Genomic DNA, 72,089 nt, shown 5'->3' with positions numbered 1-72,089 from the left:
CTTTTGTATTTTAAATTTTTATTAAACAGATCGATTAGAACTTGTAATCGGATGATCTTGGTTACAATAGTTTTTATTCATTTTAGCAAGGCAGACTTTAGATGCAGTTTTAACTCACGAAATGAGCTCATTTTTATTGGTTTCGTGTAAACTGAAGTAAAAAATTATTTTGCACACTTTTTGTGTTTTGAACCTTTCCGAAAAAAATCATCTTAGGATAGTTTTTGTTCGTTTCCAGCTTCAGATTTTTTTTTCCAATCGAATTCCGGCTAGGTTCTTCTATCAAGTTTTTCTCTCAACCTGTTCAGTTTCTACTAAATTCATTTACATTTTCTTTTAGGAAAATTGATTCTATACAACTTTTGTTCTTTAAGTTTTGGTCAATTCGAATTATTTAAGCATGAAACGGTGCATTTTTTTTATATTTCTTCAGCAAGTTACTTATGATTAAATTATATTATTTATTTTTTTTTGCAGAATGGTGGGTCTTACTAACTTTTTATGCAGGATTGACCCACCATATTTTTATTTTTATTTTTATTTTGTTTATTTTATACTCAATTTATATTTAGTTGTGTACGGATAAGAAACTAAATACCATCGTATCTCGGAAACTACTCATTCGTCTCCGTACGGGCGAAACTACTTGTCTTGTCCCGTAACAAGAATTAAATTTATTTTTTGTTTATATTTGGTGGACACGTGAGTGTCAAATATTTGTACTCATACCAGTATACTTGTATATTGACCCGTTTTGTCTCTTGGCATCTCGGGTGCGTTATGTTTGAGCACAACCGAGCTTCCTTTGCAGGATTAGTTGGGACTAGGTGGTGAAAAGAAATAACTATAGTTGTTGGACACGTCGTTTGGACTTCTTTTGTTTTTTTGAGCTTTTGGTTGATATTAGTTTATATATTTATTATTTTTTTTATAACCTTAGCATTTTGATAATTTGGCATGGTTTCTAACTTTACATTATTTAAATTATTTTGACTATTTATTATTACTTTAATGTTGGAGGTATTGGTTAGTTATGAATTATGGTGAATGGTTTGGTTGGCGTTTTATTAGTTTTTTTTTTCATCCCTTGTAATCTTTTGAGGATGTAAATTTACTTAAACCTTTTAGAGACATGAACGTTTAGATTTTATTTCACCCCTAGGATTTGGATGATGGAATATTGATTGGGGTTTAGTCATAATTTAATATTTAATTGTCCAAATTTTGGGGCATGACAAGATCACATGTCCACTATCAACAAAACCCCCACTTTGATCATCTTCTTTGTCATTGATCAATTTATCTGTTTCTTTCAATCTTTCAATCATGGAGTTTTATCATAGATAAAGAAAAAAAATTATATATATATATATATATATATATGTACACATATACATAAACATAGAGAGATAACCTAAAAAACAGGGATCTTGATCTCTATCTCGAAAAGAGGCCAAGGCATCGTCGCAATCGAAGGGACACAGACAGAAATCTTCACAACCCTTGATAGGGAATGAGGTAACGCGGAGGAAGAGCCCTCACATATCATATTCGAAGATTCAACAGATTTGAAGATTTGATCGAGATGACGGTTCTAGAAGCCGATGATTATCGTGTATTGTCAGGTTCGAATATCGTACAGTTCGTCATTTCTATTACGACAGTGGTTCGAAGTATACATTTGGACGCTGACAAACATGGCAGTGGTTTCCAGAGGTGGAGGAAGCAAGAAGGCTATGCGGCAATCACGGTGGCATTGAATGAGATGACGATGTAGGAGGTGTCAAAAGAGAAGGCAACGACGTAAGAGGCGTCAAATGAGGAGGTGAAGGTGACGACGTATGAGGCGTCAAAGGAAGTGGTGAAGAGAGAGAGAGAAAAAAAAAAGACTGGTAGGCCATGTTTGTGTGGGTAGACATGTGCTTAGGATTAGACTAATAGTACAATAAAACTATTAATCCGATATTTGGTTAAAAAATTGAAGTATGGACTAACAATCCATTCGGATATGCTATCATACATATGATGGACTATTCAATCTCATATAGGGGGTGTGATATAAATTGGAGGACTAAATCAAAGTTTGGACTAATTTATTAAATGACCATAATAGAGGTATTATAGTTAATATATTGGATGTCCTATGTCCTATCATGTTCTATCCATTCTAATCCCCTTAAACAAATATCGGATTGGATAATATTTTGTTAATCCCTTCTTATAATCCTAACTTAATCTAGACATAGGATAGAATACAAAATCCAAAGGGATTCATAGTCTTAGGACTTTTAGTTTTGGAAATGTTAATCCAATCTAATCCAATCCGCCCAAACAAACATGGCCGTAAGGTTTTGGTGAGTCCATATATATGACATATATAAAGGGATATTTTGGTCATTTTATCTAAATTTGTCCTTTTGGACAAAGTATTTTAGTGCGTGGACTATTCAACCAAAGAAATTTAAATTTGGATTTTTCAACCAAGCGCCTTATTTTTTACACTCTTATAATTTAATCTAAATTTTACTTAGGTCTTTATTACTTTAATTTGAACAACTTAGTTTTTACACTTTAAATCTAATTTTAATTTAACTATTCTGTCAACATTTTCATTAATTTCTTTTTACGTCTACACCTTAATAGCCACGCCTTGCCGGCTCTGCCCGATTCATGTGGAAGGGCGCCTTGCATGGGTCCCTTTCACTACGTGTAATCAATTTCTTGAGGTCATGCCCACGAGCTCTGTCCGATTCATGTGGGCGTTTTGTGTGGATTCCGATATTAGTTGAGGTGCGCGTAACCTAATCTGAACATTCGGTTATTAAAAAAAAATACTATATATTTATTCTCTTTTAAATTCTATTAGCCAATATAATTGTGCACAATATTTATAATTTCACATAATTATAGTTTCTATAAGGATTAAATTAATAATTTACTGTGAAAATTATGATTGAAGTGGACAATTAAGCCCACAATAACTGACTGTAATGACATCTAAATGTCTACATTGTTCTAACTATATGTTTATTTTTTTCCCATCTAAAAAAAAACTATATGTTTATTTTTCAGTTAATTTTTTTAGTCAATATAATTACATATTATTTATAATCACACAATTAAACTTAGCTAATTAAACCAAAAGAGTAATTTCAATGTAAAAATTGTAATTAAAATGGATAATTAAATACACAACTATTCACAATTAAAAATTTAATATTGTCCTCCCTTGTCATGTAAAAAATGCATAGTTAAACTTAACAATGTGTTCTATAATGTCTTCTCTTTCTAGAGTTGCACGTGGCAACTGCGTAGGTCCCATCTTGATGTGATGTTTTGACTTGAATATTTTTTTTTTTTTAGCTACCAGCTCGTAGAACTCTATTTAGAGCTCTACTTTTAAAGTTATCAATCATTGTTATTTTTCTTTTCTTTTAATGTGCCTTCCTCCACGTTCTTCCATTTACCACTGCATGGCAGCAGCCGACCCTCTCTTCCTTCTTCTTCTTTTTCTTATTGTCATTTCCTCCAACAACCCAAAGCCACCACCAGCCACCTCCAAAACAAATCCCAACAACCACTTCCCTGAACACTACCATCTTTCACTATAGCCACCGTTGTGTAGAAACTGAGTTTCTTCGGGACTTCATTTACATGAACCTAGCTCTTTTCCAGATTTTGATAGTTCTGAATTGAACTTGAGTTTCACTTTTTGCAGGGTGTCAACAACACCGTGTAAGGACCTAAGAAGGTGAATTTCCATTATAATTCACCTATTGCCCCGTTTGTGGAATATTACAGACATTTCACCGAGATAGCTAAGCTAATTTCCTTTAGCCTCCGTTTGGGAAGTTGGTTGGCTTTTTGACTTTTTGACTTTTTTGACTATTTTAGCCTGGGCTTAAAAGCTTGGTTTGGGAAGGGCTTTTTGGCTTTTTGGCTTTTTTGAGTTTTTTTGTGAGATAAGAATGTAATGATTATGGGTTGGATGTGATGTTTTGTTTGTTATGGCTAAAATAACCTATTTTGTTTTTTGTGGCTAAAATAGCCAAAAAAGCCTGCAAACCCACTTGCCAAACACAGGTATGGATTATTGTCTCTTAAAGCTTTGAGTGGCTTCTCTTTTTCTCATTCTTCTCGTCTTTTTTTCTTCCCTTCCATTTATTCTCATGGTGGCTTCCCTTCATTTCTCATGCCCAATACCATCGGACGACTCATTTTTTCATTGCTTTTCCTTCTTCTGTCTTCATTGAACCATCACACCTACCCATGGACGCCTCTTTTACATCCTCAACATTTTGATCATTAGTACTTTTTTCCCAAGTCTTGGTCCCAATAAATGAAAATTTGGTGTACAATCAATTGAAAATTCTTTAACTAGTCTAGCGAAGTATGCATGCCTTCTTTAGGCTATGTTTGGTTTAAGAATTTTGAAAAGGATTTGAAAAGAAAAAGGAAAAAGAATGATGAAATGTAAATAAAATATATCTACATTTTATATAATTTCACACATTTTTTTCGTTTCTAAATCTCTCTCTAAATTCATGAACTAAACGTGTAACAACCCCATCACATAATACTTAATATTTAATTAATGACAGAGATTTGAATTTTAATTGCCTACTATTCTGATTTAATGTGAGAATTATGAAAATTATGGAGACTGGTTCGTATACGATGCTATTGAAGATTTATTTGGAATTCGAAATTGAAAGTCTGATTGGCTCAAGAAAGGATAAGTAGTGAGTCGAATTATCACAATTGATGATGGAAATAAGCTTAATTTGATATTGGACCCTTTTGGGAGTTTGACTATAATCTGATTCGGACTGATAAATTTAAATATAATTAATTGAACTCTAATGGAAGTTGAATTAGGTTAATTAAATTATGTGGGACTTGTGATTAGTCATGAATAAGCTAATTATGTTGGTGATGTGGAATTGTATGTGTAAGGATGCGAATTATAAGGATTTGAAATTATATGTATTGATTGTAGAAAAATCTGTTGAAATTACAACCTTTGGACGAAAAATTGGAAGCCTTAGTGGCGCGATAAACTGAAATTGATTTTATAATTGTGGTTAGTATGATTTTTAGGATATAATATGAAATTTTGTAAAAATTTGATTCGTAATGGGAATTTTTAGAGTAAAACTTTTAGAGTTAACACTTTGAAACTGAAATTGACGACTTTAATAGGTTCAGAAACAAAAATTGAGTACGTGGATATGCTAATGGGAATTTTTAGAGCCATTTGGAAAGTTTAATTTAAATTTGATTTCGTCTGATTCGTTAAGTCATATTATTGGAGTAAGCTTTTGAATACAGATTTTTTTGAGACAAGTTATAAATATAAGTGTATTAGCTCTTATTTTGCTCATTCTTATCCCCTGAGAAGCAAAATCTGGGGGAAAGAGAGGGAGAGTTCTAGAATGAGAGATTGAGAGCTCTAAAGAACTCAAAGAGAAGAAAAGGAAAGTGTAGAGATTGAAGGGGGAACTCAAGATTTAGCTTGGATTCTCCAAGAATGTGCAAGAATAAGGGTCAATGAAGGCTTTAGGTAAGATTTTACCTTTCAAACCTTGAAGATCATGAATTAAGAGTTAGATTTATGGATTTTATAGAAGCTTTTACATGTATTTTGTTACATACGGCAAGAACATAGCATGATCTCATAAGATCCATTGTTATAACTTGTTTTTTTTGCATGATTTTTAAGATTCATAAAGATTTCAAGGGACTTTCTCCATGGATTTTGGAATTAGAACTCATCACTTACATAGCTTTTGATTTTGTTCTTGACTTCAAGTCTTTGAGCTTGTAAATTGAATTTTGGTTTTGCTTGGAAATCATGATTTTCATTAAAGTAAGAATTGTTTAATTTAGCATGGTTTTGAAAGGATTTGATGCCTTTGATTTGGAAAATAACCTTATTCCCATGTTTATCCATGAATTTATAAGGTTTATGTTGAGTTTTACTAAGCCCTAGCTCAAGAACTTGCAAAGAAACCATTTTAGAACATACTGAAATTTCGTACCTACTGTTGGAAGCCCAGAACCGCATATGCGGCTTGGATTTCTGCACGTGCGAATTGCCCTGTTTCAGCCAACTTTAAATAGACATATCTCCCTCATCCGGATTTCATTTTAAGTGATTCTTAAGTCTAAATTCAAGCACCGGAAGTCTAGTTTCCATGGTGGTGGTCTCACATCCAAATTCTAAGTACAAAAATAGATATGTTCAAAGTAGTGAAGGTTATTCACTTTCTGTCTACCCGTTTCATGCTATTTCTTCTCCTAACCCAGTTTCCTTCCGTTTCTTCCTATTTTCCTTGATATGAATTATGACCCATTGAAGACTAATGAGTTTAGAACCAACATAAATAATTGGTTAAGGCAAAGTAAGGGATCGGTTTATTTGATTAAGAGATGTAAATTTGATCAAGAGAGTAATTCTATGTTTCGATATGTTGTGTTGTGTAAATGTATTTGTAGGTCAAGATGAGGACATTGCCCAACTGCTACCAGAAGCCCATTACTGTGAGTAATAGTATAGTAAAGATATGTTTTCATTATCTATTTTGATTTATGATTTATGTATGATATGATTCTCTAAATATTGTATTTTGTCAAAATGCACAAGTTTCTAAGAAATGTGAAATGAGTTGGGCCCAAGGTCGTTCTGTTATTATTAGGCCAGAGGCCGTTTCGTTATTATTGGGCCTGAGACTTTTTCTGTGGACCCGAGGTTTATATTATTATGCTTACTATGATGTTGGGCTCATTCATTTAAACCTCTTTATTGTATTATTACTCATTGAGTTTTGCTCATTCTGTATTTTATATGTATGTAGGTAATCAATCTGGAGACAACCTTAGGTCAGCCTCAGGAGTTATTTTGTGGATCCGTTATGTCAAGCCATGCAAGATACGCCTCTGTGTCGAGGCTTTAATTTTGTATTGTTAGAGTTTTGTATTTTATTGAGTCTTATGTATATGTGCATGAGATACATAAGATTTGTATATGCATATAAATTACTGGTGTGTTTGCATGTTTTAATCATTCCAGTTATCATGTATGTACAAGCTCAATGGATATTATTATTTGTTTTGCTTTCGCTTTAAGTCCTGATATGATTTAATATTTTGAAATTTTGTCTTTGAGCCCTGAGTATGGGCCGGTCATGACCTAAATTTTTAGGAGTAGGTTTGGGTCGTGACAAAACGCAATCTTAATCAAGTGACCAAAAAAAATTTATTTTTCACAATATATTATAAATCAATTTATTTATGTTATTTACTTAAAAAAAAATTAACTACACTACAACAAATCCAACCAAAAAAGGTATAAAAAATATATATAATTTGAGGAAAAATTAAGTGTAATTTTTTTTTTTTTTAAAAAACAAAGTTGGAGAAAACTTCTATTTGCCCACCTCACTTCTTCATATGGCATTACTCAATTCACACATGCAACAATTTATTATTATATTATTTAAATTTTTGTTTAGCTCACGCCACTTTATTCCCTAATGCAGCACCCTTCAAACCTTGACCTTAGTCCACTACCCACATCCAACTCTGCAAGTGTTGACCCAGTCCACCTATATTCTTTCTATGTCTCTTCTTCCTTATCCATTTTCATAGGCCCCTTCCTTTTCGTTGCCCCTCTTTTCCTATTCTTCATTTTATCATCATTCTATTTGCCACTCCATTCACCTAGTCTATACCTTTTCCTTTTTGTTGCCTTCTCTCCTCCGCCCTCCGCTACTATCCAACCCTCAATAAAAACCCACTGCAACTACATATACTTTGTTATCTACTCCCTATGTATTGTTTGACGTTCTACATGCGAACAACAACATTCTATTTTGCAAAATGAAATTCAACTTAAGACATTGGTTAAGTGTAAAGAAATTGACCAACAACCAATTGAATAGCACTAGTACATTGAACGGGAGTTGTGATAGTGCTCACCCTCTCTCTCTCTTTCTTTCCTTTTGTATTTTGGAAGGTGGTGTAACATCAACTAGACTTTTGAAGGTGTGCGAAAGTATCGAATTAGTAAGAGAGGGTGTTGTAAAGTTAAAGAGGTAGCATGAGAGTAAATGAAGGATTTGGGTTACATCGATTGTGAAAGGAACTGAATATAGGGTTGAATTACAATAGTGGAAGGTTGGGAAACGGAATTTAGTGGTGGGGGATTGGTAAAATGTGGTAGTTGAGAGTGGACAACAACTAACGATTGAGAGAAAGTATCTATTTATATATTATATAAGGAAAATGACGTTTTTAATCTATAAGTTTTGTAGGGGTTTCATTATCTTAATTATAATTTTCTAATTTTTTGAGTTAAAAAAAAGTCAGTATTTATTGACTTTTTTCAACCCACAAACCCTTTTGATTTCTCTCATAATTACTGTAGCTTCTTTTTCAATTTCTCTTATACACTATGGTTACACACAAAAACAAAGAAGATAAGAATTTAACTATTGATCTCAAAAAGATATAACATCTAAATTTGAATTATGATTTAGTAATATAATTATCTATTTTTTTTAGGGAAAATTAGTCTAGGGTCCCTCTCCCACTTTTCGTAATGAAAGAGATCCACAAAATTATTTTTTGATATCTAAGGTCCCTAAACATATATCAGAGAAATTTGACTCTTTGTCTCTCCTTCTCTACTGCAAAGCAGCACTTTCTCTCTCTCTCTCTCTCTCTTCTAAACCCTAGAACCTCAGCTTCTCACTTCTCTCTCTCTCTCTCTAGAATACATACACAAATATATATATAGCTTCAATGGCGGTGGAACTGGATTGAAAAGCATGGAACATCTGATCTCTTTGAAGAGGCCGATCTCGAGCTCCTTCGAAGCTTCGGCAACGTTGAGTGTCTCTATGATCTCTCTCCCGAAGATTTGTACGCGAAGATCTCGCAGTTCGATGTGTTGATCGTGAGGAGTGGGACGAAAGTGACGAGGTAGGTTTTTGAGGCTGCGAATGGCCGATTGAAGGTGGTGGGAAAGGCTGGTGTTGGGATCGACAATGTCGATCTCCAGGCTGCTACTGAGCTTGGATACCTTGCTGTGAATACCAGAAGCCTGTAAGGTTGCAATATATATATATATATATGATTATTTGATGATTTGTAGATCAATTTATACTCAATTGGAAGGAAACAAACTTGTATATATATGTATGATATGTATTTGAAATGTTTAGTTGGATTAATACTTGTTGAAATCTGATCAAGTTTTTGTTATGTTAAATCTAAGATTTCGACTTTCGAATTGGTCATGATAGCAAAAAGCATTCACATTTATTTGTTATTTATTTATTTATTTGTTTTAGATTTTTGATCATTTGATCAAATTGTCCTAAAATCTTGTGTATCTCCTTGTGTGATTGAGTTAAAAAGGCTTTTCCAGAAGCACAAATTTTATTCTATTTGTTTCAATTTGAGATATGAAACTTGTTTCTAACCTGAATGTTTTAGGGAGGTTGATTTAGGTTCTCTAATTACATGGTTCAGGAAATGGAATTTTGAATTTGAGATACGAAGCTTGTTTCTATTTGTTTTACTTTTGGTGTTGGTCCAGAGAAATTTGGAATTTTCTCTGTGATGTGTCCAGAGAAATTCTCTGGATTGAATTTTCTCTGGATCGATTTTCTCTGGATTGATATTGAGGGACCTTACATTTTCTCTGGTATTACATTTTCTTTTCATTCAAGTTAATGCTCATCTAGTTATTAAGAATGAATTTTGACAAATTTTCTGCATTCTGCTAATTTAGCTAATGAATTTGGCGCATGAGAACTTCATTGCTATACTGTTTTGGATCCTTCCATGTTTTATTAAATAATTTTTGGTCCTAGAACAGTAGGTATCCTATCAAGTTCATTACATGGAATTTTGAATTTGAGATATGAAGCTTGTTTCTATTTGTTTCACTTTTGGTGTTGGTCCAGAGAAATTTGGAATTTTCTCTGTGATTTGTCCAGAGAAATTCTCTGGATTGAATTTTCTCTGGATCGATTTTCTCTGGATTGATATTGAGGGACCTTACATTTTCTCTGGTATTACATTTTCTTTTCATTCAAGTTAATGCTCTTTTAGTTGTTAAGAATCAATTTTGACAAATTTTCTGCATTCTGCTAATTTAGCTAATGAATTTGGTGCATGAGAACTTCATTGCTATACTGTTTTGGATCCATCCATGTTTTATTAAATAATTTTTGGTCCTAGAACAGTAGGTATCCTATCAAGTTCATTCCTTCGGCTTGTTACTCATGTTAACTACAAAATTTGGTGACCTGCTATGATGAGGTTAGCTTGATATTGTGTGTTCGAATATGATCATGCATTCAAGCGCTAACATGGCCTTAATCTAGTGGCAAGATTATTGCTAGGGTCATTTAGATTGAAGGGCACCAAAAATGCTTCTCTGTAGTAGTATTATGGATAAAAAGGCTGATATATATATATGTATTTTTTTTGTTGATAAACTTAACTACCTTGATATTGACACTTCATGCTTACTACTTCAATGTTAACACAAATCATGCAATTATTGCTTTTCGTTCTAGGAGTTCATTCCCATGATGGATTGGAGTTGTCTCTTATGGTTGTTTACACACAATTTCTTCCATGCTTACTATTGATTATGCATATACTTGGGTTTTATTCACTTTATTTGCTCTCTTATGTTGTTTTGGTTTGGAAGTGCTGTTTGTTGTGCTACATGTTGAATTATTTACTAGAAATCTTGTGTGCATGCCATACATCCCACAATTGTTACAGCAGTAAGATTGCCATTCTTCTACTTATATTGATGCTGTTAATTAAGGATATGGGCAGGAAGAGCAAAGGTTACTTGAAGAAAGGGCTACTACGTTGTCTAGAGAAAAATTTCTCTGGAAATTCTAGAGAAATTCTTCCCAGAATTTCTCTGAACCAATTTTCTCTGGACTAATTTTCTCTGGACCAATTTTCTCGGGATCAACTTGAGGGACTTTAGACATTATGAAAATATTAAATGTCCTTTATGCTATAAAATCTTAATATGAGGAACCTTAAAAAAAAACCCCTTTTTTTATGTATATCTATTAAAATTTTAAATCACTTAATGGGCAAATTAGTCAAATTTCTAAAATTATTGCTTTTTTAATTTATAAAATAGATTAAAAAACTATTAACTTATTTATTTATTTAATAATAAAAATATTTCATAATCTCTCCATCCTAATCTTTCTTATAGATTTCCAAAAAAAAAAAAAAAAAATTTAAACTTGTTTTCCTTCTTTCTTTCCCAAAAAATTAGATAATATTTTTCATGAAAGCTGTAGATATCTATCTATATCTTATATATTATATTATAACATAACAAAAAAAAAAAAACTAAAAATTAGATATACAAGCAGATAAAATTAATAAATTTGATTTTTATTTATTCAATTAAAATCTTTTTTTTTGCATCTTAATATCCAATTTTAAATTTTAAAAATCTTTAAAGTTTATCGAAACAAATCTAATTTGAAAATATCTCCCACCATTATACTTTAAATCAATAAAACCCATATGTCTATCATAAATCTAACTCACATCACAACTTATCTAAATAATAATAATTAAAAAACAAATAGAAATCACAAATAAATTAAATTAAAAATAAATAAATACCCACAACTCCATCTTAAATAAATTGAAGAAAAAAACCAGAATAGAAACCATACAAAAATAAAAAAGATAAGAATTTAGATATGGATCTAAAAAAATATGACAATATCTAAATTTGAATTATGATTTAGTAATACAATTATCTATTTTTACGATGTATATACATCAAAATTTTAAATCACTTAATGAGACAAATTAATCAATTTTCAAATCTTATTTAAAGAATAATCTGATTAGCTATCCCAACTCCTGAATTTCGCGGGCACTGACAGATGAGCTAACTTATTGGGTTAGGTGAGGTATAAGTTGTTGAAAGTAACATTCTCTAACACTATAAATTTATTTATTTTTTAATTTTATTTTTTCCTTGTGTGATTCTCTTTCTTTATTGTTAGTTTGCTTTTGGTTTCGGTTTTAGTGAGATTTATGTGTTTGTTTATAGGTTTACATTGTAGGGAAGAATTATTAGTGATTATGGTTGTAATCGAAATATCTCTATCCATTCTGTACCAAGGATTTTGATCGAATTTTGTTTTCTTTAGTGAAGACCAACAAATTGAAATAAAAAAAAAAAATGGGTATCAAATTTTTTTATGTTTTTTATCATTTTATTTTATAAAAAAATATGAAAATTTATTGAGAATTCAATATTTTACTATAACATTAGATTTTTGTATATCTAGGTAAATTTAAAACTTTTAAATATTATTGTATTCTTTATTTTTATTCTTTTTCTATCCCATTAGACCATTACTGCTATTTGTTAGTTTGTTAATTATAATTCAATTAATTGAAAATGAAAATTTAATATAACTTTTCATATATATTATAGTTAATTTGTTACTACTATAGTTATATATAATAGCATAATATATAGGGATAATCTCTAAATATAATTTCTATTTTTTTATGTGATTAAAATAGTCCATCTTAATAGTATATAGAAGAATTAGATGGTTTTTTTTATCTCTAAAAAACCCAATCTTTTTTTTTTTTGTTTTTTTTGGTATTACTTTTTAATTTTTTAAGTTGAAATAGTTAATAGTATATAGAAGAGTTAGATGGTTTTTTATCTCTAAAAAACTCAATTTTTTTTTTTTTACTTTTTAATTTTTTTTAAATTGAAACATCAATTGTTTATGTTCATAAAACAAAACCAATAACACATATAAAAAAGCTATACATTTTTTTTTCATTTTTTAATATGTTGGAAATTTACAAATGGAAAATGTTTGACACCCTAAATTTTTTTCCATAATCCAACTTATGATGATGTAGTCATAAGTGTTAATTTTTATACAAATATGAGAAAAGAATTAATTAAATTATACATTTCAACCAACTATGTCACGACCCAAACCCGGTATCCCAAGGGTTTAATGTCGTAACAAGATAAATGAAATAAAATAAGGTAATTCGGAAAATTTTACAGCACAAACGGATAATTTAAATAAATTAGAATAAGTAACTGGGTATCAACTGTTTATTTTAAAGGTAATAAACATAGTCATTGGAGCTTCATAGTATTACAAGAGTTTAATAATAGAAGACAGAAATCTAAAAAAAACAAAAAAAAAACAAAACAACATAGCGATTCATTTTCCATCTTGATCCCGCTAAACCTCGTCACCTGAAACGGGTAACAGCTATAAGCACATAGCAGAGTGAGAAATATTATACTATGAGGGCACAAAATAGCCATGGATATTTATTTAAGCTAAAAACATTATAAATTGAGTTGAATTGAATACATAATTTAATTAAGTGCCAGAGACTGAAATAATCACTATAACCACGGTACATCACTAAGTGACTAGCACTACACTGGTCAATGGATCCACGACAAACACTGGACCACAAAGTGGTCAATCACTAAGCCAATGGTTATTTAAGTCCCCCAAGGCATGGGACTCATTAAGCCAATGGTTATTTAAGTCCCCCAAGGCATGAGACTCCCGTGGTGGTACTTACAAAACATATTTTCATATAAGGTCATAGCCAAATATTCTTTAAGATATAAACAAACACATCCATGGGTTTCCTTTTAAGCAAATAGGGTTCAGAAATAAAACCACGTAACTGAAACCTTTATAAAACATAACTTTTATTAATATACTAATAAAATATAACTTTTATAAAATAAATTTTGATAAGTCAAAACATACATAAAATACATTTTAGAGACTCAAGGTATAATATAACTCACCTTAATAGTGACCCTTAGCCTTACTCCACTAACCCAACTTATTTACGTACCTCTCCCACTCTCTTTTCTTTCTTTCTTCTTTCTTTCTTTTCCTTTCTTCTTTTCTGTTTCTCTCTTCCACAGATTGAGCAACTTCTCACTATTTATAGTGAGATGAGTCCACCGATTAGCCGACACGTGGCCGATTCGAATCCCTTCCCAGATTGTTTCTGATTCACCCGAGATTCATACCTATCTTAAGAATTAATTAAGATAACAATTAAGATAATTACATTTGACCCAATATTTTAATATAATTATATAAGTAAATTAATTTTTAATTAAATTACATATTAGCACATACCAACAGAAAATTACTTATTTATTTTATTACCATACCCATTATTATTATTTATATTATTTATATTATTATTTATTTCCCTTTTTTTTTCTTTTTTTTTTAATTTAATTTGTATTATAAATTTTATATTTAGCCTCAAATAATAATCCCTAATTAATAACCCAATGCCATTTTAGATTTATACATTTATTCATCTATCATCATGTGCAACCATAATTACGTGCAACCATAATTATATATAAATATAAATATTTATATGGACTTGACTAGACGTTCGGAGTGTCACAAACTACATACTCAAACTTTGACTATTTGAAGATATTATTTTACTATAATTCTAATTAAGAGAATCTTCAACCTTTAATATATTTTTTTATCAAATTATAATTTGATAAAAGTTTTTAAAAATGAAACGCTGAAAATTAATATTTTTATCATCAAAATTGGTGAAAAGAAAAAAATTGGGATAAGAATGAAAGTTCTTTTAAAAATTGATAAAAATTTAATGAAAAAGTTAAAATAATTCATATCAAATCAAAATTTTTATTCAAATGTAAAATCAAATTAGATAAAAAAAAATTTATACAAAAGTTTGAAAATATTTTAAAACCTTTTTATTCATAAACACTAGAAATTGTTGTGTGTATTATATTCGTATTGTATTTTTAGTTATGAAATTGAAATTAAAAGAAATGTAAATTAAATTATGGGATTAATAATAGAAATATCATATTAATTATTGTTAAATATCACTTCACTTCATATTTAATAATAAAATTATATATTTGTTTTAATTATAACTTTTAATTTTGTATATTTTCATAACAAGAAGAGTTATGTCATAACTCAGTTAATCTCATTTAATCATGTTTGGCTTTTTTTAAATACAAATTATCAAAATTACACTAAATATATTTATATATATTTAATTTTTTTTTAAAACTAATAATTTAAAAAGTTATAAACATAACTTATAAATTTTATATTTACTGCAAGATAAAATATTAATTTTTTAAGGTAATTATAATATATATATTTTTGATTTATAAAGTCTTATACATAGCACGGATTACCACTAATTTATTGTCTTAAATGATAATTTGTTCGAGAAACAAAATAATAATTAAAATTTTAAAAAATTAGTTTGAAATAAGAAGAATTGTGGTGTACAAATAAAATCTCTCAAAGTCGGAATTTGCACTTTACCCCAATCACAGTGGATTATGTGAAATTTTTTAAAAATAAGCCTCTTCAAATTAAAAACAAAGTAAAAGGGGTAATTTGCAATTTCAACTTAAATCGGAAAGGACAAAGTGTAATTAACTAACCCGTTTTTATTTATTAAATTTATTTATTTACTTCACTAATCAGTATGTTTGATTTCAATTTTTTAAAAATTGAGTTTTTTATTTATTTATTTTTTGTTTTTAATAAATATTTTTAAAATTTTAAATTTTTTTTTTACTTTTTATATGCACCTTATTTAGATATATCTAAAAAGTAAAATATGTATGAAAAATATTTTAAAAAATTAATAAATACACAAAAAATATGAAAAATATACTAAATTTTGTTTTTTTTTTTTGTATTTTTGATATTTAGTGAATTTTTTAAAGATTTTTTTCACGAAAATTAAACTTTCTAAGTGTATTTATGTCGTCATGTGTGTCTAAAAATTTAAAAAATTACTTAAAATATTAAAAAATTTCAATAAAAATAAAAATATAGAAAATAAAAAAGTAAAATTTTTTAAAAAACTGAAAACAAACCTAATAAATGGTGTTACATACATACGCCAATTACTAAATTAATTAATATATTAATATAATATTATAATTTTAAAATTATAAATTTTACTCATTATATAAATTATAAAGTTTCATATTATTCGTTAATGCATTAATTGGGGCGTAAAGATTTTTACTACAGGTGCCACAGACTTGTCTTTGCTTGGGTTGGAATAAGGGCCACGGGACAGACCACACGGGAACTATGGTCGTTGTTGCCCAGAAACCATGATGAGCAATAGTACCAACAACAGCAATAGCAATAGCAGCCACAGAGAAGACGATCGAAAGGAGTCTAATTCTACTCTCACAGGCGTCGATTCCAGATTCAACCAAACTCTTCGAAATGTTCAAGGGTATCTTTTGTTATTTCCCAATTCTTTACCAATTCGCGTAGATCCCAAGGACAAACCCAGAACCCAGAAATTTCAATTGCTATTAACTCTCATTTCTCAATTAATGCTTCTAATTTTCACCGTATTTGAATACATTTGGGAGAAAATTTCCGATCTTGGAAAATTATAGGAAAATAGTGAGATAATCTACCTGGGTCTCGTTGAATTTGTTGTTTTTTTGATTGTAATCAATGTCAAATTGTACTTTTTATTATTTGTGTGTTCAAAATTGATGATTTCTGATCATAAAACCAAGAATTCTATCACTCCTTGCACTAGATTTGGGTACTGGAAGGGGCGATTTGGGTGTTTTGGTATTTAGATTTGTAACTTTTTAGGTTAGTGTGTTGGGTTTTTATGCTTATCAAGCTGTTTCTTTTGCATAATGGGAACCCAAGTGGGTGTGTTGCTTTTTACCTGATTTGGATGATTGAATAGGATGATTTATTTAGTTGATTTAACAGAAATCTTGACTGAGTATTTTTCTTCAGGTGAATGTTGGTAGACTTAAGTGGTATGCATTATAAAATTGATCTCTTGCTAAGGGGATTATTAATCGATCTCGTTTAGTTGGTTTATGGGTGGACTTATTATCGAATTGTGATCCCGTTGAATTTGAGGTTTTGACCTAATCAATAAACCCATTTCAAGGATCTAATCTATACAATTTGGATGAGATGATACTGTTGGTGTATTTTCTTATTTCTCTGAATATCATTTGCATCACACATATTGCATGATACCAAAAAATAAGTTTGCATGCGTGTCAAACGAAAGGTGTGTGCATGTTGTTCCCATCCTTTAATATTGGTGGTAAGTATTATCACTTTCACTTTCAAGAATTTGATGAAGTGGTTTTATGCATGATGCTCTTGTGTTGAATAGATTTACTGTAGTAGATTGCCAAATAATTTGACTGCTTGTTGCTTTTGTTGCATTGAAACCCAAATTTCATATATTTTGATGTTTTGCATCTTCATCGGTTTATATTGAAGGGAGCGATTGTACTAAATTTTCTCGACTTTTAACAATTTGACTCCTTGTTTCTTTTGTTGCATTGTTGTTCAACTTTTCATTAGTTCTCAAAGTTTGGAATTTTATCAGTTTATGATGGTATGGAAGCATAACATCTGATACTCACCATGCGGAATAATTTATATTAACTGGTCTATATTCACATTTTTCTTCATATCTGATTCGTTCTTTCATCACTATTTAGGCTGCTTAAAGGTCGCAGTTTTCCTGGGAAGGTATTGATAACACGTAGGTCAGACCCAATAAGTGACTCGGGTTTACGCTCTCCAGATATCGACAGGAGTTTCTCAGACAAAGATGCTGGAACAAGTGAACAGCTAGACGACTCTGTTGAGGTAATATTGATAACAGCCCTATACTTTTTCCCATCTATAGTTATACCAAAATTAATAGTTAAACATTACTAATTCAATCATTGCTAAGACATTTATTTGTTCGTCAATGTAGGATGAAATCCAAAGTAATAGTAAAACAAATTCTAGTTCAACCAAGTCAAGATCATTAACCATAAACACTGAGAGTACTTCCAAAGAGTCTCAGAAGTCTACAATGGGTGCTAGAGCTACCGATTCTGCAAGGCTTACGAAGTTCACAAAAGCATTGTCTGGCCCAACTGTCATCTTAGGTATATACTAATATTTTCTTTGTACTTTTTCTCTTTGCATTTTGGTTTCTTATCTTATGGGGAAGTATGATAATTTAGAATAAAGATGTCATTCTGTTGAATGTATCAGTCCATGGCAGGCATATTGAGGCTTAGAAATGCTTAGGTGAGGAGGAGGTTTCTTGGTTAACAAAATTATTTAACCAGATTCTATTGACTACAAAACTGCATGATGAGTGGATAAAAAGTATTTTAGTACATATGTGTATATATATATATATATATATAAAGGAACTGATAAGAAAGAAAAGAAAGAGATATCCAAAATTGCAACAATTACAAAGCCATTAAGTTGATAAGTGATACAGTGATGGAGCACTACCTAAGAGTTACAACAAGTGTAAGAAAATCAATGTGGATTTATGCTTGGTACATCGATTATAAAACTGATATATTTACTAAGAAGATTAATAGAAAAATACAAAGAGAATGGAAGGAACTTCATATGATTTTTGGAAAGACTTTAGATCAAAATCCATTTTACCCTCTTGTGGTTTAGCTCCAGAGCACTTTAATCCCTGTTTTTAAAAATAGCCATGTACCTCTCAGGTGAGGCGTTGGATAAAGTTCCTGCAATTTGATATATACGTATTTGTTTTTATGAGCTGGAATCATTAACTAAAATTGGCTTTTCAATGATGTCTTTTCTTGCAGACAAAATGCGTGAGTTAGCTTGGAGCGGTGTCCCGTCGTATCTGCGTCCGACTGTGTGGAGGCTTCTTTTGGTAAGCTTGACTTTTAAATATCAGCTACTAATTTTACAAATCATGTTGACTAGAAGTATTTGTCCCTGCATAAAAAATGTTTCTTAACATTCACTTGTCATGTTTGAGGGGTCATCTCAATGTTGAGATTGCAGTATTAAATAAGTTATTGCTTATTCGGTTGGTAAAGAATGCCTTCTTAGTGGAATACAGGAGAGTGGCATGAGCAGAGTGCTTATGTACCATGAGGCTGTAGCGTCATCTTTCCTTACATTTTTTCTTTCTTCTTTTTTATTGCCTGAGGAGGGAGTTTAGCTTTATTTGGTGAAATGGCTACTTCATAAATTGCAGGCAAAGATGCACGTTAGTTCATAGGCAGGGAGACTAGCTCTGATATGATATTTGTGTTGGGACATATTCTGCACAAGGACAAATCAATATCCAGCTTTTGCCTTGGCATCTGCGCCATGATTATTTTGTATGTGGTGGTTCCTAGTTTTTATTTCTTGGGTCCTTTATAAAATGGACCAGTAATAACAATCCAAGTTTGAGCTAAGTGGCTTTTACCCTTATCCATTTAGAATTGCATTACTTATCCCTGTGGTTTTGCCTAATGGTGATGTAGTACATTCCTTTTTCTTTTTGTTTCTTCCCTTTTTCTATTGGTTTTATTCTAGTTGGGAATGTGTTTAATCCTTGTTCTCTCTTTTTGTAATGTTCTTTGTTATCAGAGTAGAATAATCAGGCTTGAGAATGGATGGTATTGATGATATTGTCCACTGAAAAAAGTTAGCACATGTTCTGCTTCTTTTTGATTTTAAGCTCGTTAAACTTGGCTTCCTATGAAAAGTACTGTATAATCCTCTCCATCAGACCATAGAGTTGAGCCATGGAGTTGGAACATTCTGTGGATTTCTGGCATATCCCTTTACTAGGTATTGAAAATAAAGTTCTTGTTTCTTTGAGAATTGCAGACTCGTAGTCAACCCAAGTGAAAAGGTGGAATGATCTAGATTCTAAGAAGCATTGTCACGGGCATAGATACGACATGGATACGCCAACACAAAAAATTTAAAAAATTGTAGGACATGACATGATACATGGGAAACATGAGCAAAATATATATTTTTATGTATTTATTATGTGTCAATGATAATAATAAAAAAAAATGCAGCATAACACTAATTTCTAAAGTAGTGTGTAACACGTGTGTGGCCCAAGTGTTTGAAACGTGTCCAGATGTATAAATTTTTAAAAAAATAATAAAACATGTTTAGATGAGTGTTGCATGTCCGAAATATCTTAGAAGTGTTTGACGAGTGTCGATATTTGACACAGATACGCCATCTTTTTAGAAGTGTCCGTGCTTCTTAGCCTAGATTTGATTTATTAGCTGGTGTGGAACTATTATCATGCTAAGTTGTAATCACTTAGTCATGAATAATATTGATGCTCTGTGTTATCAGAATCTTATGATTTGTGATTCGATTCACGATTCGATTCGCATTCGCATTTTTTGCAAAATCGATACGAATTTATAGGTAAATCTATTTTGAAGTGAATCTTTGGTGAATTGCACGAGCTACTATCGATTCACGATTTGATTCACTTTTTACGATTCAAGCAATTCTTGAAACTATTATGACTGACATATTTTGATTCCTTTTTTTCTCTATTTTTTTAGTTAAAATGGCATAATACAACTTCTAATAGTGTTCAGTACAAAAATAACCAACATATATACATGATTTGTTGTTATTTTGGACATCAGGGAGTTTTTAATAGGATCAAATCAGATTGAGTTAGACCTAATATGTTTTTAACCCTTCTCATTTTTTTTTTTTTATTAAAAGAAATTATAGTGTATCTTCCAAAGATGTTTAAGGTTAAAGAAACTTACAATATAAATTGTTTATTGCTATTTTATTTAAATAAATATACTTAAATATACTTCAATATTACATAGGTGAGGTAATATTCAAGTAGAAAATAAGGATGTATGCTAATGAAATATCAACATTGGTGTTAAGTAATTATTACTTAGAAATTGAGAGTTTGTCTCTGTTTACTTTATTTATTAAGAATGATTGATAAGCAATATCTAAAAAAAGGAAAAGGTATGAGGGTGATCTTACACGGGAACCTGTATTGACTTCTTACCTATTAGACTACATAATTATCATTCAAAACATTATTTTCATTGCTTTTATTCTAAATATTTTATATTTATAAGATATATTTAACATTCAAATGTGTAGATATATTTTTCTAAGTAACTTAGAAAAAGTGACAGAATCTTTACGATTGACGATTCAATTTGATTTGTTATTCGGTACAAGATCATTTTGGTTCACGATTTGACAACTACGCTGATGCCCTAGAACTACAAAAGAAAAATACGGTAGCCATCCATTGATTTCCACTTCTTAGGCCTTAACAAGAAAGCGAAGGTGTTGGGGCTTTGTGCAATGTTCGTTCTTTTTGGGTCATATGGTTGGAATGGAATGCAAGGATCTTTGAGGATAAAAGTTCGGATGTCTTGTCAATGTGGGAAAAAAATTAGATTTCTTGCATCTTTTTGGGCTTCAGTTGCTCCCCCATTTAAGGGAATTCCGCTTTTTTTATTTTTTTTATTTCTAGTGATTGGAAAGCAGTGTCCAAATCGCAGCCTTTTTAGTTTTCAGTTTTTTGCGTCTTTGAGGACTTCTTGTCCTCCTTTGTACTCTTTTTTCCCCTTCTTAATAAAATTACCTTTTGTTCCTGATCCAAAAAAAAAAAAAAGAAGTAATAGTATAGCATATGATTTCTCTTGCATTGGATGCAATTCAATTCAGTGTTGGTACAGTAGGGAAAGAGCAGTTAGGTTGTGGTGTTTTATTCTAAATTTTTCTTGACCAGAGGCAGTCTTATTATAGATGGAGCCTTGGAGGTGCCAGATCGTAGGCATATGACATCTGATATGTCATTAATTTGAGCTGATCTGCACAAGACCAAGCAAAAATAAAAAAAGGTTAATGAAATTCATAGTATTCATAAAAAGCACATGCTTCAGTTGACACTTAAAGGAGAGAAACAAACTAAGAGGAAGTAGAAAGATGGGTTCCAAATCAAATCCACCAAATAATGATGAAGTAGACGAACTCTGTCTGGGCTCAAGAGCTTGTTTGCTTCTTTGTACATATGGTCTTTTTCACCAAGATTACAGGCGAAAGAATGTGTTGTTGCTTTCCAAATTCTATATTATTGGATTTTTTCCTCATGTGCATTGTGTCATTCACCCTGGGTTTTGTAACTGTGTGGTGGTTCTTTAAGGAGTATGAATGCATTCGATATAATTAATTTTAGGGCTAATTATTTTTCTAGTTGTTTCAGAAGTATTTTATTCCATCTAATTACTTTTTTGAGACTGTAATGGGCATACTTCATGCAATATCTTGTTAACCAGAATTTATTGAATGTTGCGTATTTGAAATTTTTAAAAATGGACTGACTGACAGGGATATGCACCCCCTAATTCAGATAGGAGGGAGGGAGTTTTGAGAAGAAAGCGCGTTGAGTATCTTGATTGTGTTGCTCAGTATTATGACGTTCCAGATACTGAGCGTACAGATGAGGAGGTAACCATGCTTCGCCAGGTATTGAGGATACTATCTAAAAACCCTTCCAATTATCATTTGTCTAGCTTCCTCAGTCTATAGCATTTTCTAACCACATACATGATTTACCTTCTTTGTTCTTAGATTGCTGTTGATTGTCCTAGAACTGTACCTGATGTCTCCTTCTTTCAGCAAGCAGAGGTTCAGAAATCCTTGGAGCGCATACTCTATACATGGTTAAATAAATATCCCTCACTTTCTCCGCTTTTTTTTTTTTTTCTTCCTAAAAGTTATGATTATCTGTATGATACACTGTGTGTGCATATGGAAGAAATTAAATAATGTCACCTGGCTTTTTGAAGATACACTGAACCAAATTGGGACAAAAAGTGGCTCTGCCTTGTGCCGTTCCTTCAAAAAGGAGAATCAAATTTAATATTGATTGTTGTGCCCTAGGAAACTGAGGTCAACTAGGAATAACAAGCATTCATGTAGATAACTTGGGCAATGCTATCCCATCTTTCTCTAAGCCTGTGGATATTGGGTTTGCCATAAAAGCAGAAACCCTACCTCGTTGGAGGCCTTTGGGAAGCCTCTTTTACGGGAATCCATCAGTGTAACCTAGACCGTGATTCTGGAGTGGCTGTGGATTGGATAAATCCCAAGTCTTTCGATCGTGGCACTTTGCTACCTTAGGCATGAGATTGCATATTCTATTTCTCAATCTTCTAGTAGAAACTAAATTGAATCTGAACTTAGCTGATAAGGAAGTTGGTTTTCATTTAATTTTTCTTTATTTATCAATTTTTCTCTTTTAGCTTGACTAGGAGTTACGAGGAGCTTCTATTTGCACACCAAAAAACTTCTCAGTTACACCATTTTGCTGTTCGATATCAACTATAAAAAAATAATCATTATTTGGATATCAACTACCGAATGAAACTCAGTTCGGTACTTGATATCCAAACAATTGGTTTTTGTTCAGTAGTTGTTGATATCTGAACACTTGATTTTTGTTTGACAGTTGATATCCAATTGGCACAAATGGTGTATACCAGAACAAGAGAGGTGCGCAAATATAGAAGCTTCGGAGTTACTACAGTAGCTCATGCTTTGAACTGTGTGGGGATCATGATACTGTCAATTATGAATGACTTTCCCTGGTTCAGATGGCTGGGACACCATATGCAAAGATATTGAATGCTCTCATTTTTCCTTGTTCATGTAGATTTATAAGATACAGAACAGGGTGAACCCTTGATCTGGATGCTTCTTGTTAAAGAAATTTTTGAGGGCTATCACTTAGAGTATGTATATTTGGGACCATGGGTAGGGGCACTAAAATTACTTTTTGGTAAGTAGGTTCATAGGAAAGATGCCAAGGGAGTGTCGCCCATGCACTTGAGTGGTGTACAAACTTCTCTTTGGGACAAAAATGAGAATGTTAACATTGTGTATCAACATGAAGCTAACTTAATTCGATTCAGAAAAAAATTATCTGCTGATAAAAAAATGGAGATGTGAATCCTAAAGTACCCATGAATTGTTCGTGTTGCCAATATTTGTTATTTCACTTTTTTCATCATGATTATTTGTGACTATTTACTGTAAAAAAGTCTGTTTAAGATATAGGGGGTTGTCGGAAAGATATCCTCATTCAAGTTTACTAGTTTTTACATCTCAGCTATTGTTTCTTAATTATTTTTTTTTTTCCATTTTTCTTTTCTTTCATTCCCCAGGGCCATTCGACATCCGGCAAGTGGATATGTTCAGGGAATAAATGATCTTGCTACACCTTTTTTGGTAGTTTTCTTATCGGAATACTTAGAAGGGAGTGTGGATAATTGGTCGATCTTAGATTTACCTCTGGAGAAAATCTCTAACATCGAAGCTGATTGCTATTGGTGCCTGTCCAAGTTGCTTGATGGCATGCAGGACCATTACACGTTTGCTCAACCGGGAATCCAGAGGCTTGTGTTTAAGCTGAAGGAATTGGTTAGGCGGATTGACGGTATGTCCGCTTATGGCATAATTTCTTATTGCTTGCCTCTCATATGAGCTGAACTTCTTGATCATAACTGTTAAAACTCTTGTATTATTGATTGATGTATTACAAGATTGATTACAAGATTGTTGTATATTGTTATGTTTACAATGATCATATATATAGAAGAAAATGTGGTAGTAGGTGTAGGTGGTAGGTGGAGTGAAGTAGAGGTGGTAGGTGGAGTGGGTGGTAGTGGAGGTGGTAGGTGGAGTGGTGATTTATTATTTACAATTTACATTAACAGCCCCCCTCAAACTCAAGGAGGATAGGTACTAGCCAACTTGAGTTTGGAGAGAGTAACAAAACAGAAAAATAAGCTGACAAATAAAATAAATGGGATAGGAGACACTGTATGGTTGTGTCAGACCGTTGTAGAAGACATGGTATGGTCGTGTCGGACCGTTGTAGCAGACAGTTTACGGGGTCATGTTGGACCGTTGTAGCAGACACTGTGTGGTCGTGTCAGACCGTTGTAGAAGACAGTTTACGGGGTCATGTCGGACCATTGTAGCAGGACAGTTTACGGGGTCATGTCGGACCGTTGTAGAAGACAGTTTACGGGGTCATGTCGGACCGTTGTAGCAGACAGTTTACGGGGTCATGTCGGACCGTTGTAGCAGACACTGTGTGGTCGTGTCAGACCGATGTAGAAGACAGTTTATGGGGTCATGTCGGACCGTTGTAGCAAGACAGTTTACGGGGTCATGTCGGACCGTTGTAGAAGACAGTTTACGGGGTCATGTCGGACCAATGTAGCAGCTGACCGGAATCAATGTCGGGACAGTTTATGGGGTCATGTCGGACCGTTGTAGCAAACACTGTGTGGTCGGGACAGTTTATGGGGTCATGTCGGACCGTTGTAGCAAACACTGTGTGGTCGTGTCAGACCGATGTAGAAGACAGTTTATGGGGTCATGTCGGACCGATGTAGAAGACAGTTTACGGGGTCATGTCGGACCGATGTAGCAGGACAGTTTACGGGGTCATGTCGGACCAGTGTAGAAGACAGTTTACGGGGTCATGTCGGACCGTTGTAGAAGCTGTGGTGGTGCACCGAGGAGGCGACTTAGGGAGTGCGCCATGAGCGACTTATACATGATACTGTGTATAACCCCCCCTCAAACTCAAATAGGTGTGAAGATAGAAACCTATTTGAGGTTGAAACAAAGGGATTGATAAATCGAGCCCTCAAAAGTCGTGCCCTCAAAAGGGGTGTCATGAAAAGGCGTGCCCGAGTCATGAAAAGGCGTGCCATGAAAAGGCGTGCCAGGTTGTCGGCGTCAAGAGGCGCGCGATGCGCGTGGCTGCCTCGGCTATTTAACCAAGACAGAGCCTGAGGCCGAGGCAGAAGCAAAAAACCTGCGAAAGCCTCTGTAAAACTCTGCGTTGTGCTGAGAGAGAGAGGCTGTAACACTGTTGTGCTGAGAGAGAGAGTCTGTAACACTCTGTTGCGAGAGAAAATGGCTTCGTCGTCCCGTGGTCTGCTGACTCTCTTTCCTGACCTCAACGAGTCAACAAGAGAGATAACGGGTGCGGTGGCACCTGAACCTCAACCAGGCGCCCCAGGGTTTGCTCCGTTGAACTTTTCGATGCGGTCTGTGGAGCAAAGAATGGCAGTGCAGTCGGATGTGGAAGCCAATCAGTATACATTGAAGTCATGTGTGGAAACCATGACTGCGGTGACAAACTTGTCGAACCGGCTGCAAAGTAGGGCAAATGAGGTGCAGCATTTAAACTCCCAGCTGGCTCTGCTCCAACGCATGTATAAGGATGCGCGAGCAGAGATAAGCGTGCTAAAGGCAGAAAATAAGGAGCTGAAACGGAAGGCCACCGTGATGTTCCGTTTTGGAGGGCCGCCATATGCTGCAGTGGAGGAGTATGGGGGAGTGAACGTGCTCGGTGGACAAGGAAGCACTGAGGCAACACCGTCAAGGGCCGGCCAGGACGGAGGCAAGAAGAAGAGACCTGCAGTAGAGTAGAGAAGAAAAAATCCCGCTGTGGGTGTGGGTGTTTTGTTGTGGTTTGTGTGTGTGTGTTTTTTTTTTTTTTTTTTTTTTGTGTAAAATGGTGATCGGGGTGGATCCCTGAGAGGAATAAAAGATGGTTTGTTGTGCAAATTGTTTTTTTTTGTTTTTTTATTTAATTTTTTTTATTTAATTTTATTTTATTTTATTTTATTTTTTTTAAATATAAAAATAGATATATATATATAGATATATAAAATAAAGAAAATTGGGAACAACATGATTTCTTCGGGGAATTGGAAAGTGAAAAAATGAGAGAGAGAAAGGGGGAACATGATCAGGAGGATGATAAAAAGAAGAAAACAAATAAAAAAAAATGGGTTGTATATGTTGAAATAAAAAAGAGAGTGGGGGTGTGGGTGGTGCAGGCTCGTGGGTGATATATAAAAAAAAGAAAGAAAAGAAAGTGGAAGAGTGTGGGAATATAGTGATGAGGAAAAGTGAAACCAACCCATGTGGGGGGTGGTGTGTGAAGCACTTAATTAAAAAGAAGAGAGAGAGAGAGAGGATTAAGCATCTCATATGCACACCTCGCTACTGTGCACACGTTTTTTCAGAACGAAAAACACACACCAAACTTTGTCCAGAACGAAAAACACACACCAAACTCTGTGGGGTCGACAGCATCGAGTCGGCGACGGGAAGGCGGAGAGAGAAGACGAAGGAGCGCTGACGAAGATCAGGGAACTCAAGGTTGACGCTGACGAAGATCCGACCGTCGGATCCTAAGCCGACGGCGCCGACGTGGTAGGCGAATCTGGGCACAGGGGCGCTGAGGGGATTGAACCGCCGGTACCGTTCCAGTACGGTAAGGCCAAGGTAGATATGGTGGTGCACAGCCACGATGCAGCGTTTGAGATCAAGAAAGGTGAAATGATCTTTGGTTATCAATTTACTGTGCAATTCGCAGTTGGTTTCTTGATTACCAGCAGAACATTGGGAAGTGAAGAGATTCTCTAACTCGGAGAAAACAAGAAGCTATGATCTTCAGTAGTGATGGTTTGAGAAGTTCAGTCTTTTTCTGCCGGTATGATTGTTGTTTGCCTTGTTTGTTACTTTGGTTGCCTTCTGTATTTTGGTGGTGGGAAGGGGTAATGGTGATGGCGGCTTAATTGGCTGCTGTGGGTTTGTCCGGCGGGCAGCCAAGACGAGATTGCCGCCCGCCGGTGGAACGAAAATATTAGGTTCTTAACCTTGCTCTGATACCATGTTAAAACTCTTGTATTATTGATTGATGTATTACAAGATTGATTACAAGATTGTTGTATATTGTTATGTTTACAATGATCATATATATAGAAGAAAATGTGGTAGTAGGTGTAGGTGGTAGGTGGAGTGAAGTGGAGGTGGTAGGTGGAGTGGGTGGTAGTGGAGGTGGTAGGTGGAGTGGTGATTTATTATTTACAATTTACATTGACAATAACTTCAAACTGCATTTGCTGTCAACCGCAAGTTCTTTTGCTTGTTTTTCTGTTGTTTTCAGAAAACTGTGTGATGGTGTGGAGAAATAGTGAATTAGCTGATACTCTGCTATTGTTTCTGTTATTAGTACTGTGCACTAGGAGTACAAAATATTAGAGGGAAAAAGGTTGAATGTGTTTATATAATGTAATGATTATACTGAAATGGTACCTTAAACTTGGTTGTGTGGCTTGCATTTATGTAGCTATTGTGATCAGTCTTGGTATTTGGATGGAACATTTAGTGCAAAGATGCCAACAACTATTTTATTAATACTCTCTCTCTTCTAATTTTTTCGATGTGTAGAGTGTGTTAAAAATGTCATCATTTAGGAAAAACCTTGGGAATTTTTTTCAGGATCCACTTTTGATAAATTTCTTGTTTATCTTTGTCCAATTAAAGTCCGTTGTGCTTGTGAAATAGCATGCCCTACTCATGATTCCATTCTTTTTAATTTTTCAGAACCTGTTTCGAGACACATGGAGGAGCAAGGGCTTGAATTCCTTCAGTTTGCTTTCCGGTGGTTCAATTGTCTTCTAATACGCGAGGTTTGTTTTGACCTTATAGTTCTTGTTTCTTTAATTGTATTTTTTAATTATTTATTATTATTACTTTTTTTTTTTTTTTTTCCTTGAACAAAGTAGGCCAATCCTTTGGTCTCAAGGTTGCCATTGATTATGGATGATGTCCAACTGACATAATTTGTGTTAAAAGAAAAGCTAGCTAATGAGTTTGCATGTTCTCCTAGATTCCTTTCAATCTTGTTACCCGCTTGTGGGACACATACCTCGCTGAAGGTGATGCATTGCCAGATTTTCTTGTGTACATATTTGCCAGTTTTCTTTTAACGGTAAGATAGATTCTCATTTAATCAGCTCATATTTTTGGTTGAATATTTTCACATGGATATCTACGGAAATTTCTTCCTTTTTTCCTTTTTTTTTTTTTCTTCTTTTCCTTGTTTGTTGGTGAATAATTATTTGTCTAAAAGTTGATACTTTTTCTCTTTTGGATTAATATTTCTCCCAACATTATCAAATGTTATTTGTCTAAAATTTGATACTGATACGACAACAGCTAAAATACTTCTTGCCCCTTGTAATTCAAGATGATTAATATACATGATCTATGTTTATTTTTCAGTGGTCAGATAAGCTACAGAAGCTTGATTTCCAAGAGATGGTGATGTTCCTGCAACACCTTCCGACTCAGAATTGGACCCATCTAGAGCTGGAGATGGTGCTTTCTAGGGCATATATGTGGCACACCATGTTCAACAGCTCCCCCAGCCACTTAGCTAGTTGAAAGAGGAATAGTATTCTTCTTTATTATTCTGCCCTTAAAAGTTCATATTTTTTTGTTCTTTTAACCTCTTTTCTTTCATTTTCTTTTTTTAAAACAATTAAATCAAAGTTTGTTTCTCATCGTGTACCCTTTGAGCGAACCACCCAATTGTTCTCATTTGTATTATGGCTTGTAATGTTTGTATGTTTAGTGAGTTCTAAGTGTTTTCTACCGTTGACCAAAGAAATGCAAACCTTTCATTGTAATACAGTCTCTCATTTTGAGTAATGATGGAGTTTGTTCAAAAAGTTCATTTTTTTTGGTTGTGATTATTGTATATATGTTTGACAACCGTACCATGAATTTTGTGCAGTCCCCTTGCAATTGTAATTTGTTTTCATTTCACTTGTTGCACAGTGAACAAAATCACAAGGAACTCCATTTTTCTCAGCCTGGTGGAGACGAGTGTTCACTTGCAGACGAGTGTTCCTCTTCGCTTGTCAATAGGTTAAAATAATAAAAAAATTATTATAGATTATCGTATTATTTTTTTTATTTTTCTATACGTCTTTTTATACGAAATTAAAAAATTTAAATAAGATAGTCAATTTTTAAATGAGCCAAATTTGGTTTTTGATTTATGATTTTGTGTCAGGTTTGAAAAAAATAATATATATTTTTTGTTTGAAATTGTAAAAAAAATTAAGATTGTGTGTAAATTAATATTTTTTCAACCTTATTCAATCAACCCAACAAGGATGGCCTGAGTGTGTTTGATGACTTGAGCGAAATCTAAACCCTTTTGACAGTTAAATATTAATTAAAAAACAATTTGATTTTCAAATAGTCAAAAAGACTTATTTATATTTAAATTTTGTTAGATGCAAGTTTACTATTTTTTCTAACTTGAGATTGAGAAGAAAGGTTAATCTTGTTAGAAGATGTTAAGCTTTTGCACCACCAGACTATTTTATTTTGGGGACCAAACTAAAAAAATAACCATTCATATGGACTATTTTAGCAAATATACCTTTTATTTATGGGCAAATTACAAATACCCCTCAAGATTTGGTGAAAATACAGATTTTTTCCTGAAATTTGAGAAATTACATCCCACCCCCTGAGGTTTATATTTCCATAACAAATTACCCTCTGAGATTTTTATTTTCATACAGATTCCCCTTAATTTTTCTTAATTTGTTGTAAAAATTTGATCCTCAGGGGGCAATTTGTAATTTCTCAAACCTCAGGAGGAAATTTGTATTTTTACCAAACCTCGAGGGGGTGTTTGTAATTTGCCCTTTATTTATTTAATCTAGAACAAATAAAAAAAAAAAAAAAGAGAAAAAAAAAAGAAAGAAAGAAAAAAGAAAAGAAAAGAGATTTGGCCCTCACTAAACCGATTTGTGCACACTCCTAAGTTAAAGCTGAAATTAAGCAAAACCAAACAGGGTCTAATCTCCATAAAATTCCAATTTTACCCCTCATCTGTTACGCAAAATGTAAACCTTATCATCATCGTCGTTGACCCTCTCTAGATTTCTCGATCGATCGATCGAGAGACGTGATGGGGTTATCGGCGTCAAAACGAGTCTCTCGAAGCTTCGACTCATCGCCGGATTTCAACTCAGCCTGTGACTCAGTCTTCGAAGAATGCCTAAACCTAGCCCAACACGCCTTCCCAGGCGTTAAACCCTACCAGCTCTGCTCCGCCACCGATCGCCTCCACCACTCCCTCCTCTCCACCTCCCACCCCCACCCTCTCGTCAAGAAATGGGTCCCGAACCCTCCGACTCGCTCCCAAGTCGACAACGCGTACGAACTAGTTGTGACTCGCCGGTCCAGCAACGAAAACGAAGAACAGCCCAGCCTCGGTCCAATCGAGTTTAAGGCCTTTGCGACGGAGGTTTTCACAAACGCCGTCGTTTCGAACGCCGGAAAGGCGGTTCTCCAGCGAGTCCCAATCGGAATCGCTGGGATTGCTGGGGTCGGAGTCGTGACTCGGTCCGGGAAGGACTTGGTTGGGACCGTGATTGGGGTGTACGCGCTCGGTGTTGCGAGTTCTATTTATCTCAGTTTAGCTGGATAGCGGCTATTGTTGGTGGGACACGTGGCTTAATCTTGAGCTGTTTGTTAGAACTTGCAGTGAAATAAACCGTTGGATTTAGAACAGCTCTGTTTGTTAGTATAATGTGTGTTTATTAATATTTGTCAATAATATGTGTGGTTACTTACCATGTGAAGTTCAGCACAAAATTGAAATGATCATTGCTTGTTTGTGATGGATCTCAACTTGAGTTGCTAGTTTTGATATTTTCAATCATAGTGATTATATCAAACCAAACACTCCATTCACCATGGAATGTTTTAGGAAAAGAAAAATGCTTGGACTTCCTTTTTTGGGGTCTTCATAATCTTTTTTGGATCTCAATCATTGATTTATGTATGAAACTTATTTATGTATGTACTGAGTTTACATTATCAATGATTAAGATCTAAAACAATTGTAAAGGTCTCTTTTCCATCATTATTGTTGAGAAAAATTGTTTACAACTAATATGGGTAGTATCTATTTTCTTTGTTAGAAAATTTTAGGAAAAAAATGAATGCGGAAAAAAGTGACCAATTATACAAGGTTTTCGTCCAACTTATAATTTCGTGTGGCAGTATATGATTGTTTAAAAGAATAGACAATTCAAAATTTATTTATTTTGTTCAATACCATGCCGGAGGAGCATACTGGAAATTTTAAAATTTAAGCCCCTATTTATTTTCAGAGATTGGAGTTTGAGATTTATTTTGAGAGATTGGAGTTTGAGATTGGATTATTAATGAGTTGGAAGCGTTAAAATAATATTTGTTCCTAAAGTGGAGAAATAGGCATGGCCTTGGATGAAGAGATTAGCAAAGGTTTTCAAAAATTAGGTTTCAAAAACTAGTAAAAGGATTAACTTGAAAAAAGAAGATTATTTTGCTCATGGTGTGTGTTTGTGTATTTTTTTTGTTTGTTGATATTATATCACTATATATATATATATATATTAAAATAATATAGTAAAAAAAATATGTATAAAGTAAAATTTTTAAAATTAAAATATATCAAAAACACTAAAAGATATTTATGATAGTTTATATAGTTAATCCCCTAACTAAAATATATCACAAATAAATATAATTTTTTTAGTTCTTTCATTGACAATCTCCTCATTAACAATTCTCACATTAACAATCTCACCCAATCTAATTCTGAAAACAAACAATCCCTAAGAATCAAAGTAAAAAGTTGGACAAATTTTAGGGTGCATAATGTAATTTACTTTTGCACAGGTATCAATCTAGTAATTTCTGTGGGGAGAGGCGGGGTGTCGGTTGGGGGCAGGGGTGGCAACTGGAGGTGGTGATTAGGTGGAGATAAGGTTAAAATTAATTTTAATCTTAAATGAAAATTTCAAATAATTTTTACAAAATTTTAAATTAATTGATATGAATCCAAAGGTGTGGGACAAAAATCGGATGTAGGCCTAGACCAGAAGGCCACACCTGCCACCTTCAAATGCAGAAAGGTTCTGCATATAACTACTGAAAAAGAAAACACAATAAATAAAATAAAACAAAAAATAGGAAACATAATTGCTCCTTGGTGCTTCCAAGAAATTTCCTACTTCTGCAGACAACCAAGAATTTTTTCCTAAAATGAACTCTTGAAGACAAAAAAAAGAAAAAGAAAAAACAAGTCTACCATGTTTTCCCAATCCTGAACATGTTAGGTTCAGGGAATCCTTTCTCTTCTTTAATTCAAAGTACTATTGAATACACACATTCACACTCTCTATATAACATCCACTACTCCTTCAACCTCTCCATATCAACCACTATTTTTTTCTTCTCAAGTTTTCATTAACTTTTCTTTTGCTGTCTCTCAAATCTTTGTTTAGGGTTGAGTTGTGAGTGAGTTCCCTCTCAGATACTTTGTGAGAATGGCTGCTTTTGGATCATCAGTTGAAACCATATGTGCTGACTACTTTGGGGATGAGTTTGGTTTGCCTCTGCCTCTTGTCCCTGCCAAGAAGATGAATAACAAAGGTATGGCCGAGGCAAAGCCAGAGCAAGTCCAGCATTCTACTGTCACTGATACGAAAAAGAACGAGGATGGTCGTCGCAAGCAAGTGTTGCGATTCACGCCCGCCTTTGATGGGTTTCAACCTTTTGAAACCCTTGTTTTTGAATGAACGATAAGTATGACTAGAGATGTAGACATGATCTTCAAGTTCTTTTTTTTCTTTTCTTTTTTTTCCTAAGAATTTTTGTGTATTTTGTTGGGGGTAGACAATCACTGGGCCAGGCCAAACCTAAAAATAAGAAAAGCATAAAAATTGTAAAATACATGCATGTGTCCAACTCAATGTGTTGCATAAAGTGAAGTTCCACCTATTTTGGAACATAGCCAACTCAATACATGATAGTACTCTAGGATTTTGACTCAATTTTGACTTCAAAAGATACGCATGTGACACAATTTTGAGTTTGTTACGTTCCAAAATTGACCATACAATATCTAGGGTTTTGGTTCCCCCTCCAACACAGATGTGAACTATTGCAAATATTTCATTGTCAGCCCCACAAATGTGCTCATGTCAAGATCATGGTGCTGATACAAGTACATTAATTTGATGAGCTATTCAATACACAACGGTGAAAGAACCAAGGATTCATCATCACACAAATATATATACGTGCGTGTGTGTGTAATTTGTAATCCAACCATGCAATCTAACCATGCAGAACCTATAAATTAAAGCCATTTTCTGAACAAGCAACGAGCAACAGATTTAGGACTAGCATTATCAATAGGCTTTGTTAAACATACTACTCACGCAAAAGATGCAGCCTCGACTCCTAATCAAGAGCACATTTTTAGCTTTTTCAGCCAGGGCATCTGCATAAAATGCCTAGTTCACAATTCAGTATGTTGCAACTTGGGACTATACTATCATTGTCAAACACCAGAGTATCTTCACAACATAGCTTCAGCAGAAATACATAGGGCACTATTCAAATTTCTTTATTAGAGATAGGTCGTTCAACATTTTCTCAATCGCCTCATCTTCAAGAGCACGGCCTCTACTCTGCAAAACAAAGAAGCTCTGTCAGATGTCAATAGAATATTTATCAAGACCAAACAAAACATGAAACAAAACACTGATGTGCATTAACAATCACACTTGGGTTGGTCACAGTGCCAAAGGCCCCTAATTTAAAACTGCAAGATTTCTGGCTTGTAATGATGCCCGAGCATAGGAATCATGCATAAGTGTACAGTTTTGGCTAATGGTACAAGTGTCACTGAATAAAACTACCTTGATAGATGGGACCATGGCAATAGCTTCTTCCACAGTTTCAGGGCAAAGATTTCCAAGCACACAAAGCTGCATCATACAAGTAGGCCATGTTTGTTTGAGTGGACATGAGCTTGGGATTGGACTAATAGTCCAATAAAATTATTAATCCAATGTTTGGTTAAACAATTGAAGTAGGGAATAATTATTTTAAACTTGATTATTAGTTAAGATAGGATATATAATCCAACGAATTCGTAATCTTAGGACTATTAGTCATGGGAATGCTAATCCAGTCCGCCCAAACAAACATGGCCGTAGAGTGTAACATGTATAGGTTCCTCTTGTAAGTTCAAAAATAAATAAATAAATAAAGATATGCATCTCAGCTGATTATTAGGTACTGTACCTCAAATTCAGCCAATTGGTATCTACTAAGAATTCTAACTATCGGTTAAGATCAAACTGCTACAGTGAGATGCAAAAAATATTGACACAAAACAGAAATAAAGTTGCAATATTTTCATTCAATTAAAGGATACTCTCGAGCTTGTCTGACAGAATCTGGATTCCTGTAGCGGCTAAAGCGCTTGACATACTGCAGTGACTTTTCAAATACTCTGGAAAAGAAAGATAAATAGAACTCAATTACATTTGGATTAGAAAAAGAAAAAGAGAAGATAATCAAATAAAAAAATTATAGAGGCAGAACAGAACATGTCACATGAGCATGTTCATTAGTAAGGTAAAACTTCAATGATTATTCAGGAAAGAGGTGAATATTATTCAATTAAGCAAGAAGCCAATTTGCAGTTTTTTTAATAATTTATAAAAACCTCCATTCAATTATGCTAAATATAGGAATCTAATAATTCCTCAATCCTGCATTTAACTATGCTAAATCTAGAAAACTAGCCACCCAAGTCCAAGGAAGCACTCAGCGTATAGTATTGACGCATGAAGTTACAGAAACTTCTATTAAGCCCATAACTAATGAGATGGTGCGCGATCAGTTGGCACCATTAAACTGACACACAATGTACATTGGTGACTTCACAGTGATTCATACCAAAGAGGTAACCTTGAGGTTACATAGAAATATATATTTAGCGCTTGCACATCAGCAAATAATCCATAAATTGCAATTACGGAAAAATGAAAACGCGTGAGATGAAAGGATGCAAACTTGTACTCACTGAGAAACTTGGTTCATTGGATCATCAGCCATCTGCTGAAGCTGCTCATATTTATGTTCAAGAATTAAGGAAACTTCACAATTCATTAAACACTTGGCCTTCAAAAAATCTGAGAGACAAAAAAAAAAAGAAAAAAAGAAAAAGAAAAAAGTTATAGTGGCAGCTCAAGATAAATCAAGTTAGAAACAAGAATATACCACCAATGATGCCCACCTCTGAACAAACACAATTGTCAATAAACACCAAAATTTATAATTGTCTCAATTATACTGCCACATGTTCACCAAATACATAACAAGAATAAACTTCAGTTTCTATTTCTATCCGATTTACAAATGTTTACTTAATTGTTGTTGTTGTTGTTGTTGTTAAGCAGCGCTTGTTACAGTTGTTGTACATATGAATATAGGTTCAGTAGCATTCTCGTTATGAATCTAAGAGTTAAAAAAATTCCCGAACTTTTTGAGACTTGGCCATCACAAACAGGGAAATAAAGAATAAAATTCTAATCTAAAAAAATTTGATGAAACACCAAAAAGAGTTTAGTCATAAGGTATCTTCATAGGTCCAATTTAACTCAAGTCGAAAATTCAAATTGAGTGAGAAGATCATTTCACAACCTGACCATTTCTCAGGCTTGATATACAAGTCAACAAGAAATATAAATGAAAATTTCTTATTTAAAAGTTCAAGCCACACACACACACTAAATATTGCTGCAAAAGAGATAAAAGCAATTACCATCTCCAATTTTCAGTTCAGCAGCATTTTCTTCCTCTTCACCAGACATGCTGAGAGTTCTCAGAAACAATCTGTGCCAGCAGGAAAAGGGTTAAAGGAAACCTTGTTTTTTTTTATACAAAATCATTTTCGTTTTATCTCTAACCATCACTTCTTCAAATAATTAAATCTGTTTATAAACTTTCACCCTGCATTTAGAAACCTTGATTTGAATTTGTGACTGGATTTAATTCTTAGGTTTGTTTGTTTGAATTACCTACTATCAAATATGTGGGAAAAAAAAATCAGCTGTTTGGATGAAACATAAAAATGCATGAATTTGAAACACAAAATTCTGAAACCTACATATTATTGCTACTGAAACCTTCAAAAATTTTACCTACTTATATACATATACATATTATCCAACAGTATTTACGAACAACAAAAACTGAAAAAAAATAAAATAAAAATTATTCAGAAAACAGAAAATAACCAACTCGACAACAATAAAACTTCAATTTGATTAAATAATGAGTTGCATAAAACAAATAAAAACAGAATTGAGTAAATTGATTTACACACAGAATGGAGGAGCGAGAGGCATACCTGCTTAAGGATCGTTTGGTAGAGTGTAAGAGTGAGAGAGAGAGAGAGAGAGGTCGAATAGAGACAATACCCCTCTTACCCGCCGTGAATCCAAACAAGGCAACAATAATGTTGGGTCGGGTTATGTTATGTTCGGTAACAATCCAAACAAGGCTATGATCATGCTTATCGTTTTTATTTTTTTGGACAGAGACATTAAAATTATGTGTTTTGATTATTAGATTAATTTAATTTTTATTATGAATAATCTAATGACCTAAGAAATGAACTGAATAGATCATCAAAAGTAGATCAATGATAGGCTTAATAGGTCAGAATGAACTATTCATTTCATGTAATGGTTAGTTATACTTTTTAACTCTATAGTATAATTTAAATTTCACTTGATTCTTATAGTTTCCAATTGAATAATTTTATCTCTACATTTTAAGTGTAATTTTAATTTGATTTTTCTGTCCAAATTGAAACTTAAAATTAATAATTTTGAAACATTTATTATTATTTTTTTTAAAAAAAACATAAACAAAATTAACAAAAATTTAAATGGATTAATCAAATTAAAGTTTGACTTAAAATGTACAAATCAAATTATATAAATTAAAGTAAAATTACTTTAGTTGAAAAACGTAATTAATCAAAAATAAAATAAAATTATGATGAATGTTTTTAATAGTTCCAAGACTACTACTAACTTACTATGATCTTGACGATTGCATCCTTCATAATTAATTTTTGTACAGACCCTTCGGTCAATTCAAAATTTCAAATCTTGACCCCAATAAAATAACACCCACAATTTTGCCCTATTTCACAAAATCACCATTTCCTTATTAATAGTACCAAATTACCCTTCGTCAAACCAAAACCCATATCACAAAACAAGGGCATAATTGTAATTAAGTTTTTGAAAATCCAAACCGTTGACAAATTCAAGCTTGAAAAACCCACATATTCATAATAGTCGCCACCACAACAGAGCACCCTCATATATCACACACATACAATCAACAAGCAAAGCAGAGACTATTTCAAAAATGGTACTTGGTCAACACATAATAAAGCTCTCTAATGCCGTTTCAAAAAATACCAAGTTTCATTATTCAAAGTGTTTTCTCCATAGTCCAAGCATACAACAACCAATTATTCAACTATAAATACTTCAAACCCCTACACTCTTTTGTCATAACACATTTCCAACAAACAAAAGCTTTCTCATCAAACACCATAAGCTCTCATCAAACATTGTCTGGTTTTGAGTTTTCTGCTTCCATATCGAAGATGTATTTCTCACGAAAAAGCATAGTTTTGATCGTTTTTGTGATCTTTGTTGCCCTTTTGTGTGAAACCCATGTTGGCGCAACGAGGGTTTTATCAGAGGATTTTGGTTGTGGAAACCGCATTGCAACATACCCATCCGTGTTTGAGAAAGCCAAGCTGTCCATGGCATGTTGGCTCGAACGCTTACCATCGGGACCTAGCCCGAGAGGTCCAGGCCACTGAATCATGGAAGTTTTTAAAGGACATGTTAGCCAGTCACAGGAAGTATATACACGATTTAGCTTTTGCTATACATGGGAATACTTAGAGGATACAAATGTAAATGAATAAACAAAATACTTTCATTTTTATTGTATTAATAAACAAAATTATAATTTGAGTCAATTCTCATACCAGGCTTCTGATCTTGTGTTGTTTTTTTTTTCTTTTTCTTTTTAATTTTTTTTGTAATAAAGTTTATGGGTTATACATGGCTTTGTTGATAACTTGGTAGAGTTTCGCATTATCTGCTGTGAATATTCAAAAAAGTGCTAAAAATTTGATATGATATGTATTACACTTCAAATGAGCATGATTCATATTTCAAGTTTGAGTACCTTTCTAATTTTTTTTTCTTTAAAGTACGTAATATTGTTATTCTTTCCTCGAAATGCTCTAAATTAAAAAAAAAAGAAATCAAAACATTGTTTAAAATTTAAATCGTTTGTATAAAATTATATTTGGTTGTGGTATTAGATATATGAAAATGAATCTGATCAACATATTTCAAATTTTAAATGTATTTATTAATACGATGAGCCCAATAACTTTTTGTCTAAGACCACTTGTCCTAGAATGCACAAAATATAGTAAATCAACCATTTTACTACTATTGTTCACTTTAAATCCATTATAAAGTATGTTTTCCTAAATACTTGCGTAGTTTGCAGCAGGAGTAATTGTTGTTTATTGTTTTTTTTTGGTCTTCAATTGATGAAACATTGATGTTTTTAAAAGAAGTTTAAGTGGCCTATGAAATGCACTGATTCAGACACATCTGACTTGTGTTAAGCCGTTAAGAAGTAACGACCAAGTAACAATAAGATATTTCAAACCATCAAGTCAAGATTTGTGGGTTTATATAATATTGTGAGGACTAATTAGTTTAGGAAATAATATAGTCAAGATTGGTGGATCTAACACAATTTTTGAAGGCAAATTACACTCACAAATTACAAATTTTCAAGATTGTTGTTAATCGAATTGCATTAATTTTACTTTTAGCCTTTTAAAATTGCGTCGATTTAGATATTAGACTTAAATTAATGAACGAAATAATTCATTCACTCACCTCAAAGTAATTGAGGGGTTGATATCCAATTTAAACCGGGACAATTTTTTACTTAATGTGTATTCAATTTCTTAACAAATATTAGCCTTGTTTGGAAAGTAGGCTATTTTAATTAGCTATTTGAAATATTTTAGTCTGGCTAAAAAAATTATATTTAGAAAGTTTATTGACTTTTTTTGTAATTGATTTGATGGTTATGAGAGAAAAAATGAAACGATTATGGTTTAAATGTGACATTTTGTCATATTAGCTATTTTAGCTTAGTTTGTTTTTTAGTAGGCTATTTTAGCCAACTTTCTTCCCAAATAAGGCAATTATCAATTGGACTAAATTAATACAGCATAAAATATTAAAGTATAAAATTGATATAATTAGAATTACAAAATCAAATTGACATAAAACATAAATTATAGGAAGCACGACATAATTTGCTCAATAAATAAGTAATCAATATGATAATAAATATTAGGTGGACTATGAAAAAATAACTAGATTTCTAACAAAAAAAAAAAAAAAAAAAAACATAAGAAATAACTAGCACCAAACATTTTTAATTTTTAAAATTTTTTATTTCCTTGGGTCATACCAAACAAATTCGAAGGGCTCAGAACCCTATGAAACGGTTATATGATTCATCTTATTGCTTATGCCTTGGAAGAAAATCAAGTCTTTTACATACTCAAAAAAAGTAAAATAGAGTGAATTTTTCAAAAAGTTATCTTGATCCTATCTTCTTGTGTTTTTAGGCCACGCTTATTTGACAGATTAAGTTAGATAAAATTATTAATAAATTGATAATTAGTGAAGAGATTGTTAATATGAGAATTGTTAGTGAGGAAATTAAGTACAAATATATTTATTTTGATAATAGTGTGGGAGATGATTAGTGATGAGATTGTTAAATTATTTTTATATAAAATAAATAATTTTTATATTAAAAAAATAAATCAAATATAAAAACAAATAGGTGCACTTGATAATTATTTATTTATTTATTTATTATTATTTTTATATATAAAATAGACTCAATTTGTTTACTATTTTTCTAATTTCATTGTCTACCTAGCCAAGCTAGCATCCTTACTGAGGGGGTTACTAAGCCTCTTGAACTATCAATCCACCCTCCCACTATTACTAAGCCTTTTGGACTATTAATTTGCCCTCTCACTTCACTACCAAACACGCTATGAGTGGAACCCACAGTCATGATAGTCCAATCTGGCCATTCCCTTATAGTCAACACGATAGGAGTAGTTTATTGGAACTTTGAAGTAATCTTTTCATACTTTTCTATTTCAATATGGTGTTATTTTCATTTTTTTTTTTGGGCTAAAATTTTCTATTATTTATCTTAGTTTCATAGTTTCAAACATGGCTTTCAAAATTGAATCGGATTGGCCGGTCCGACCGATTGACCCGTTGACCAATCCAATTTTTGGTTCAAGTTACCCTACATAACTTTTTGTATTAAAACTTCAGTTTGGACCGATTGAACCGACAACCCACTTAAACTGCCCATCCATTGGACCATTAGGTTGACAACAATATTCCAAACCATTATTGATGGTACAAGGATTCAAACTTCCAACCTTTCACGATGTATTGTAAATGCTAACTACCAAGTTATTCATGCATCTATTGCTTTTAATTCTAAAATAATTGTATTATAAGTTTGTTTTAGTCTATCTATTTTATATCTATACTTTTTTTTTTCCCCTTGTGAACTTAATTTTTTTTTATAAATATATTACAAAGTTATTTATGAAATAATTATGACATCATGATTTGATTTCGATGCATCCACAATTGAATCAGTGACTCATCCACCTAATCATTTTTCTAATTTGCTCACCGATCAGTTTTCAAAACATTGATTTCAAAGCTATATATTATTACATAATTATTACAACACTTTTGAGGAAGCTGCAACTTTCAAATCCACTCATAAGTATTGATAGCTTTCAATAATGAAATCATAAGCAGCCTTAAAGGTGAAGCACCCATGAACAGAAGATTGTGCCTTTTTGATCATCTCCCCCAAAATCTAGGCCCAATAGTTTACCAATGTTTCATGGGAGATTCTATTTATCCCCAAAAAATCATTAAGAACTTCCTATTTCTAAGTACATCCTTTTCATTTATTTAAAATCTTATATTATTCTAACTACACCATATTATTTTTCCTAAGTTATCATTAATAAATTCAAATAATAAATAATAAAGAAATCAAAAAAAAAAAAAAAAGTATTTGAAAAATCTTTCAAATTGATGCACAGGAGGCACCCGGGAAGGACTCCATAATTAGAGTCACCATTGACAAGCTTCATCTCTTTTGCCTCCTTTTTTTTTTTTTTTTTTGTATCTCTTTCTTCTCTTGCTATTTTGCTATAACAATTTGCTGATTACTATGTGTTCGACAATTCTATTACTAGTTTGCTATTCTAATTTGCTGATTACTATGTGTTTGACAAAATGTTTGAATGGGAAAACACTCTTACACATTGGTTTTTTAGTATGTTGGAGCTCTCACATATTTCAGTTTATTTTTTTTCTTTAGTGGAATTTGTTTTATCTATATTTTAATGTAAAGTTATTTCTTTATTTATAATGTTAATGTTGATTGATGGTTTGATTTTTATATGAATACTTATCTTCTCTTTGATAGGTTGCTTTAAAATATTATCTTGATTATCATTTTCTTCCATTGTTTGATTGTTTAAACTTTTTTCTAGGGTTTAGAGTTTCTAAATAATAAAAAACAATGATATTAATGATAATAGTAAGTTTTGATAAAGTGAATTAAAGTTTTGGAGTGAGAAAGAAGAAGAAGAAGAAGAAGACGACAAACTAACTTTGATCTCTTACGGAAGAAAATGCAGATATTTGAATAGAAATAATAGATTAAGGTGTACCATGAGGAAAAAAAAAATTATTTTAAGATTTAATATGAGTTGTCCTTATTAGTAAATTCACATTAGGATATAATATGAATTAAAATTGGACGTACTAAGATATTTTTTGGATTCAAATAGAATGTCTCATGTTTCATCTCCTCCAAAATGGGCCTAATAATCTAGGCCCATTTCCATTGGATTGGATTGGGTTGGATCTCTTCATTTGGATCCTTACGTTCTTCTTCGTGTATAATCAGCCAACTGGTTCAGCTAAGGGAACTGTTAAACTCCACCTACCACTACCACCTACTACCACCTACTCCACCTACTACACCTACCACTACCACCTACTACCACCTACTCCACCTACTACACACCTACCTACTCTACTCTTCTATATATAGGAATCATTGTAAACATATTCATAACACAATCAATAATACATCAGTAGATACATTATTCTCTCTGTATTTCTTTCTTTATACATTGAATTTAACATGGTATCAGAGCTATAGGTTAAAGATCTTGGTGTTCTTCGCCTTCCGGCGGGCGGCAACCTTGCCTTGACCGCCCGCCGGATCTCAACCAATTGAAACCTCCATCAACTCCAGCAAGAGGCTCACAGGAAATGATCCATACCAACAACATCATAGCAACTCTCGTCATGAGCGTCACGATCTGAATGGCTTTGATCCTCTGCATCAGACATGATCCCTCTCCCTCATGGCCATGGTAGCTACATTTGCAGCAGCAGCAGCAAGACCATACTCATCATTTGTGGCAATTACTCACCAAAGAAGGGCCAAACGAGTTGTCTTTGCAAAGAGCATTTTCTGGAGCACTTCAACACGAAATCATATACGGCATCTTCTGATGCCACCTGGAGATCATCACTAGACAAAACTGCTTCAATTAGTGAAAGTACCAAAATGTCCTCCACTCCTCGCACGAACGGGAACTCCTGCTTGTTGTGTAGCACGTGCGTGATTGCCGCCGCCGTTGGGTTGCTCATCGCCAATCCCCCGTCGACCGCTATGCACAGGGTCTGCCCATCCACCGAACTCATTGAAACCGGTTCAAACACTGCCGGTTCAGTCGATGTAGCCCGGCAAACCTCCCAGAGCCGGAAGTCGAAGCTGTCTGTTTCCAAAGCATCGGCTCGCGAGAACACAAAGGAAGCCGAGCTAGAGAGATCATAACAGGGTATCAGAACCGGCTTCAATGTGTCTTTCAATGTCAAACTCCTTCCGTTGTCTATAAACACCTCTTTCATCGATTTTTCCAGACCGGCCGTTGATGAACCGGTAGAGCTGCCTGAACCGCCGCGTAAAATTTTTCTGATAATTCTTTCCTTGCGTAGCCAGAAACTTCCACGTGTCCTTCGCTTGGAAAATCGGACGGCTGTGGTCTTTGGTGCCGAAGAGCATCGCCGTGAAAATTCCTCCGACGCCGGCGCCGGCTGCAACGTCGAAGTAATCGGCGATTCTGGCATCTGGATTCCCCGATTTTGTCCTCAGAGCATTTTCGAGGTAGGCTAGTGCTTTTCCTGATAGAATGCTTCGCATTCCACCACCGACAATGCTGAGTATGCTGATTTTGCCTCTCTGGTTCTTGCTTTGGTGCTACTGCTTTATGCTTCACTATGTTGCTCCAACATGCTGCACTAATACCCGAAGCTTCCTCCGCCATGGCGAGTCGAAATGATGAAAAGATGAAAACATTTTTTTCAACGCACTCCCTCTCTCTGGTCCCTTTCTCTCCATCAGACCCACTTTAATCATATCCATCATTCCCCCTACTTTATTCCACCGACTCTATCATATTTTATTAATCTATCAACATCCACACAATTTGTTTTTGTTTAAAAAAAAATATATATATATATCTATATACGAAAAATGAGTGAGAGCTCTCTCTCTCTCTACTCAAGGACACCCATCACTATGTCTACTTTCCAACCCATCATCCACCTTTATTTTGCAACATCCATCTTCCCCACATCATTTCCTTTTGCTGGGCGTTACCCCAACTTTATTTTGACACATAGTTTTTCCATTAAAAAAAAAAAAAAAAAAAACCAAAAACAAAAATAATTTACAAATTTGCACAACAACCCATATTTTATTCATCTCAGGGATCAACCCCGATCACAATTTTACACACACACACACACAAAAAAAAAAAAAAAAAACAAAAACAAAACAAAACAAAAACAAAAACAAAAACACAACAAAACAAATCCAACACCCACAAACAAAAGATTTGTTTTCTTTTCTGCAGACGGCCATCCCCCGACCTCACTTCTTCGCCTCTTCCGTCGGTCTTTTCTTCTTGCCTCCGTCCTGGGCGGCCCTTGCCGGTGTTGCCTCTGTGTTTCCCACGCCGCCGAGCCCGTTCACTCCTTCCTGCTCCTCCACTGCAGCATATGGCGGACCTCCGAATCGGAACATAATGGTGGTCTTCCGTTTCAGCTCCTTGTTTTCCGCCTTTAGTACACATATTTCTGCTCGCGCATCCTTATACATGCGCTGGAGCAGCGCCAGTTGGGCGTTTAACTGCTGCACCTCATTTGTCCTACTCTGAAGCCGGTGCGACAAGTTTGTGACTGCCGTCATGGTCTCTACGCATGACTTCAATGTATACTGATTGGCCTCAATATCTGATTGTGCTGCCATTCTTTGCTCCACAGACTGCATAGGAAAGGTCAACGGAGCAAACTCAGGGGCGCTTGGTTGAGGTTCAAGGGCAACCGCACCAGTTATCTCTTTTGTGGACTCGTTGAGGTCTGGAAAGAGAGTAAGTAGACCACGGGAAGAAGAGGCCATGTTTTGGGTTGCTGAGTGTTTCAGAGAACCAGCGATTTCTGACTGGTAATGTCAGAACGGGTTGGTTACAGAATGTTTCAGAATGACAATGCTCAAGAGGTTTCAGCCTGGTTTGGTTTACACAGCCTCCGCATTGGTTTATATCGACAATGATGACGCGGCCGACACACCGCTCTGTCGCTCACGTGCATCGCCGCGTGTCTGGCGCGCCTTTTGACGCCGCTCGATGCTTTCTGTCGGGCATGGCTTTTGATGCAGTGGGCGCGCCTTTTGAGGGTGCGACTTTTGAGGGCTCGATAAATATATCTACATGTATATCTTTCGGGCAGCCTATATACCCAATCATACCGTATCTTCTACAACGGTCCGACATGACCCCATCAACTGTCCCGACATTGATTCCGGTTAGCTCCTACATGGGTCCAACAAGACTTTGTAAACTGTCCCGACATTGATTCCGGTTAGCTCCTTCATGGGTCCGACAAGACTCTGTAAACTGTCCCGACATTGATTCCGGTTAGCTTTTACAACGGTCCGGTATGACCCCGTAAGCTGTCTCGACATTGATTCCGGTTAGCTTCTACAACGGTTCGACACGACCATACAGTGTCTTCACCAACGGTCTGACACGACATACAGTGTTTCCTATCCTATTTTATCTTATTTGTCAGTTTATTTTTCACGTTTTGTTACTTTCTTCAAACTCAAGTTGGTTAGTTCCTATCTTTCTTGAGTTTGAGGGGGGCTGTTAAACTCCACCTACCACTACCACCTACTACCACCTACTCCACCTATTACACCTACCACTACCACCTACTACCACCTACTCCACCTACTACACACCTACCTACTCTACTCTTCTATATATAGGAATCATTGCAAACATATTCATAACACAATCAATAATACATCAATAGATACATTATTCTCTCTGTATTTCTTTCTTTATACATTGAATTTAACAGGAACAAATGAAAACTTACAGAATTCCACATTAGGAATAAATGGGGAAAAAAAGAAGAAGTGAAAGTTATTCCGTATAATATTTTGGTTGATTCGATTTGTATCGTTATAAAAATTTCGAAATGTGAAAACAAAAAACAGATTGAAAACAGAATTTCGATTGTTCTTAAAAGTAGTCGGTTTGATTCCATCATTTTTCTGACACTCCTCCATTACTTGCTTGCTTCAATATCCAAGCATGTATAATCTTTGAAATTCTACTTTGGAGATTCACAATTTTTGTAGAGGATTTTTCCCAAGTTCAGCTCGTAATATTGATTTAATGCGTTTCGCATGTTTTGTTTATCAAAATTCTAGGGACAGGTTTCCGAGGTTCAAGTTTTTAATTTCCTCATATTGATTCAAATCAAAAGAATTCAAGTCACAATCATTTCGTCCACGTACTAAAATCAAGTTGATTAATTACGTCTTGAAGAAGCCAACGACTAATACTGTTAGAATCAACTAAACAATAGATTTGATTTATTCCCTCTAGGCCATGACCAATCATGTGCCTAAACCTCTCGTTCATCCATGCCAATGGTATTATTACAGGGCAAAAATAATGCAAACAAACATACTACTAGTATTTTTTTTCTTCCATGTACCCAAAATTAGAAGGTACTGAAGAGCCAGCTTTACTGAACTAACTGTTAGTAATGGGCGCCCATGTGGCATGACCATTAGAATTTGAACCTTATCCAAATAGGTTTTGAAATTGAATTCAAACCTATTTAGGATAACCACTCAAGATACAGATATTATCAATTTTAACTGATATGGATAGATATAATAATATATTATATATCTGGAATATGGTTATGGGTGATTAAGAGAGAAACAACGTATGATCTGTTTCTACCCATATACTGACTCTCTCCCAAAAACAACGATCAAGTCTTTTGCACTGTGATTTGTGTGGGTGATATTCAATCTGTGATATCACTTCACTGCTGGGTTGGTTTATCAGTTTCTGGAAGCACGCGATTTATCCACGAGGTTCTATCATCAAAAAGGTATGATCTAAACATTTTATCCGTTGCATGTTTTGTGTTTTGATTTACATTGGTATCAGAGCATAGTTAATGGATATTTTCGTGTTTCCTTTAATCATGTGTACACTTTTATATGTATATGTATACATTATACACATGAATATTTGTAGAGGAGAAATTTTTTTTTTTTTTATCAGATTAGGAGCATAAATATATTTTTTTATGTTCATTAATGTCTTTTTTCATACCATAAATAGTTTTATTTTGAAAAAAGGAGTCCGGCAGTACAAAAATCGGACCAGAAAACACCCTGGAAGGCGGCGCGTGGTCTGCACCCGCCACCTGACGCCGCGAGCCGTTTCCACGCGCTCCCACGCGCAGCCACGCGCGCCCACGCGCCAGCTGCTCTACCGACGCGCCTGCACGCGCCCTCATGCGCGCGTCAGCGGCGCTGTCCACGCGCGTGCCCTCCGCGCCACCCACGCGCGTCGTGCTCTGAGCCGCGGGCTGAGCCGCGGGCCGAGCCGCGAGCCGAACTGCGCGCCGAGCCGTGAGCCGAGCCGCGCGCCGAGCAGCGATCTGGGCCGCGCGCCGAGCCGCGTGCTCAGCCGTGCCATTTTCCTCCGTCGGCTCGGCTGGCTTGGCTGTTGGCATGTTAGGCACTATTTGTTTTGTTTTAATTCTGAATCGCGTTAAATGGTCATAATTAATTCATTACATATTTGTTTTATGCGTGGCTTATACTGTTAGACTCAGAATTAATTTTTCTACATTCTGTAAAATTTTGAAAATTTTCAGAAAATATAAAATATTTTTTCTGTGTTAATAATTCATGTTTTATCCTTTAAAATGCTTCTGGTATTGCATAAATAATTTTCTGGGGTTGAAATATTTATTGTAGACTTCTGAAAGGTTTTATTATTTACTGGTAATATTGTCTCATTTTATCAGTTTCTGGATTTTTTTATTTCTAATTTTATGAGTATTTATTAGTCATTTAAAATTTCAGAATATTTCAGAAAAATTTCAGAATATTTTAGAATGATGTACATTTTAATTATGACATAATCTGAATATTGTTTCTGTTTATCAGTTTCTGGATTTTTTTATTTCTAATTTTATGTGTGTTTATTAGTTATTTAAAATTTCAGAAAATTTCATAAAATTCCAAAAATGATGTACACTTTAATTATGGCATAATCTGAATATTGAATACAACATATTTTTTTTTTTGGGTTTTTAATATGTTGCAATTAAAGAAGCATGATTATTTATTTATTTGAATTCCATCATTAAATAAATATAGCATGAGTTGTTTGTAAATTTATATTGAGATGCTATTGTATGGAATTTATCATGCTTTGTATATGCCATAAATAGTGGGAGATTATTTGATTGTTTTTTTTTTTTTTTTGCGCATGGAATGAAATTAAATTTTGATAATTATCACTAGAGGCGCAAGAGATGATTACGAGCATAACAAATTTTCGATCTTGAGACATGTGTAAAATTATTATTATTTAATTTAGATTCTTTTGCTGCAAAATATTTTATTTTGTGTTGCTATCATTAATATCCCCTGCGCATTTATTTACTTTGTATGTAGAAATGGCTGCTAAGACAGTGGTGGCAGACTTAACTAAGGGAGAGAAATTGGATGGCGACAATTATGATATATGGCGTCGTAAGATCCAATACCTCCTCAATGAGCAAGAAGTGTTGACCACACTTGAACAAGTGATGGTTGAGCCAGAGCAGGGCAATACAGCTCAACATCGTCGTGATCTTGAAGCCTTTCAGACTTGGCGTAACAAAGATCGGTGTGCGCGCTTTACTATGTTGAGCAGCATGCACAACGACTTGATTAGTGAGTTTGAGCATTGCCCGACTGCATTTGAGATGTGGGAAGCTCTCAAGCAAAAGTTTGGTATTACCTCTTTGGCAAAGCTACGTGGGCTGACTATGAAATTTGACTCATATCAGAAAAGGGTGCATCACTCGATGAAGCAGCATTTGAGAGTCATGTCAGCCATGATACGTGAGCTTGCGGTTGCTGGGCATAATTTGACTCAAGAGCAGCAAGTACAGGCTGTGATACGCTCTCTGCCAAATTCTTGGGAGCAGATGAAGCAGAACATGATGCATAATGAGAGTGTGAAAACATTCGAAGACATATCGCGTCATTTGGAGCTAGAGGCTGAGGGCCTTGAGGCGGCTAAGTCTGATGGTTCTGCTATGGTGGTTGAGTCAAGCTCATGTAGGACTTCTCAGTTCAAACGTGGAAAAGCAAAAGGTGCCCCTAAGAAGCAAGCAGCGGCTGCGCTTAAGCCCAATGGCGCTAGAAATTTCAAGCAAAGGGGCAAGAGAGGTGGTAAGAAGGCAAAGGCTAAATTGACATGCTTTAACTGTAACAAAGAAGGACACTTCGCTCGGGATTGCCCTGAGCAGAAGAAGGTACTCCTTTACTTAATTTCTCGCATTCAATGCTTTGTGTCTAGTCAAGCATTAATTGCTCATTCTCCTCATTTTTGGGTTGTAGACTCCGGAGCAACAGACCACATCGCGAGGGACAGAGTAGGGTTCGTTGAGTATCGCCGAGTACCTGCTGGGAGCAGAAAAGTTTACATGGGGAACGAGTCCAGTGTGGAGGTGCTTGGCATTGGCACATTCAAGCTGGAAATGCGACGAGGGCGCACCTTGTATCTTCATGATGTTCTTTATGCTCCGGATATTCGGCGAAACTTAGTTTCAGTTATTAGCATGATGAGCCTTGGTTTTAGTTTTTGTTTTGAGAATAATGGTGTTAGCATTTATTTGGGAACAATTTTTTATGGTTTTGGTTATCTTTCAGATGGTTTTTTAGTTTTGGATGTGGATGATTCTAGTATTAATAAAAATGCCAATGGCTCTATTTCTAATATTGCATCTTTTTGTGATAATGGTTCTATGAGATGGCATGCTAGATTAGGCCACATAGGGCAAGACAGGATGACTAGATTGGCTAGAGAAGGTCTTTTAGGCCCACTCGCTAGAGTCACTTTGCCTATTTGTGAGCACTGTCTTGCTGGAAAGGCAATAAGGAAACCATTTGGGAAAGCCATAAGGGCATCTATCCCATTGCAACTTATTCATTCTGATATATGTGGACCAATGAATGTGAGGGCAAGGCATGGAGCCTCTTATTTCATCACATTTATAGATGATTGCACACGTTTTGGTCATGTCTATCTGATTTCTCACAAGTCAGAAGCATTGGATTGCTTTAGACGGTATGTTAATGAGGTTGCGAATCAATTAGACAAGAGCATTAAAGCTCTAAGGACTGACCGAGGACGTGAGTATCTATCTGAGCAATTTAAAGTGCTCTGTGAGGAAAAAGGAGTTATCAGGCAATTGACAATTCCTAGGACTCCGCAACAAAATGGTGTAGCGGAGAGAAGGAATCACACATTGCTTGACATGGTTAGATCAATGATGGCGCAAGCTAATCTTCCAATTTCTTATTGGGGAGATGCTTTGTTGACTGCTGCCTACGTTCTTAACCGTGTGCCCTCCAAATCAGTTCTTTCCACCCCATATGAGATGTGGACTGGCAAAAAGCCTGATTTGGGCAATTTGCGGCCTTGGGGTTCGGCGGCTTACATATACAACGCTTCTCATAAGTTTGGGAAGTTGGGCCCTAGAGGAAAGAAGTGTATCTTCATTCGCTATAGTGAGCATTCTAAGGGCTATGTGTTTGTTGGGGAGCATCCGGATGGAAGTGTGACTGAAATTGAGTCGCGAGATGTGGATTTCCTAGAGGAGGATTTCCTTAGCAGAGGTGAGGTAACTAGAGAAGTAGAATTCTACGAGATGGAGGATCTACTTGAAGGCGCACCTAGTAGCTTAGTAGAGAATGAGGAAATAATTCCTCAAGCTCCTAGGGACAGTGGGAGCGATCTACCTACCCATGGATTAGATCCAATGGATGAGGATTCTCAGGATTCTCAACTACGTAGAAGCAAACGTGGAGCTATACCCCGTCGTCGTTTTGAGATTGAAGGGGAAGTATTCATGATTGCTCCGAGTGATGAGATGGAGCCTAAGAATCTCAAAGAGGCTCTCTCATCCCCTGCTAGTAAAGAATGGAGTACTACAATGGATGAAGAAATAGAGTCTATGAAGAAAAATCATGTCTGGGACTTGGTTGATTTGCCGCTAGGGCGCAAGACTATTGGGAACAAATGGGTTCTCAAAATCAAGCGCAAGGCGGATGGTTCCATAGAAAGGTATAAGGCTCGCCTAGTGGCGAAAGGTTACACCCAACGAGAGGGTGTGGACTATGAGGAAACTTTTTCACCAGTTGTAAGGTTTGCCTCTATTCGCCTAATCCTGTCCATAGTAGCTCAGTTGGACTTAGAGCTATATCAGATGGACGTTAAAACTGCATTTCTCAATAGAGAATTGGATGAAGAGATCTATATGGATCAACCAGAAGGCTTTGTGGCAGTGGGTCAGGAGCGCAAAGTTTGCAAGCTTCAACGATCTATTTATGGCTTAAAGCAATCATCCAGACAGTGGAATCTGAGATTTCATCGAGCCATTGTTTCGAATGGGTTTACGATGATTGATGAAGATCACTGTGTGTACGTTAAGCGGTCCAAGGACATTTTTTTGATATTGTCATTATATGTAGATGTCATATTATTGGCTGGAAATGACAAGGAGATGATTGTCGCCACTAAAATGTGGTTGTTCTCTACATTTGAAATGAAGGACATGGGTGAGGCGAGCTATGTGCTCGGTGTTAAGATCCTTAGGGATCGCTCTAGGAGACTTCTTGGTTTGTCTCAAGAGACTTACATTAAGACTATTCTAGAGCGGTTCCAGATGCAGAGCTGCAAACCCATTGACACTCCTGTTGCAAAAGGCGAGAGCCTAAGCCTTGATATGGGTCCTAAGACTCAAGAAGAAAATGAAAAGATGGCCCGTGTTCCCTATGCAAATGATGTTGGAAGCTTGATGTATGCTATGATGTGTACACGTCCTGACATTTGTTATGCAGTCGGATTGGTGAGTCGTTACCAATCCAACCCAGGACCAGCTCATTGGAAAGCAGTTAAGAGGATATTACGATATCTTAGAGGGACTGCAGATTACACACTTTGCTACCAGAGTTCAGATCTACATCTAGTTGGCTATTGTGATGCTGACTGGGGAGGAGACCTAGATGAGCGTAAGTCTACTTCAGGCTATGCTTTCATGCTTAGCGATGGTGCTATTTCTTGGAGCAGTAAAAAGCAATCTTGTATCGCCTTATCGACTATGGAGGCTGAGTTTGTGGCTTGTTCATCTGCCGTTCAGGAAGCCATGTGGTTGAGGAGATTCCTTCAGCATTTGGATGTTGTCACACACACTTCAGACCCAGTGACTATCCATTGTGACAGCATGGCTGCACTCACTTATGCTAAGGATCCTAAATACCATGGCAGAACCAAACACATTGATGTGAGGTTCAACTTTATCAGAGATATTTTGGCGCAGAAAGAAGTGATCCTGGAGCACATCCCTACGAGTCGCATGGTTGCGGACCCTTTGACTAAACCCATTGCTAGAGATGTTTATCTTACTCATGTTAGGGCTTTAGGACTACGTAGGTGGTGATATTTGTTATGTGTATTCAGTTGAACTCATTTTTTTGGGGATATTTATGCCATTAGTATTCATACTTGTTTCTATTACACATTTATGTTTACTACTTTTAGTAATGGTTTGTGAATTAGCATACACAAAATAATTAAATTGATGTTAGCAGGCAAGATTGGCTCACTCACACGAGCAATCGCCCTTAGCGCTAGGTAGCGAGTAAGGATGAGACTAGAAGCTAAAATTATCCACTAGCTATGTCGCGTTGGTTGGAGCCAATATGAGGTCTTGTTAGAGACCGACCATGGATATGAGAGTACCCACTTTTCCATGATATGTCTGTTATGGATAGCCAGATGCGAGATCTCATTTGATGCCTGAGAGGCGAGCAAATAGAGAATTCGAGTTAGACGCTAGGAAGCGACTCGTGCGCTTAAGAGCGACTAGACTAAGATCTGTATGGTGTGTGAGTTTAACATCACTCTTTGGAAGAGTAACTCCACTATAACATGCATTCATACTGCATGTGCTTATCGACCCGTTAGCGAGGTGAAAGAATGGATCCCTGCTTCTTCACCGTGTGAGTCCTAAAAGTCATTTTTTTCTAAATGACTTCACTTTGTGCCTTTTGTGACCTTTGACTATGTCATAAGATGAGGAGTTGATGTTCAGCTACTTTGGTATGTTGCCTGCGGTCATGTATGATTCGGTTTTAAGGGACATTACTGGGAAAGCGGTCAATTTCAAATTGAATGATATGAGGGTGAAGGAAAGATCATCTAGTTCTACATCTCTGCTCTATATTCACCGTCGACAACTCACATCGCTCTTTATAGGATGCTGATTGGGTGTGAATATAATGCGGGACTTAGGAGAGTCAAACATGCTCTTTGAGGGATTAGAGATGTTTTTGGACTGATGTAGCTAGATGGGTTTGCGTACATGAGACACTATTTCTGTTCTTTTTGGATTGATGTCTCTATGCTGACTCATATTGAGTTTCTAGTATAGAGCTCCCACATACAGGTGTTCTCAGCGGTCGCACGGTGCATTGGCTAGTATGAGATTGTTCATTTTTTGGGAGATTGAGATAGAGATGTGGCAGTGTCATGCCAACTCATGTGCGAGTGGGAGATGTTAGTAATGGGCGCCCATGTGGCATGACCATTAGAATTTGAACCTTATCCAAATAGGTTTTGAAATTGAATTCAAACCTATTTAGGATAACCACTCAAGATACAGATATTATCAGTTTTAACTGATATGGATAGATATAATAATATATTATATATCTGGAATATGGTTATGGGTGATTAAGAGAGAAACAGCGTATGATCTGTTTCTACCCATATACTGACTCTCTCCCAAAAATAACGATCAAGTCTTTTGCACTGTGATTTGTGTGGGTGATATTCAATCTGTGATATCACTTCATTGCTGGGTTGGTTTATCAGTTTCTGGAAGCACGTGATTTATCCACGAGGTTCTATCATAAAAAATGTATGATCTAAACATTTTATCCGCTGTATGTTTTGTGTTTTGATTTACACTAACAGCTGAGATTATCACCAGGGGATAATCTTGACTACCATCTTCCATGTTTTTTTTGTACAGGCCACTCGGTCAATTCAAAATTTTAAATTTTGACTCAAATAAAATAGCACCCACAATTTTGCCCTATTTCACAATATTATCACCATTTTCTTAGTAAAAAGACTAAAAATTAGCCTTCGTCCAACCAAAACCCATCTCAGAAAACAACGGCATAATTGTAATTAAGTTTTTGAAAATCCTAACCGTTGACAAACTCACGCTTGAAAAACCCACAGATTCATGATATCCGCCACCACAACAGACCACCCTCATATATCACACACATATAATCAACAAGCAAAGCATAGACTATTTCAAAAATGGTACTTGGTCAACACATAATAAAGCTCTGTAATGCCGTTTCAAAAAATACCAAATTTCATTATTCAAAGTGTTTTCACCATAGTCCAAGCATACAACAACCAATTATTCAACTATAAATACTCCAAACCCCTACAGTCTTTTGTCATAACACATCTCCAACAACTAAAAGCTCTCTCATCAAACATTGTCAGGTTTGGGTTTTCTGCTTCCATACCAAAGATGTATTTCTCCCGAAAAAGAGTAGTACTGATCGTTTTTGTGATCTTTGTTGCCTTTTTGTGTGAAACACATGTCGGGGCAACGAGGGTTTTATCAGAGGATTTTGGCTGTGGAAACCGCATTGCGACATACCCATCCGTGTTTGAGAAAGCCAAGCTGTCTGTGGCATGTTGGCTTGAACGCTTACCATCTGGACCTAGCCCAAGAGGTCCAGGCCACTGAATCATGGAAGTTTTTGAAGGACATGTTAGCCAGTCACAAGAAGTATATACACGATTTGGTTTTTGTTATACATGGAATACTTAGAGGATACAAGTGTAAATGAATAAACAAAATTCTCTTATTTTTATTGTATGAATAAACAAAAGTATAATTTGAATCAATTCTCATACCAGGCTTCTGATCTTGTGTTGCTGTTGTTGTTTTTTTTTTCTTTTTCATATTTTTTTTTTTAATTTTTATAATATAGTTTATGGGTTATACATGGCTTTCACATTATTGGAAAACAACAATATTGCATCTCCTAATTTATCATCTCTAAAGGTTAGATCTCAAATGATGAAATGTTTGATAAATCAAAATTTGACATTTATCATATATATCATTCGATGTCTCAAGCATTTTTCATTGAAAAATTCTAGCTGGTGAGAATGTTCAAGAAAGTACTAAAAATTTGATGTGATGCCTATTACACTCAAAATGAATATGATTCATACATTTCAAATTTGGATACCTTTCTATTTTTTTAAAAGTATGTAATATTGTTATTCTTATATCAAAATGCTTTAATTTTTTTTTAAAAAAACCAAAATATTGTTTCGAGTTTAAATCGATTGTATACAATTATACTTGATTGTGGTATTAAACACATGAGAGTGAATCTGATGGACACATTTCAAATTTGAAGTGTATTTATTAACTTGATGAACCTAATATCTTTTTGTCCAAGACCACTTGTCCTAGAATGCACAAAATATATTTTCAAGCATAGAGTGTAAAGCAACCATTTTGCTACTATTGTTTACTTCAAATCCATTATAAAGTATGTTTCCCTAAATAATTGCATAGTTTGCAGCAGAAGTAATTGTTGTTTATTATTTTTTTTTTGGCTTCAATTGATGAAACATTGATGTTTTTAAAAGAAGTTGGTGACCTATGAAATGCACTGATTCAGACATATCTGACTTGTGTTATGCTGTTCAGGACTAACGACCAAGTAACAATACTATATTTTGTTGGAGTACTTAGCAAAATAAATAAATAATTGTAGCGTCAAAATAAACATGGGTAAAAATTATAATTATGAGAAGACATTAGATTTACTTGATTCGACAAATTTGCCTATATTTATGGATATTACCTTTCGTCCATTATATTAAATATGTGTTACATATCATATCTTCAGATACATGAAAATACAATAAATCGGACTGAGGCGCAGTAATCTCACTCTCTTGAAGGAGATTCAAACCCTTATCGGTTGGTAAAAACTATCACTCTTCGATATAGCAGAATATCACATATTAGCCTATCTCCCTCAGGATATAACAACCCAACTTTTAGTCATGTTGACTCCATCAACTCTGCACAAACAGGGCTAACCCTAAGTTTTCAAGGGCCTAAGGCGAAACGAAAAAAAGGGAGCCTATATTCATTAAAAAAAAAAAAAACCCAATTTGGTATCACTACCCACTACAAGAAAAAGCATCTTTGGCGACTAAAAAAGCACATTTGGTCGCTGAAAGTATAGGTTTTGGCAACTAAAAAAGTATTAGTCGCCAAAAGTGGTAATTTTAGAGGGAATTAAAATTTTTAACGACTAAAAAATAATTAGTAGCCAAAAGTATAGAATTGGTGACTAAAATTATGTTTAGTTGTCAAAAGTGGTCTCTTTTTTTTTTCTAGTAAATAATTTATTTTTACATAAATTATGTTCAATAAAAAATAATTATCTTTATATATATACTTTTATATTAATGCGGGTTCATGTACTATATAAATAATATATATTGCATATATAATCATATGGTGTTATAGAGACGTAGTGGAAAGAGCGTATTGTATAAGGTTTATGGTGTGGAAGGTTGATGGTTTAAATTTCCACAAGAGCAGATGAGAAGCTAGTGAGTGTAATTTTTTTTTTTTTTCACGAATGAGCTTTTGGCCACTAAAGGTTTAGTCGCTGATTCCTTGAGTATTGGTGACTAAAACATTGGTCGGTAAATATATAATTTAAAAAAATACAATTGACTATTGGCAACTAAAACATTGATCGGTAAATGTATAATTTAAAAAATATAATTGATTATTGGTGACCAAAGCTTTGGTCGCTAAAGACTTGCTTTTTGGTGACTAAGTTTTTTAGTGGCCAATACCTTTCCCAACCGTTTTTCGGCGACTAAATCGGCGACTAAAAAATTTAGTCAGGGAAACTTAAAAATCGACTTTTGAGGACTAAAAATTGACTTTTGGTGACTAAAAATTTAGTCGCAAAATGTGTTTTTTCTTGTAGTGACCGGTGATTGATATTAAAATAAATATCAAAATGTATTCATTCTAGAGTGAAAAAAAAAAAAAAACTACCAGCGATTGATGCTTAAATAGATATCAAAATGTATTCATTCTAGAGTACAAAAAAATAAAAATAAAAAATAAATAAAAATAAAATTACCATAAGGTATAATTCAAATCAACAAAACAAATTAATTAATCAACCAAATTAATTGATGAAATGTTCTAGCAATGTGAAGCAAACAAATCTACTTGTTTCTTGCTACCAAAATATTTATCAAGTGCTCCCGATTGAGATTGAATTAATTGTTGTACTTTCATTTTCTTCTTTCTCTTTTCATTTCCAGAACTATACTTATTAGGAAACATAACTATAATCACAATTCAATCCACAAATCACAACCTATTGATTATTTCATATATAATAGTAAAAAAATAGAAAAAATAATTTAATGAAACAAAACTAGGGCAAAAAAATTAGGGAAAAATTATTCATTCCACTAAAATCTGATAAATAAAAAAGGTTAAAAAAAAAATTAGGACAAATTTATTATTCCACTAAAATCTGATAAAAAAGAAGGTAGAAAAAAATTAGGACAAATTTATTTATTTCATTAAAATCTAATAGTAAGAGGGAGAGAGAGAGATGGGAGACTTACGGGGTGAGAGAGAGAAAGAGAGTCGCTGCCGTTGATAATTTGCAATTAATATCTGCCGTTGCTTAGTGCTCTGCTTATGCTTGGTATGCTTCCTTTCCTTCGTCACTTTATGAGAGAGAGAGAGCTTGTATGCATTATTCTTCTCCTTGGGCCATCAACACTTTTTGTAGATTTTTTAATTTTAATTGGGCTAAATCACACTTATAAATAAATATGGTCCAACAGAATATTTTTGAGCCTTTTAATTGGCCCTAAAATAACAAAAATAATTTGGGCCAATTTAAATTTATAAAATACTTTAATACTTTAGTAAGTTTGGAGCCCATATTTTGGGCCAAATTTTTTAGGCCTAAGGCACCGGCCTCAATGGCCTTAGCCCAGGGCTGGTACTGTGCACAAATAAGTGAGTCCAAAGTTTTACCACAAAAACACCTATTTAGGTTGCCTAAACATTTCTGTATAAACACAATATAAAATGTATACACACTCATATTCTTCATGTATACTTCCTCATATATATACACATCCATCAAAACATGAAGAGTCTCATATTAAATATAATAATAAATCAATTGTATCTCATAACTTTTCACGTGACTCAAATCTTTTCAATTCATCATATTGCATTATTATATAATTTTTAACTACACGTTATGACATAATATATATATACATATATATAATATTTTAATATTAAAATAACATGAGTGCATCGATCCACCAACATATTTCAAACCATCAAGTCAAGATTTGTGGGTTTATATAATATTATGAGGACTAATTAGTTTATGAAATAATAGTCAAGATTGGTGGATCTGACACAATTTTTGAAAACAAATTACAAATTTTCAAGATTGGTGTTAATCTTTTTTTAGATTTATAGTTCTAATTGCATTAATTTTTTCTTTGACTTTTTAAATTGTATCGATTCAGATATTAGACTGAAATCAGTGAACAAAATAGTTCATTCAATCTTCTCAAAGTGATTGAAAGGTTGACATTGAATTTAAAATGATGTATTCTTGAACAATTTTGCACTTAATTTCTATTCAATTTCTTAGTGGATATTAACAATGGAACTAAATTAATACAATGTAAAAAATTAAAGTGCAAAATTGATTGAAGAAACTACATTACATGAAACCGTTATTATAATTGAAATTATAGACTAAACTGAAACTTGAAAGAAACTACATGAACTATTAGTAAATTGTGCCCTTTTTTAAGCTTTCAAACAAAGTCATTGAATCAAATTGGGGAGGCCTAAAATTATATTTTCTTTGAACAATACAAGTTTGATTCTGATTACAATAATAAATATTTAAGTAAATTGAAGAAACCACTACAGATTTCTAAACAAAAAAACGTAAGCAATCTAGTGACATGTACCAAGCAAATATATATACATATATATATATATATATATTGTTTATGATCAGAATCATTTTGTGACCGTTATATGACTCATCTTTGTATACCTATGACTAAGACTGAGGAAGAGCAAAAAATAAAAAGTTTTTTACATACTCAAGAAATGTAAAATACTGTGAATTTTCAAAGAGTTTTGTTGATCTTATCTTCTTGTGTTTAATGGTCAACACAATAGGAACGGGTCATTGTGAGCATTTGTTGAGTTCATGGAATTGTTAACTGTCGTCTGGTACCTTTTGGATATGTTGTTATTTATGTGGTGGTGTTTTTTCTTCTAAAAAATTCTATTATTCATTTTAATTTCATACTTTCAAAGCTATATTATTACATAATTATATCAAGACTCCTCTCCAAGCATGTTTACACTTTGAAACTCTGCTTTGGATATTCTGATTTTGTAGAGAAATTTTCCTACTTTCAGCTTGTAATATTGATTTAATGGGTTTTCATGCTCTGTTTAATCAGAATTTTAGGGGACATGTTTTCCAATTACAACAGTCTTACCTAATTATCATGTTGTATGACTGTTTTTTTTTTTTTAAAAAAAAAAAAAAAAAACTATTCTAGCTGATTACATTTTCAATCCTAGTTATTCATCCTACCATTAGACTTGACCATTTTTTAAAAAGGGTCTTTCTAATTAACAATCAGTCATAAATCATACAAAGAAATAAAATTGAAGAATACAAGACAAGTGGTTCAGCTAAGGAAACAGATGAAAACTTATAGAATTCCACATTAGGAATAAATGAAAAAAAGAAACAAGAAAAAACAAGTGAAACTTGTTCTGTATAATATTTTGGTTGATTCGATTTGTATCGGTATAAAAATTTCCAAATGTGAAAACAAAAAACAGATTGAAAACAGAATTTCGATTGGTCTTAAAAACAGTCTATTCGATTCCATCATTTTTCTGACACTCCTAGGCGTGATATCCCCTTCCACTTCCAAAGATGAATTATTGACAAATCCATTACTTCGCTTTTTTTAATATCCGAGCATGTATAATCTTTGAAATTCTGCTTTGGAGATTTCACAAATTTTGTAGAGGATTTTTCCCAATTTCAGCTCATAATATTGATTTAACGTGTTTCGCATGCTCTGTTTATCAGAATTCTAGGGGCAGGTTCTGAGGTTCAAGTTTTTAATTTCCACAGATTGATTCAAATCAATAGAATTCAAGTCACAATCATTTTGTCTATGTACTAAAATCAAGTTGATTTATTATTTCTTGTAGAAGCCAACGATTAATACTGTTCAGCATCAACTAAACAATAAATTTAATTTATTCCTTCTAGGCCATGACCAAACATGTACCTAAACCTCTTGTTCATCCATGCTAATGGTATTATTACAGGGAAAAAATAATTCAAACAAACATACTACTATTTATTTTCTTTCTTCCATGTACCCAAAATTAGATGGTACCGAAGAGCCAGCTTTGGTGAACTAACAGCTGAGATTATCACCAGGGGCAACACCAAATTGGCTGCAATAGTTAGTGTAGAGATTAACGCGGGCAGTCACAAGATCAGTTCTTTTTCCATCGCATTCAACGGCACCATTAATTGCTCGGATTGTTGCACCAAACCCTTGTCCAGTAGTCATTACAGAGTGAACATTTTGCATCCAAAACCACAAGGCCGCCTTGAACGATACGAGTGAATCTGTTGCCACAGTTTCCGGGTTGGCTAGTCCATCGAATCCAATGAAATCTCCAGCAGGACCGTAGTTGTAGTTCCAGGACAGCTGAAGAGGCCCTCTTCCATAGTAACTCTTGTTTGGTGCACATGGGTACTGTGTATATGTTGCATTGCAGTAGTTTGAGCTTGGGCTTGTCTCATCTATGTTGCAAAAATCTGCAGGAAAAAAAATAATTTTGGGTGTCAAATTCAAAATGTAAAAATTAATTGATTTAGTGCACATAAAATGTATATAAATAGACATAAAGACAGATGAGTGAAATTGGGGCAAAGAAATTATGTTGAAATCTTACATCCAGTCTCATGAGTAGCATGTGCAAAGAAAGCAGCAATTTCGCGCTTAGAATCATCAGTAGTTCCAATGGTACCAAAAGCAGAGAAAGAACTGAGAGCATTAAGAAATGCCGACCGGGTATAGAAGCTGGTCCCGACACATCCAGCAGGAGCTTGATTGATTATCCCATCGAAAAATGCCTGTGTCACAATATCAGAAACCGACACACCATTGGAACCGGTGCAAGGCCCTGACTGGCATCCTGTACCACAGTAGGCAGCGTCCTGGCCACAATAACCGGCCTGGCTGCAGCAGTATCCTGTAGCACAACCACAATTCTGACCCACTACGATTTGTGGCAGGACTACTCCGGCCAGGATGATTAGTGTTAGGAAGGTGTTTTTTAAAGTGAGGGATACCATTTTTGGGGGAAGAAAGTGTGTTGGAATGGAGGGAGATGTGTGGTCTGAAAGTAAGGTTTGGAAGAGAATTTATAGACTCAACTCAACAATGTAAGGTGGCTTTCGAATTGAAGAGGAGACCCATTCAATTATGAGAAATCGTGTTTATTTTGGTTGTGTCTTGACCTTGACTTGTCAAAAGAGGACTATCGTAATCTCTCACTTGTTATATGAGTACACGGAATTTGTTTACAAAAAATGTAGGCTGGGTTTGGTATGCAATTGTTATCATGATTTTACACCCCTATCCGAGTGTGGTGTTGGGTTATAATTTTTAAAAATTAATTTTATATTTATTTTTACAAACTCGTTTCAGGCAAGTCGTTCGGCCGGTTGAACAGAACAGTGCTCTTTTTTTTTTTTGGAAAATTAGCACTTGTTATTTTTTATATTTTAAATAAAAAAATATTTTTGAAATTTTTTAAATTTTTTTGCGAATTTTGAATAGAATTTTAAGTTGTGTGTTAGGTTATGAGTTGTAAATTTTTTGAATCAAATATCATATGTCATATCAAAAATTTCAAACTCAATTCAAAACTCTTTTCAAAACTCATAACTAAACAAATTTTCTATACCCAAATCATAATTTTAAAATTCACAAACTCAAAATATAACTCTATTATCAAATCATAATTTTAAAACTCTACCAAACGCTATCTTAAGTTGTGTTTGGTTTAGTTTTGAAATTATGATTTAAATGTGGAGTTGTGATTTGAGTATGGAATTGTGAGTTGAGTTTTTGAGAAAAGAAAATTTATTTGGTTATGAATTTTGAAAAGAATTTTTGAATTTTGAAAAGAGTTTTGAGTTTTGAAATGAGTTTTGAGTTGTATTTTGAGTTTTGAGTTGTATTTTAAATTTTTTAGATTTATTTTTTTAAAATATTAAAAAATGTTTAACAAAATTTTAAATATATAATTTTTATTTAGATATTTTTAAATTTTTTTATTTTAAATTTTTTATTTTATTTTGTAAATATTTTAATTTCTTTTTAATTTTAGTATTTTAAACTTAAAACACAACCCCACACTCAAATCGTAACCAAACACATAACTCAAAACTTAATTCAAAAATTATTTTCACAACTTATAACCAAACACATAACTCGAAACTACACACTACTTTCTGTTAGAAATGGTTATAAAATTCTAGATAAAACTAGAATTTTTTTCCTAAGTTTGGTCTATTTTTTAGGTGGGCCTCGTGCGTCGATTTTCACGGGTCAAAGTGGTAACGCGTTCTATGCCGCGTTGTGATTCACGTGGTATATTTGGTTGCTCAAAACCATTACCGAGTGAATGGGAAATTGAAGCCAAAGTGTGCTCCATGGAAATGGAGTTTTGGTGGAAATTCCTTAAGGTTGTAAAATGGCTTGTCCCACATTGATTTGGTGGGAGGTTTTGAATGAGTTTATAAGGCTTGGGTTTCGTACTTGGGGTGTGCTCCAAGGGGTACTCAAGTGTTTTAGAGGGAGAGGTTATGGGCAAAATGGGCTAGACCCATTGGACCCAAAAATCACCACACGCGCACGCGCTGCCGCCGACGTTCGTCCGGGCAGGCTTGGGCGTGGGTGTGAGGTTGGGTTGGGCTTGTTTGGCCCAATACTAATCTTTTTGGGCGAAAAACATTTGAATTTAATTTTATTTTTTGGTAAAATAAAATTCATAATTCAAAATTAAACTGGTTTGGTTTTACTGTACATCCAAACAGGGCCCTTCCCGAAATAAACCAGTTTGGTATTATTGCACACCCAAACAGGGCCCTTCCCGTTTTGTTATCTGTTTGAAATATAACTCAACAGATTCAAATCTGTTTGAATTCAAAACCAACAGGTTTCATACCTGTTCAATTCAAAACCAATAGCCACCTTTACATCTACAAATAGACTAGCCTCCCATTTGGATTTTACTTGAATTTTCGTACTCCATCCTCTGATAAAAATTTGTTCATTTTGCTGCATTTATTTTCTGAAAGAAAGAGTGTAAACACTTAGTGTGTTCGTAAGGCAAACAATTTGTAGCCCTGTTATTGTTTGCAGTAGATCATTTCATCCTGAGAGATAGACGTCCAATTTCTGAAAGCACCGTGAAGAAGACGAATCTGTCTTAAGGACACAATGTCAAACACTGGACTTGATCAGATTATAATTCGAAGAAATTAAATCAAGTAAGTTTTTTAATTTATTTTCAGTGTTTTATTATTTATTTAAATCAGATTTTAATTTTATTTTTGTAACAAAATAAAATCTGTTTTTATTTATTTTTATTTTTATTTCGAGTTTGATTTTTGTTATCAAACAAATTCTCTCATTTCCTTTATTTCTTTATATTCTGGTTGTTGTTTAGTACACAACAGAATTTAATTAATTTAAATACAGTGAAGATTGTCCTACAATCTTAAGACAGAACCTTTTTAGAATTTTCATTGTATTTAATTTTCTGTGATTTCATAATACATATTCTGGTTGGAAAAACAAATAGTGTTTATGCTATTTGACAGATAGTAGTAATATACTGTCTCTTTTCTTTGACAACTAGTAGTAATATACTGGTGTCATTAACAATTACAGAATATTAATTGTGTTACAGAAAATTATTGTGATATTTTATTTTTCTAGTTTTAGTAACAAGGAAAATAAAATTATTTTGTATTATAAATTTATTTTCTGGTTTTAGTAACTAGAAATTAATTTGTGTTTTAATTTTTTCTGATTTTTGTAATCAGAGATTATGGCTACTGCAACTGAAACTGCATCTGGTAGTGGTACTCCTATTGTTACACCAACACCGGTCCCTATCCAGAACCATGTTCATGTACCAATTAATCATGGAGAAAAACCAAAAAAATTTAACGGTACTGAGTTTAAGAGATGGCAGCAGAAGATGCTGTTCTATCTTACAACTCTTAATTTGGCCCGATTTCTCCATGAAGAGACTCCAGCACTTAAAGAGGGTGAAAGTGATCGGCAAGTTGTTGTCGCTGTAGATGCTTGGAAACATTCAGATTTCCTGTGCAGAAACTACATCCTCAATGGCCATGACAACATGCTGTATAATGTATCCAGTCCTTTGAAGTCAGCAAAAGAATTGTGAGATTCTTTGGAGAAGAAATACAAGACAGAGGATGCCGGCACGAAGAAATTTGTCGTCGGTAAATTTCTGGACTTTGTTATGGTAGACTCCCAAACGGTAATATCTCAAGTTCAAAGTTTTCAGATAATTATGCATGATATTCATTCAGAAGGTATGTCTCTTAGCGAATCTTTCCAAGTCGCTGCTTTAGTGGAAAAGTTACCACCGGCTTGGAAAGATTTCAAAAATTATTTAAAACATAAACGCAAAGAGATGACCATGGATGAACTTATTGTAAGACTGAGAATTGAAGAAGATAACCGAAAGGATGAAAAGAGGAATGAGAAAAATCCCATAGAGTCCAAGGCTAATGTGGTTGAACAAGTTCATAAACCACATAACAAAAAGATGAAGTTTACTGGAGATGGTCCTAAACAAGGCGACAACAATGGCAACAAGAAGTTCAAAAGAAAATGCTATAATTGTAGCAAGACTGGACATCGAGCTTCTGACTGCCGCCGCCCTAAGAAGGATCATGGAAGTACAAGTAAGAAGACCACCAATCAGGCCAATGTAACAGAATTGGATTACATCTCTGACGGAGTGAATGACATCAACCTCTCTGTTGTGGTGTCTGAGGCTAACTTGGTTGGAAATCCTAAAGAGTGGTGGGTTGACACTGGAGCAACTCGTCACATTTGTGCGGACAAGAAGATGTTCACTACCTACAATGAGGCTGCAAATGGTGAACAACTTTTCATGGAAAATTCTTCTACTTCTACTTCTATTGTGGTTGGACAAGGAAAAGTTATCTTGAAGATGACATCAGGGAAAGAACTGACCCTCAACAACGTACTGCATGTACCTGACATCCGGAAGAATTTAGTTTCTGGTTCTTTGTTAAGTAAAAATGGTTTTAGGCTTGTCTTTGAGTCTGATAAATTTGTATTAACAAAGAGTGGTATGTATGTTGGTAAGGGATACATGAATGATGGTCTTTTTAAGTTGAATGTAATGACAGTTGTACCAAAAATTGCTATGAATAAGAATAACACATCTTTTGTTTATATTCTTGAGTCAAATTTATGGCATGGTAGATTAGGACATGTGAATTTTGATGCTTTGCGTAGATTAATTGGTTTAGATCATATACCAAAGTTTGAAATTAATCCTAATCATAAATGTGAAATTTGTGTAGAAGCGAAACTAACTAAGGCTCCATTTAAATCGGTTGAAAGAAAAATCGAACCTCTAGAATTAATTCATACTGATGTATGTGATCTAAAATTTATTCAATCTAGAAGAGGCAAAAAGTATTTCATAACATTTATTGATGATAGCACAAAATATTGTTATATTTATTTACTTAGAAGTAAAGATGAAACCTTAGAAATGTTTAAACTCTACAAAACAGAAGTTGAAAATCAACTTGGTAAAACCATTAAAATGGTTAGAAGTGATAGGGGTGGTGAATATGATGCACCATTAAATGAATTTTGTGCACAACATGGCATTATTCACCAAACTACAGCCCCTTATTCTCCACAGCAAAATGGAATTGCTGAAAGGAAGAATAGAACCCTCAAAGAAATGATGAATGCCATGTTATTAAGTTTAGGTTTACCACAGAACTTGTGGGGGGAAGCAATATTGTCTGCTAATTATGTTCTTAATAGAATACCCCACAAGAAAACCAACAGTACTCCTGATGAATTGTGGAAAGGTCGACCGCCTTCCTACAAATACTTAAAAGTGTGGGGGTGTTTGGCAAAAGTTGAAGTTCCTGTTCCTAAAAAGACTAAGATTGGACCAAAAACAGTAGACCGTGTGTTTATTGGTTATGCTCATAATAATAGTGCATATCGGTTTCTGACTTATAAATCAGAAATACCTGATATAAATGTGAACACTATTATAGAGTCAAGGAATGCTGTGTTTTTTGAACATGTCTTTCCTTACAAGAAAGGACAGGAATTAAGTTCATAGAAAAGAACTTATGATTGTACACAAAGTCAAGAGATTAATGACAATCAAACACAAGAGACTAGTAATAGTCTCGACCAACAGGATTTAACTAATGATGAACCAAGACGAAGTAAGAGAGCGAGAACATCAAAATCCTTTGGTCCAGATTTTCTGACATACTTGTTAGAAAATGAACCTCAAAGCTTTAAGGCAGCAATGACAGGTCCTGAAGCAACTTTGTGGAAAGAGGCTGTTAATAATGAAATTGAATCTATTATGTAAAATCATACTTGGGAATTGGTGGATCTTCCACCAGGTTCTAAACCTCTTGGATATAAATGGATATTCAAGAGAAAAATAAAAACAGATGGTTCAATTGACAAGTATAAAGTAAGACTTGTTGTTAAAGGTTACAGACAAAAGGAAGGTTTGGACTATTTTGACACATATTCCCCTGTGATAAGAATAACATCCATTCGCATGCTTATTTCTATAGCAGCGTTGTTTAATTTATAAATACATCAAATGGATGTTAAGACAGCTTTCTTAAACGGTGATCTAAATGAAGAGATCTATATGGAGCAACCCGAAGGGTTTGTAGTATCAGGACAAGAAAAGAAAGTTTGTCGACTTATAAAATCCCTTTTTGGATTAAAACAAGCACCTAAGCAATGTCATGAAAAATTTGATCATGCAATGCTTACTAATGGGTTTAAGACAAACGAATGTGACAAATGCGTCTATGTTAAAAACACTGACCAAGGATATGTCATAGTTTGTCTTTATGTGGATGACATGCTTATCATTAGAAGCAGTCAAAACATGATCAAATCAACTAAGCAGATGCTTAACAAAAGATTTGATATGAAAGATATGGGGGTTGCAGATGTTATATTAGGAATGAAAATTACTAAAACATCTGACGGATATGCATTATCTCAATCACATTATATTGAGAAAATTCTTGGTAAATTTATCAAGGATGATATGAATTTAGCTAGAACACCTGTAGACGTCAATCTTTATTTATCAAAAAATAAAGGTGATGCAGTGTCTCAGTTAAAATACTCCAAAATCATTGGAAGCCTGATGTACCTAATGAATTGTACTCGTCCTGATATAGCTTATGCTATCAGTAAATTGAGTAGGTACACTAGTAACCCCAGAGAAGACCATTGGAAAGCGATCATTCGGGTTCTTAGATATCTAAGATTCACCCTTGATCTTGGTTTGAACTTTACTCGATATCCAGCAGTACTTGAAGGTTATTGTGATGCAAATTGGATATCGGATACTAAAGATTCAAAATCCACAAGTGGATATGTCTTTACTCTAGGAGGCGCTGCTGTTTCTTGGAAATCTACGAAACAAACATGCATCGCACGATTTACAATGGAATCCGAGTTCATTGCGTTGGACAAAGTAGGAGAAGAAGCAGAATGGCTTCGTCACTTCCTAGAAGACATTCCAATGTGGCCAAAACCTGTGCCAGCTATTTGCATTCATTGTGATAGTCAATCTGCAATAGGCAGGGCACAGAATCATATGTATAACGGTAAGTCACGACATATTCGTTGTCGACATAATACTGTAAGGCAATTGTTGTCAAACGGAATAATCTCAATAGATTATATAAAATCTAAAGAGAATATTGCGGATCTGTTAACAAAAGGTTTGACAAAAGAGCTAGTGTATAGTTCATCGAAGGGGATGGGATTAAAGCCTATTACATAAGAGTCGTCATAATGGTAACCCTACTTATATGACTAGAGATCCCAAGAACTAAGTTCAAAGGGACAACTAAGTTATGTATGGCTCGCCAGAAATCACCAAAGGATTAAGTTCCTACCCATTCCTATGGTGAGAGTGATATCTACAACATATGTTGTATGCAGGGGTATAAGGATAAGCTTTGCTTTTAATGATTACTTATCTCTTGATTGAGGCATAAATCAAGACGAGTATAAGGAGATACTCACAATAAGAATCACCTATATGAGTGCTGAACTGGGACCGGTTCTATGAGAATGAAAAGGCTAAATTCTCTAGAAACATTCATGAAAACCAGGCGCGTTCAAGGCCAAAATGAACACAACAGTGAGAACCACGATGTGTGGAAGATATTTTGTGAGAAAATCTATTGTCTTGGCTTACACAAACGGCTGAACAATTCAAGGCATCACGTCCATTGGTTAGCCAGTAAGTCCGATAGGTTATCACTAGGGAAGGTTCAAGGCCGAAAACTACCTATCCTGATGCAAGATATTTTCGACTTATACTCTTTCGATAAATCTGCATATTGTTGCATTTCCGTTGTCATTAAATTCCATTCATGTGGGGGATTGTTAGAAATGGTTATAAAATTCTAGATAAAACCAGAATTTTTTTCTAAGTTTAGTCTATTTTTTAGGTGGGCCCCGTGCGTTGATTTTCACGGGTCAAAGTGGTAACGCGTTCTATGCCGCGTTGTGATTCACGTGGTATATTTGGTTGCTCAAAACCATTACCGAGTGAATGGGAAATTGAAGCCAAAGTGTGCTCTATGGAAATGGAGTTTTGGTGGAAATTCCTTAAGGTTGTAAAATGTTTGTTCCACATTGATTTGGTGGGAAGTTTTGAATGGGTTTATAAGGCTTGGGTTTGGTACTTGGGGTGTACCCCAAGGGATACCTAAGTGTTTTAGAAGGAGAGGTTATGGGCAAAATGGGCTAGATCCATTGGACCCAAAAATCACCACACACGCGTGCGCCGCTGCCGCCGTCCGTCCGGTCGGGCAGGTTGGGCTGGGCCTGGGCTTGGGCGCGGGTGCGTGGTGTGAGGTTGGGTTGGGCTTGTTCGGCCCAATACTAATCTTTTTGGGCAAAAAATATTTGAATTTAATTTTATTTTTTGGTAAAATAAAATCCATAATTCAAAATTAAACTAGTTTGGTTTTACTGTACATCCAAATAGGGAACCCAAACAGGGCCCTTCCCGTTTTGTTATCTGTTTGAAATATAACCCAACAGATTCAAATCTGTTTGAATTCAAAACCAACAGGTTTCATACCTGTTCAATTCAAAACCAATAGCCACCTTTACATCTATAAATAGACTAGCCTCCCATTTGGATTTTACTCGAATTTTCGTACTCCATCATCTGATAAAAATCTCTGCATTTTGCTGTATTTATTTTCTGAAAGAAAGAGTGTAAACACTTAGTGTGTTTGTAAGGCAAACAATTTGTAGTGCGGCTATTGTTTGCAGTAGATCATTTCATCCTGGGAGATAAACGTCCAATTTCTGAAAGCACCATGGAGAGGACGAATCTGTCTTAAGGACACAGTGTCAAACACTGGACTTGATCAGATTATAATTCGAAGAAATTAAATCAAGTAAGTTTTTTAATTTATTTTCAGTGTTTTATTATTTATTTAAATCAGATTTTAATTTTGTTTTTGAAACAAAATAAAATCTGTTTTTATTTATTTTTATTTTTATTTCGAGTTTGATTTTTGTAATCAAACAAATTCTCTCATTTCCTTTATTTCTTTATATTCTGGTTGTTGTTTAGTACACAACAGAATTTAATTAATTTAAATATAGTGAAGATTGTCCTACACTTTCAAAACTCTATACTCAAATCATAACAAAACACATAACAAAAAATTCAAAATTTAAAAATATTTTATAAAATAAAAAATAAAAAATATTTAAAATAAAAAATAAAAAATATTTAAAATAAAAATTATATATTTAAAATAAAAAATAAATTTTTTTTCAATTTTTTAATATTTAAAAAAAATACAGTACAAAAATATATGAAACATAGTGCACATTAAAATACATAATTAGATAAATAAATATTTAAAATATAAAATATTTATCCTAAAAAAATAAAATTAAGAAAATTTTTAAATATTAAAAAAAAAAATGAATCCAAATTTTTTTAAAAGATAACTTAAAACTCAACCAAACAAATTTTATCTTTTCAAAACTGAATTCCAAACTCATAACTCAGAACACGACTTCACACTCAAATTATGATTCCAAAAATAATTTTAAAAAACAAAATAAAAAAATATTTTTTAAAAGTAGAGTTTTGAAAAAAGTTTGGTTTTGAGTTTTGAAAAGAGTTTTGAATTGTGTGTTTGATTATGAGTTTTGAAATGAATTTTTGAATTGAGTTTTGATGAATTTTGAGTTGTGTATTTGGTTATAAATTTTGAAAACTGTTTCGAAAATTTTGTGTTGGAATCATGATTGCAACACATAACCAAACGCAGCCTTACTTTTTAGGCATATCATTTGATAACACTTTTATTATCATGGAATTCAACATAATCTTCTCACATGAGGTGGGCTCTAGACCCAGATAAGAAGGTTGTGTGCAGTGTCTAATTTCTATTCTATCTGTGCATATAGAAGAACTTTTATTTATTTATTTATTTTTATTTATTTTTTGGGGTGGGGGGAATGTATAAATAAAAACTTGTTTGATATATTGTTTTTATTTTTGAAAAAAGTGGAATTCATTTCCAAAATTTTGGAAAGGAAAAAAAATTGTTTCTCATGTTTTCAAAACATTATCACTCTCTCCTCTCTCCCCCGCCACCCATCCACCTCTGGCAACTCACAAACCATGTTTCTTTATATTTGTTTTCTAAACATCATGTCTAGTACCATGCAAATTTTTTGTTTTTATTTTTCACAAGTTTTAATCAAATGGGCTGCAGTTTCTAAGGCTAAAACACTGAGTGGTTTAGGTATCAACAATTTGATCTTTAAAAATATGGTTTTACTAGCCAAATGGTGGTGGCGATTTGGGTCTAAAATGATAATTGTGACGACCCGTCTTGATAAAA

At 34.1% G+C, this 72,089-nt stretch overlaps 4 protein-coding genes, 1 long non-coding RNA gene and 1 pseudogene across 8 annotated transcripts; 3 read left to right on the top strand and 3 right to left on the bottom strand.

The window, feature by feature from the left end:
* The first annotated feature begins 16,118 nt into the window (after positions 1 to 16,118).
* On the top strand, positions 16,119 to 29,533 carry LOC114281378 (Ypt/Rab-GAP domain of gyp1p superfamily protein). 2 transcript variants are annotated; one of them, XM_082874960.1, is made up of 10 exons: positions 16,119 to 16,371; positions 17,630 to 17,780; positions 17,893 to 18,070; positions 18,764 to 18,834; positions 22,311 to 22,448; positions 22,554 to 22,645; positions 24,149 to 24,420; positions 28,404 to 28,489; positions 28,690 to 28,791; positions 29,085 to 29,533. In XM_082874960.1, exons 1-10 carry the CDS (start codon positions 16,244 to 16,246, stop codon positions 29,244 to 29,246), a joined length of 1,380 nt encoding a protein of 459 aa, XP_082731086.1. In that variant the 5' UTR covers positions 16,119 to 16,243; the 3' UTR covers positions 29,247 to 29,533. The 2 variants fall into 2 exon arrangements, with proteins under 2 accessions (XP_082731086.1, XP_082731087.1); XM_082874961.1 differs by having other exon boundaries at positions 16,140 to 16,371; positions 22,311 to 22,430.
* A 1,079-nt stretch (positions 29,534 to 30,612) lies between these two features.
* LOC114281364 (uncharacterized) lies at positions 30,613 to 31,511 on the top strand. Its single transcript, XM_028223810.2, has one exon. The coding sequence runs from the start codon at positions 30,793 to 30,795 to the stop codon at positions 31,312 to 31,314; it is 522 nt and encodes a 173-aa protein (XP_028079611.2). The 5' UTR covers positions 30,613 to 30,792; the 3' UTR covers positions 31,315 to 31,511.
* A 2,515-nt stretch (positions 31,512 to 34,026) lies between these two features.
* LOC114281379 (DNA-directed RNA polymerase II subunit 4) lies at positions 34,027 to 37,310 on the bottom strand. Of its 3 annotated transcripts, none has more exons than XM_028223824.2 (7): positions 37,087 to 37,225; positions 36,499 to 36,569; positions 35,758 to 35,866; positions 35,104 to 35,181; positions 34,971 to 35,004; positions 34,583 to 34,651; positions 34,027 to 34,351 (listed from the first exon to the last, which is right to left on the bottom strand). In XM_028223824.2, exons 2-7 carry the CDS (start codon positions 36,545 to 36,547, stop codon positions 34,274 to 34,276), a joined length of 417 nt encoding a protein of 138 aa, XP_028079625.2. In that variant the 5' UTR covers positions 36,548 to 36,569; positions 37,087 to 37,225; the 3' UTR covers positions 34,027 to 34,273. The 3 variants fall into 3 exon arrangements, with proteins under 3 accessions (XP_028079625.2, XP_028079626.2, XP_028079627.2); XM_028223825.2 differs by having other exon boundaries at positions 37,063 to 37,176; XM_028223826.2 differs by lacking the exon at positions 36,499 to 36,569 and having other exon boundaries at positions 37,087 to 37,310.
* A 6,062-nt stretch (positions 37,311 to 43,372) lies between these two features.
* Positions 43,373 to 45,038, bottom strand: LOC145793658 (patatin-like protein 6 pseudogene; annotated as a pseudogene).
* Positions 45,039 to 49,499: 4,461 nt separating this feature from the next.
* LOC145792414 (uncharacterized) lies at positions 49,500 to 50,328 on the top strand. Its single transcript, XR_014331819.1, has 2 exons — positions 49,500 to 49,864; positions 49,950 to 50,328. It is a non-coding gene; the product is annotated as an uncharacterized LOC145792414 (long non-coding RNA).
* A 10,647-nt stretch (positions 50,329 to 60,975) lies between these two features.
* LOC114281381 (endochitinase EP3) lies at positions 60,976 to 62,412 on the bottom strand. Its single transcript, XM_028223828.2, has 2 exons — positions 61,769 to 62,412; positions 60,976 to 61,631 (listed from the first exon to the last, which is right to left on the bottom strand). The coding sequence occupies exons 1-2, from the start codon at positions 62,169 to 62,171 to the stop codon at positions 61,222 to 61,224; spliced, it is 813 nt and encodes a 270-aa protein (XP_028079629.2). The 5' UTR covers positions 62,172 to 62,412; the 3' UTR covers positions 60,976 to 61,221.
* Positions 62,413 to 72,089: the final 9,677 nt, after the last annotated feature.

Source organism: Camellia sinensis, chromosome 6 (assembly GCF_055761805.1).
Source record: "Camellia sinensis isolate YWXY chromosome 6, ASM5576180v1, whole genome shotgun sequence".
In the NCBI taxonomy this organism is placed as follows: Eukaryota; Viridiplantae; Streptophyta; class Magnoliopsida; order Ericales; family Theaceae; genus Camellia; species Camellia sinensis.
This window is presented reverse-complemented; position numbering and strand designations above follow the sequence as displayed.

What these genes read in the sequence shown, in the direction of transcription:
- LOC114281378 (XM_082874960.1), top strand. Translation starts at nt 16,244, where the DNA reads ATGATGAGCAATAGTACCAACAACAGCAATAGCAATAGCAGCCACAGA. An exon ending in AGGTAACCATGCTTCGCCAG is followed by an intron (nt 22,449 to 22,553) that starts GTATTGAGGATA and finishes CTTTGTTCTTAG; the next exon opens with ATTGCTGTTGATTGTCCTAG. An exon ending in ATTGTCTTCTAATACGCGAG is followed by an intron (nt 28,490 to 28,689) that starts GTTTGTTTTGAC and finishes ATGTTCTCCTAG; the next exon opens with ATTCCTTTCAATCTTGTTAC.
- LOC114281379 (XM_028223824.2), bottom strand. Translation starts at nt 36,547, where the DNA reads ATGTCTGGTGAAGAGGAAGAAAATGCTGCTGAACTGAAAATTGGAGAT. An exon ending in CCAATGAACCAAGTTTCTCA is followed by an intron (nt 35,182 to 35,757) that starts GTGAGTACAAGT and finishes TTTCTTTTCCAG; the next exon opens with AGTATTTGAAAAGTCACTGC. An exon ending in TCTGTCAGACAAGCTCGAGA is followed by an intron (nt 35,005 to 35,103) that starts GTATCCTTTAAT and finishes ACCGATAGTTAG; the next exon opens with AATTCTTAGTAGATACCAAT.
- LOC114281364 (XM_028223810.2), top strand. Translation starts at nt 30,793, where the DNA reads ATGGGGTTATCGGCGTCAAAACGAGTCTCTCGAAGCTTCGACTCATCG.
- LOC114281381 (XM_028223828.2), bottom strand. Translation starts at nt 62,171, where the DNA reads ATGGTATCCCTCACTTTAAAAAACACCTTCCTAACACTAATCATCCTG. An exon ending in TGCTACTCATGAGACTGGAT is followed by an intron (nt 61,632 to 61,768) that starts GTAAGATTTCAA and finishes TTTTTCCTGCAG; the next exon opens with ATTTTTGCAACATAGATGAG.